The sequence below is a fragment of the Aplidium turbinatum genome, chromosome 11 (genome assembly GCF_918807975.1).
Source record: "Aplidium turbinatum chromosome 11, kaAplTurb1.1, whole genome shotgun sequence".
Taxonomy (NCBI): Eukaryota; Metazoa; Chordata; class Ascidiacea; order Aplousobranchia; family Polyclinidae; genus Aplidium; species Aplidium turbinatum.
Window position 1 is genome coordinate 22,178,168 of NC_137482.1, and position 72,089 is coordinate 22,250,256.

Consider the following 72,089-nt stretch of genomic DNA (forward strand, 5'->3'; position numbering starts at 1 on the left):
GACTTCACCAATAACTGGATAACAATAATTGCTGAATATTCATGTCACCAGATTATATGAAAATCTCCAGCCCAACTTCAATAAAAGGCCTGACCAAAAGTAGCTCAATCTTTTCAATTCAAAGATAGTCCAAAGACTCAATATTTGTAAATTTGCATTGAAAAATACTAAAATGACAATCCGCTTAGGCCTACTTATCAAACCAGTAACATTACTTAATCCATGTTTCTCGGCAGCCGATTTGTAGCAAGAATTGACAGCGATAGACACGTGTTTCGCCCATGAGGCTGGGCTCATCAGTATCGCACCGTATTCTGCCACAAATTTATTCGACCACCGCTTTACCAGTCAGTTTAACTCTTATCTTTGTGGAAACAAAGAAAGAGCCAACAAAACCAGCAGGCGCCAGGGCAGAGGACATTGTGAAGAAAGGGGCGTTCTTCCCGGCTATCAGCACAAGGCTGAGCACTCACTAGTACAGCGAGCAGCTGCGATTCGCCAACCATAACGGTGTAGCTTCCACGCTAAGCCATTCAGACCATCCAATCAACAATATGTTTCTCGGCAGCCGATTTGTAGCAAGAATTGACAGCGATAGACACGTGTTTCGCCCATGAGGCTGGTTTTTTTTTTTTTTTTTTTATTGAAAAGTAAAAACAGTTGAACAGTACTACGAAAAATAAATACATTGGGCATGTGATTTCTAATCTTGAAAAGTCAATTAGGAAAGTAACAATGCAGAAGAGACAATTGGTGAGGGCAATCATATTATTGATGCCAGCCTGTTGCACAGTATAGGTTATACCTGAATTAAGAGAATAAACGCATGCGATAGACTTGGAAATTCATTGTAGTTATGATATCACTTTTATGTTTGGGGCTAGTGTTGTATCTCCATAATAACGGACATCTAATAAGTACGTTCATACAACAGTCAGTGGCGTAGCCAGAAAAAAATTTTGGGGGGGGCCAAATATTTGATGAATTAAAGAGAACGACAAAATGTTTGATTTAAGACATCACCACCTGATGTGCAGTGGCGCATCCTGGTGGGTTAAGCAAGGGAAGCAATAAAGCTGGTGGGGGTTAGAGCGTGCCGAAGGCACGCGTATTCTAGGGGGGTCCGGGGGCATGCTCCTCCAACAAATTTTTGCAAAATTACACTTAAATAATGGATTATAACGCTTTCTGGAAACACTTTCAGGGTAATATTTGTATGAAACTTATTAGCAGATAAACAGCTATTAACTTATTAAAGGTAGCTCTTATCTACACACAAACGGGTAAAAACTGCGGCTAAAATTAGAGAACACAAAAAACTCAGCTACACAAAAACCCTACAGAGTAAGCGATTCTGAAATTGCTTCCACAGATTAGTTAAAAGAAGCGTAAATCGCGTAAACTTTGCGCGATTTACGATTTGCAAAATTTATTGGTGTCTTTTTGTGTGTCTAAAACAAGTCCTGGGGGGTGTTAATAGCCAGATGTCTTGGAAAACAATATAAATTTATACAAATTATATTATATTTTCAACAAAGGGTTCAACTTCGGAATCCAAACTTTGAAAATTTGGGGGGGCCATGGCCCCGTTCGCCCCCCCCTGGCTACGCCTATGACAACAGTAGCCCAAAGGATATTCTTATCATACATATGCCAAAAGGCGTTGTTGTGTTAAACATGAAATCAGATGCATTTCGCAGGTATGTAGGTAACACATTACAAGTCACAATAAAGGTGTCTATGTTACTGTGCGTCCCACAACGCACATTTGTAGTCAAAAAATAAACAAATCAATAAGTAGGAATATAATGTAATGCATGCAATTGCATAAACGAAGAAGGATCTGCATGTTGCCTCATTGCTCTCTTGTAGTGCAATGATGCTACATGCAGATGGTATGTGTGAATAAGAATCATTTACTATGGCGCATTTCATAAAATTCACAAGTCAGGTTCATACACTGCAAATAATAACAATTAATAGCAGAATTCTTTCGAGAACAGTGGGTTCTTGGTTGTCATCTTCGACTTATGCTACAGTGTGGGAGTTTGTAAGGGGCGTCGGTATTACAGAGGTGTCATTTTGAAGATATTCTTTAATTTTTGTTTTAATAACCCAGAGGGTTGTTTTGGTAAATTTTTTGTTGTCCCACATATATTTATCTCCAATGTCTAGTGAAGTTTTCTTTTTAATTATGGTACTCTTAACTGTATTTAGGATCAGCAGAATCAGTAGGTTGTCTGCCTGTCTGCTTGGAAAATGGTTGTATAGGATTATATCAGTTGTAAGTTTAATCTTTTGTTTTGTTATTGAATGATATAGCTTTTCTATTTTTTTCCAAATTGATTTCGTGAAGGTACATTCAGTTAACAGGTGTTTTATATTGTCAACAGCCATTTTGCAAAATTTGCACTGAGTAATTTTGTTCTGGCTGCAACGCCATGAGTTAGATTGTTTGTAAAAATCGCCCCATTTAAAAGCTGAATGTGCTATTCGATAGCAGATCGATATGTCAGAGTTTGAAAAGTATGGTTTGATATTTTTCTTCATAAGGAGCATTTCTGACCAGCTTATTGGTTCATTGTTTTGGCTCTTAATTTCAGTTTTAGTTTCTTTTTGTGTTTTTAGGGTTGTGTATATTGTATTATATGATATATCAGTCCAGTCAAGATTGTGTTTTCGGAGTTGGAGAAAAGTGCGGAAAATATCAGAATAAAACGAATTTGGGCAATCAGAGTGTGGTTCACTTAGGTTATATAATTTTTGGTTGATGTGCCTTATTTTATAGTTTAGATTGTACTTTGCCCACTCATGCCATAGTTCTGTAGCTTTATCGAGTGTGGACAGGTGTCTAATTCTGTCAGCTCTACTGGTTTGAAATTTTGTTTCTATGTCAATCATTTTTAATCCTCCGTTTTTAACTTCTGCAATGATTTTTGTTCTGCTTAATTGCTCAATTGGAGATGGATACCATAGAAAATTGTATAAGATTTTGTTTAAGGATTGGATATGCTTTTTTTGTGGGTAAAGAACCCTTCCCATGTGAAGAGATATAGGCACGAGGAGAGTATTTATTATATTGATTTTTCCTAGAAGGGAGAGTGGTCGAAATTTATGAATGTTGGCAGTCGTTTCAGTTTGTTTTATCACTTTTTCCCAGTTAAGAGTGTCTAGTTTTTTGTTGTTGTTTCCTAACCAGATTCCAAGGATTTTTATTTCATTTTGAATTTGAATATGTGGGTAATGTTGCTGTACTTCACTTTGTAACTCAGGTTGTGATACAAGCATTTGTGTTTTATTTTCGTTAATTTTTTGTCCTGACATTTGTTGGTAAAGTTTTAATTCTTTAAGTATTTCAGTAATAGAATTAAGGTTATTTGTGATGAACGTTGTGTCGTCTGCGTATTGTTCGATTTTTACTGCTTTTTTATTTATGGAGAAGCCTTTTATTGATGCATTGCTCTCTATGCGGCGTGTGAGTACATCGGCGCATATTATAAAAAAGAGCATGCTCAGAGGGCATCCTTGTCGGATGCCTCGCCTAATGTCGATTTTTTTTGTCAGTGCTCCATTCATTTCAACTCGACTAGAGATGTTTGAGTATATAAGAGTTAAGTATGAAATCATCACTGGCTTAAATCCAATTTTTTGGAGTATTTTGTAGAGAAAAGAATGTTCCACTCTGTCAAAGGCTTTTTCAAAGTCTGTTACCATTATATATAATTTCCTGTTTTTTAGTTTTGCTGCTTCGATGGCTGCTTGAATATTCATTGTAGCGTGTTCAATTCGTCTGTTCGGTAGACCACATTTTTGGTTGGGTTGAATCAGTGTTTTCATTAAGGGGGTGATTCTATTGGCTAGGATTTTGCTTAAAATTTTGTAATCAGTGTTCAATAATGAGATTGGTCTCCAATTTTTCAGCGATGATTTATCTCCTTTTTTGTGAAAAAGTTTAACTATGGCTTCTCTCATCGTTACTGTCATAGTGTTTTTTAAAAAGCAGTTAGTATACATTTCAAGCAAATCATATTTCAAAATGTGCCAACATTTTTGATAAAAGATTGCGCTGAGGCCATCCGAGCCGGGGGCTGAGTTTTTATTTAATGTATCAATTGCGATCTTAATTTCATCTTTTGTTATTAGTCTTTCATTTTCTTGTGCTTCATCTGCATGTATTGTGGTGTGATTCAAAATGTTTAGATATTCATCTTGTTCAGTTGGATCAATTTTTCCATCAATTCCCCATAACTTATGGTAAAAATTGTGTGTTTCTGTTAACAGTTCTGCTGCTGGAAACGAGTTAGCTCGTGCAATTGTGATGTAATTTAACGTCACATGATGTCACAATGCCCCAAAAATCCTAATGTGTTGCCAGTCTGGGGGCCTGACAGGTTGCTTCAATTTTAAACTAAAAAAAAACCATTTTTAACCCATTTCCCCGCCAAATTCTTAAAATTAAATAAAAGTCAAAACACCAATCAGTGTGAACAAAGCTTGAAATTCAGCAATGACTTTGAGGTCTAGAAATTCTTAGACTGGGATAATGATGCCAGGCTACTAGTATATTGATCAATGCACATAGGTCATGTAAAAGAGCTTACTTTTTATGCAGCAAGGTAATTGAAATATTCTATTATTTTTTAAGGTTTAGACTAATTTACCTATTCATTTAAAGTCACTAGACTAGACTGCTTACTGGTACTAGCTAGAAGTCCTGTAGGCTATCTAACCCTAGTCGCTAAAAAAATCCAAGCAAGCATTTTCTTATGAATATAGGCTATGACTATGCTATGATGTCAACAAAACTTTTGAATGTAATGTAAAGGCAAACCAAACGTGGTAGCCTATAGGTTTCATCGAAAGGAAATATGCTTGCAATCGCCTAGTTGGTTAAGTTAAACTTCGGTAGCCTACCGTACAGTAGCCTAGCTACCGGCCAGCATAAATTGTCATTTTTACATCGTTTCATCGTCGCCAGACGTTGAAATCGTGTAAAAAAGGAACTTTTGCTGATCAGGTATAAGTTGCAACTGAGAAATATTTACAAAAGCCATTCGATTTGTTCAAAGAACCGAATTAGCCTAACAGTTCGTATTTACATTGATTCAATGTTTGAATACGTTGAATCACTCGGTCTATCGTTGTTTTTTTTACATTGATTTCACGTCTGAACAGGTTGATTCAATGCAAAAAAAAAACTGTTTTGCTGACTGGCGCGCTTGTAAATGCAATGGTCATTTCGACGATCAATTGCAACACTGATTTGCTCCAAAATTTCAAAGTGCGTTTCAATAGTTTGGCAACCCATTTTTTCATTACCATGGCAACCAGAGAAAAAGGAGAACTCCTCTCACTTTTTCAAAACGCTGGCAGCTAAAGTGTTAAGATGTCATTTTTGTTGGTTACAACTTTATTGTCCTCTGTATGTAGTTCGGTGATAGTATTATTTTTACCTCTTTTCGTTTCAAGATGAAAAAATCCTTTGCTTGTTTCCTCTGAATCGTTTTGAGGTATTTTGCAGCGAATTTGTGCTCCTCTTTGCGTGTTATTGTGAAATTGTTCAATAACATCGGTAAATTTTGCTCGATCAGATACTAGGTTTGGATGAAATTCGTCTTCAATCTTAGAGTTTAAGATCTGGAGTTGTTGGTTTGCTGTGTCATATGCTTCTCGTTGCATCATTGCAAGTTGCTGTGAGAGCTCTATCAGCTTATTTTTAAGTATTTCTTTTCCTTTATCCCACCATTCAAGAGTATTTTGAAAGTTTGGTTTTCTTATTGTCCAATTGGTCCATGTTGTTTCTATTTCGGATATTACATGTTGATGTTGAAAGATGGAGTTATTTACTTTATATGTGTGTTGATCCCATTTTATGTGTGTGTGATAGCTTAATAATAAGGTTGGTGCATTATTATGGTCTGAGTACAAATTTGTGTGATGTGTAATGTTTTCAAAGTGCTTCAAGGTATTGTTGTTTATATATATTCTATCTATTCTTGTTTTTGCTTTTGGATGTGAATATGTATAGATTGCTTTGTGTGGATGTTTGTATCGAAATATGTCTATTAGTTGAAAATTATTAACTAGTGTTTTAAAAGTCTTTTTGTCGTAGGTGTTTGAGAAGGATTGAGGGTTTGCAGTATCTAGAGGGTCTGTGATGAGGTTAAAGTCACCAAGTAGTATTATTTTGTCATCATTCCATTTTTTTTAGTTTGTGGATAGTATTTTTGATAGTGATGTTTTGTCTTTATGATTTTGTGGAAAGTATGCATTGATAATATGCATATTTTCACCATTAATATTGATGTGTAGTTGGTGGAGGTGGTTGTTCTTTAAAATAGTATGTCTGGGTTGACCCTTTTGATATATTTCATTTTTTAGTATTATCATAGTTCCTGCACGAAAGCTTGGAGAATCAGGGAATATGTTTGAGAAAAGTTTTATGTTATAAAATTTTTCCCAATTTTCTAATTGTTTAGGTAAAAGTCGATGAGTTTCCTGAATAGCTAGGGCAGAGAGTCTATGAAGCTTAAAGAATTTTATAATGTTGGTAAATTTTTTGGAAATTCCATTTATATTGATTGAGCAAATTTTAAGCTTTTTAACTTGCATGTGACAAGTTTGACTCTCTGCCTCAGAAAGCATTTCACTAGGTGTCAAAAGTATGATACACAATCACATTAGGCTAAATTATAGGCTATTTAACACTATGATTATTATTACCTTTTTTTTCGGTTTTTAGGCGATAAAAAGGATTCAATAAAAATTCTTTTTAAATATTATAGTTAGTAAGTATTTTCGTTGTCTCTTGGCAGCTCTTCTTCTTTGTTTGGTTCAAGGATAGATTTTTCATCGTTTTCTGATGGCGTGAGAGGGTTTTCATCTGTCTGATTCTGGGATGATGTGTCAATCATCAGAGGCATTAAGCTTTGTTCTGAATCGGAGGATGAGTTTTTTGAGTAGTTTGGATCTATTTTTTGGGTCTTGTTTTCTAAGGGCGGACTATCTTCAAGAGGTCGCTTATTAGGTCTGATGTAGGTGGGTGTTGGTGAATGGTGACTTTCAGGTGCATTTCTTGTTTTAGATATCGGATGTCTTTGTTGATTGTGTGTTGTTTTCTTTTTCTTTTTCTTTTTCTTCTTTCGTGTGCTTTTCTTTTCCCATGGGTTTGATGCTATGTCAGTGAACTCTCTATCTGAGGATAGTCCTTCTGTGTTAGGGCTTGTAGTACCACTTTCAGTTTCGGCGTTTCTTTGTTGAGTTAGGAGAGCACGTTTTGGGCATTCCGTACCTTGATGTCCTCGGTGTTGGCAATACCCACACAATATCCTCATGGGACATGTTGCATCGAGGTGGTCTAGTCCTTTGCAGAAGCGACAAAGATGACGTTGAGGAGTATTGTTCACTTTTTGTGTCGTTCGGCATTGTTGGGCTGTGTGCCCCTTCTTTTTGCATATATCGCACTGGGCGCAATCTGCTGCCCAATGACCTCGCTTTTTGCATATTCTGCACAGGGGGAGATGCTCCTCTCCTGGCTTTGTGATATATATCCATATACCGTGTACTTTGATTTTGTCTGGGATGTTTTCCAGGTTTATATCCCTCAGGTGGATATGAACATATTCGTTTTTTATGTTTGGGAACTTTTTAAATCTCCCAAAGAAGATTTTTTCGGGTTTTCCCCACTTACAGTCGTTCGCAATGTCTCTTGAAAGTTCTACCGGCCACTCTACTGGAACTGGATACAGTGTGATAATGTCACAGGGTGGTTTTGGCTTCCACGCTGTGATTGTTATTGTAGTTCCTTGGAATTGATAAGCAGTGGGAGTTTGGTGGTCTTTTGCTAGTTGTTCCAGGTTTTCTTTTTCCTCTTTAGTGTGTGTAATCACAAATTGGTGTTCTTTTAGGTTCAACGTGCGCACTCCTTCAAGTCCTTTAGAATATTTTCTTAGAAAGCCATCTTCCATGAAGAAGCTAATAAAATTGTCTATGCTCAGCCAACCTTGGCATTCAGCTTTCACTATCAGTCTTCTTTGGAAGTTGTATGGCTCGCTTGGTATCATTGTTTCGAGCTACTATAGCCTACTGCTTTAATTCTCAGATCACAATTGTGTGTACGAGTATTTGTTAAAATTTTTAAAGCAAAAGTTAAACAGTTTGTAGTATTATAAACTAGCACTTGCAGGTTTTGCCACGTTGGCAGTGAGAACGCTGCTGGCGCTCTAATTAGTTACAAAAAAACTGCCAACCTTTTCGAAAGAATCCGCTTAAGGCGTTTCTTTCCTTTTCACAACAACAAAATAAAAGTTTTTCCTTTTTGAAGAAATCAGCAGAAAGCCTCAGGGAAAAGAAGCCAGCTGATTGCCTCAAAAAGGAAAAAAAAGCAAAATATAAGTAAACACTCTAGATCAGTGGAGCCTAAGGCAGAGTCCACTGATCCAGCTGACGTAGGCTACTCTCTTCACTTCTATATATTTACTATCCTAGGCTAAACTAGACAAAACACAAAGATCATACATATATATCTCCTTTTACTATACTAATTTTACTTTAATCACGAGTTTCTCCCATGTGTTAAACTGTTTTATTTGCATCAACAGCGCACGGGTACAAATAATTGACACGGCGAGAGAGCACAAACAAACATAGCCAGGTCAAAGACTTTCAGAAACCGGCCTGCCACACCCCGCGGCGGCGGGGAGCGGCGTGATTTATGGGGTGACGATGCACCCGGAGGGTTAAGTCCACCAGCTTAGGTCGCGAGGGCCAGGCTGGGGAGTCGAGGTACCTGTGGAGGGAGAGTGTGGATCGAAAAACTATATGGCCCGTCCGCAAATTTAGAATGGCGGAGCGGGCCAGGGAGACAGGCTCTTTCTGCATAGCCCAGAAAGAAGCCCTGCGACGAACCGGGCGACCCGTCGTGTGTGGACGCTGGAACCGGCAGTAATTGACCGCCGGGCAGCGCCCACGTCTCCTTCACGCGTCCTCGCGCAGGTACTTTTACTCTTATACCCGGTCTGCCAGTAGGCAGAGCGGATAAAATTGGGGTCTCCCACGAGGAAGAGAGTCGAACCATTTAAGGATAATTTGGCTCTCGTGGCAGACGAATAATCAATAAAAATGTGGAGCAGAGGCTCGATGAATCAATATACTGTAATCAAAAAAAAAATATATATATATAGGTGGGAGTGTAATTAATACTCACTGGAGAAGAGTAAGCTTTCATTCGGCGAGCACGGATGTGCACTGGCCAGACGTTGAGGCAGGTTCGCCCAGCTGGGTCGGGGAGGCTAGCGATCGAAACCAGAGGCACTGATAGACTGCATTACCGGTAAAAATAGAAAATTGGGGTAGAAGTTTTGAGGCTGCATCGAGTTGATCAGGGGATCGTGTTGATCAATGCATTGAAAGCGGAGCGATGTTGATCCGAGCGGGCAAGAACAGCGTTACAAGGCGAAAGCAGCGTATGACAGTTCGAAACAATTGATTGATTAGTACATAGAGAATCTAGTGATGATTGAAATTGCTTAATTGTTATTAAACCAGTCTCAAGTCACAATGTACATGAGGTATTTTATTTCCTTCCTTTTTACTTTAGAATGGTTGTTTTTGAAGAGACTGGAGTATCATATAAAAGAAATGGCGCAGGTTTATAGAAATAAGGTGATGACATAAGGTGATCAATTTTAAGCCAATATTGTTATAAGGTTATAACGTCTAAACGGTTTGCTGTCTTGCGCGCCCGGATACTTACTGTAACGTTATTAGGGAATAAGTTTCTGATCGCTGATGTCGTCTTTTCTATGACGTAGCCCCTCCACAAGTGAGCCCGGCGTTCCAAGCTTTCCAGACGCGGAAGGATCCTTTGATTGAGAGGGAAGCCACTTTTCTAGCCACCTCTGCTACCCCACGAGTAGGAACGCCCAAGGCCGTCAGAGCTCGAGAGCTCATCGGGGCATAGCTCCCGAGGGAGCCTACGACGAACGGAAGTGACAGGACGTCCCTGCAAGGGCGCTTCCTGTCTTCCTTTATGTTGACACATAACTCGCCGTACTTGTCGTGTTTCCTGTCGGCGGCTTTTCGAAGAGAATCCGCGCCGTTGTCGAACGGACATGTGACGTCACATACGACCGTGACACCGTCAGGGCGTTGCAGGACGATGTCAGGACGCAGATCGGCACCGCCCGCTTCCACGTGCTGTGGAACCGTACTATCTATGGAAAGCCCGGGTTGCCATTCGGCAGGCACGTGCCCCACGATCTCCCTTAATACCGAATTGTGTCGTTCCGTGATGACAGTCATCACGGTAGGGCAGTGATTCAATATGTGGGGGAGAGTCTCTTCCGCTTTCCCACACGCACGACACATGGAAGGTAGGTAACGGCGGCCATGGCTTGGTTTTGATTCAAGTGGCATTAGATTCAATCTAGCTTTGTACGCAAATACTCGGTCCGCGTGATCCAGGAGCTCCGGGCGCCGGGTCCAGGAATTTGAAAATCCGGACAGGCAGTGGGCACTGACCGTCTTGCCTTGGTCAGGTTTGGATTCCCACTGTCTCCTCCACCACAAGTCATTGTGTTGATGGAGGGTCGGCACCACTTTTTTCCTTATAGGAGGGGTGATTGTGGAGCTCCCCGCGGCCAACTCAAGGCCGCCATCCGGGCGGGCGGACCAACGTACGTTCAGGCGACGGGTGGCCGCCGGGACACGGCCCCACAGGCTCTCGCCTGTAGGGCACGGTCTAGGACGGGCGCCGTCAGGAGGGGGGTCACTATTCAAATAACTGGCCAGGTGGTCAGTCGTGGGATCTGGAGTGCCGAACCTCAGACAGGCATGACGCCTAAGCTGCCCGAGAGCGACGGCAGAGACAATGCTGTCAGGTGACGTCAGCATCTTGAAAGCATGAGCTAGCGAAAGCGTGTCACTTTCGCGACACAAGTTCGTGATGCCGTATTCTGCCACAAATTTATTCGACCACCGCTTTACCAGTCAGTTTAACTCTTATCTTTGTGGAAACAAAGAAAGAGCCAACAAAACCAGCAGGCGCCAGGGCAGAGGACATTGTGAAGAAAGGGGCGTTCTTCCCGGCTATCAGCACAAGGCTGAGCACTCACTAGTACAGCGAGCAGCTGCGATTCGCCAACCATAACGGTGTAGCTTCCACGCTAAGCCATTCAGACCATCCAATCAACAATATGTTTCTCGGCAGCCGATTTGTAGCAAGAATTGACAGCGATAGACACGTGTTTCGCCCATGAGGCTGGGCTCATCAGTATCGCACCGTATTCTGCCACAAATTTATTCGACCACCGCTTTAGCTGCTTCAAATCCTACAGCCTGAAAAGAATTGGACAGTTTACCATGCTATGTGCATCAAACTTCCACCTTTGAACAAAACTAGTTTTGATACCAAAAATATTGATATTATATTACAATATAATCATAGTCAATGTTTTTTCAGAAGATCATTACAAAGATAATCTTACTTCACAATGAAGCTGCTAGGCCTACTCAAATCACAAGCACTGAAGAAAAATGACTCCCAGATAATAGCTTCAAACTCAATCGTTGCCACAAAATACAGACCACATTACCAAAACATGACACAAAAATAGCACTGTTTACATTGCCTGATATATTAACGTCATGAATTGGATGACAAAACAACATTAACATGTGTCTTTATATTTGATTATTGTTGCTCTAATACTGTGTCATAGATAGTAAATAGCTGAGCATATCAACCCTGGGACTGGCAAAGACAAACAGCAGTTTATACAAAAAAAATCAATACAGAAAACAGTTAAAATATAGCTCACAAAAACATGAAATTAAATCCAGGAAAATTCACAAGTTGTTTTCATTTAATATACTTTTTCACTTTGTACATAACTACAGTTAGTGGCCGGGATCAATGCTCACAAAAGTGGTGTATACAGTATGTGGCCTCACAACTGTTGTTTATTAAAGTTTATAACAAATGCTTATTTTGTTTGACCATATCTAAAAATGATAAGCTATCTTTGTAGTATTTAAGTCAAGTTTTGCGAGCATAGCATAACTCGTGGTAAAATTGACTTATCCAATAATTGGATATTTTTGCCCAAATATTTTTAAAAACAACTACATTAGTGGGATATAGAGAAAAAACAAAAACTTCATAAGTTCACCAGAACCCAGCAAGGTTTCAAAATTCTACCAATGAAGGAATGTAGGCTAGTGTGATATTCTAATGAATATCTGTAATAAGCTTATCTCAGCTTGTCGAAGCATTATTTTGCATCTTTTTCGGCAAATACTGAATCGAAACTTATTCTGTCCAAATTTTAATACCGAATATAAAAATTTTCAAATTGTCGATACTCTGTTTTACATTCAAAGCAAAATGTTTTTTATACCAAATGCAACACTAGGCCTATAAAGTTACTAAACTGGTAGAATATTGAAAACTTATTGTAAAAATTGATTTGTCCAAATAACTAGACATTTTTGCCCAAATGATTTTTATAATCAACTACATTAGTAGGATATTGAGAAAAAACAAAAAACCTTGTAAAGTTACCAGTACCCAGTAGGCTTTTAAATCTTACCCATGAAGAAATGCAGCTTACAGCCCTACATGTTAGTGAATATCAGTAATAAGCTTACCTCTGTTTCCCAACTGTATTTTTACAGAGTGTTCTATTTTGCAGTTGTCGAATCGAAACTTATTCTGCCCAGATTGCAATACCACATGCAACAGTTTTCAAAGTCGGTGATAATACATTTACATTCATTGGATAATATTAATGTATCTCATCAATTATGTAAAGTTTTTTAACTGGTGAGGCATCGAAACATTGTGATAAGATTGATTTGCCCAAATAACTTGACATTTTTTCCCAAATTTGCGACATTTTTTTTCAGCGAGGGAGCAACCGCCCCCACCCCCCTGCCCGCCCACCTCCTATGGCTATGATTTGCAAGTAGCTAGAAGTGATTAGGCTACCACCAAAAAAAATATATATTCAGAATTAAAGAGTGGGTGAAGAAAAATATTTCGTGTTTTTGAAAAAAAAATCGTGGTTAGGGAAATCACTATACCCGGAAGCGAGCCTGGTACTTTACCATCTGACGGCTGAAGTGGCTGTTTTAACCACTGATGGCAATTCCTTTAGATCTGATTATATTAAGATCTTGATAATGTTTGAAGTCGCGGGGAATCTTTTAAATCCGGGCCCCCTAAATATTCCAGGCCCGGGTCCAAAAGTACCACCTAGACCCCCCTGTCAACGCCCCTGTTAGTTGCTTGCAGCCAGTGTTGGGCGCGATAACTCATTTTTCAGTTAAGCGATAACGATAATCGATAAATGAAAAATGCATAAAGCGATAACGATAAACAATAAATCAAAAAAAAGTTAAGCGATAACGATAAAATTATCGCCGATAATGTCCGATACCGATAATTTTTTTTTCTTGATTAGCGCTGCCCCATCCCATGCAGCACGAATTGTTTTCATCAACATAACGAAAAATCGAACATAATATACTGTAAAGGGACAAAACTTTTTGTAAGTTTTGCATGAATAGAATCGCAACAGCGGCAGTGGGTATCGAATCTTCAACCTCTTGATCCAGAATCAAACCACTGAGGTAACCGCCGTGCTTATAATTATACCTTCAAATACTGGTTGGATGCTTTTATCAATTGAGTTACACTGCCGCTTACGTGCAGTAGGCAAAATAATTAAATCAAATGAAAATACCATAAAAAATTCCAAACTTTGTATTTTGTTTTCTGCTTAAAGGGCTGTTTACAGCAAAGTCAGCAATAATTGAAAAAATTCCAAAAAACGCAAAATGCTTGAAAATTTATCAGTAATCTTAAGCGTTACTGGTAGTAAAAATGTACATACTGTGAAATTCATCAAACTTGTCAAATTAGACGTGTTTGTTTTTAAACAATAACATAATTATCGTAATTTACTGATAATTTCAGATAAGTTTTTTTGTTTTCTTGGTGAACACTAATGTTCCGGCGGGTCAATTGCCCTCTTGTTTAGAATTGAAATTGTGATAAAAACTTGTTTAGAATTGAAATTGTGATGAAAACTTGTTTAGAATTGAAATTGTGATGAAAATTTGTTGACATTGAATTTGCGTTGTTTTTTGTGTTCTGCGTGATGTGGCTTGCCTGGCTGCAAAGAGATTTCACAACTGATTGTCGCTTTTTGCTGCGTGCCTGGAGCCGTTGTTTCTGGTCACAATTTTGCTTTTGTGTTGAGTTTCTTTTCATTATCGAAATATAACCAGCTCAGTGGCCGAGTGGTTTCGCCTTCGGCTCTGGTGCTGGTAGATCTGAGATCGATTCCAGGTCGGGTCAAACCGAAGACTTTAAAAACGGTACCGATTGTGTTCTATCCTGCATAGCGCAGTGAGAATGAGTCGGGTAGTAATGTGATAACATCGTAAACCTGATACAAATTAAAAAATGAGCCCTGTCGCTAAAAGACCTTAGCTGTTGTAGAGCGACAATAAATAAAACCATAACATTATTATTATTATTATCGAAATACCAAGCTAGAGAAATGCCAATGTGTACCACGGATTTCGGATTTAAGTTATCGTTGTTAAAGCCATTATAAGTTTATACAAAATCAGGTTTTTTATCCCAACTCGCTAACTCAATAAATCAAAAAACAACAAGAAACAATTGCAAGTATGATTGAGGCAGACCGAGGAGGGATTGTAGGTAGGCAGTGAGCACCTACTCTTGTAACCAACTATCATTAAAACAATGGCAGAACGCTGAGTTGTTGAGATAAGAATTACAATATAGGCACTATATTAGTGGGAATAAAATTTTTTATTGAGGTGGGCTATGTCGCGTAGGTAAAAGAGAAAGGTTATACTGTATTTAGCATAATTTTACCACGCAACTCGATGCGCCTATTGTCATGCAAAAACTAATAGCCTACAAGATGCAAAAAATGTGATGTCGGTCTGCATGTCTAATGCTTCAAGCAATATCATATTTCGCAATGACTTGTTTCAGTGATGTTGTGTTACTTTAAATTGTTGCATGCATTTCATTGCATTGCAATTTGCAACTCTAAAAATTGTTGTGTTGTCAGGGCCGTCGCTGCAAGGGGGGGGGCGTGCCCCCTTCCCTGACAACGACCTGTGCACACACACTTCAGGCACTGAAGAAGAACTGGTTTCAATTTTAGTTTCATTAACTAGGTGGCTAGTAAAAATATTACTTTTCATGGTCTTTCACCTTTTGTGTTGATCCGAAATAAAATTTATCGGCGATTATCGGCGATAACGATAAACAATAACTGAAAAAATAATTGAGCGATAACGATAAGCGATAAAAATTTATCGCCGATAGTTATCGCCGGTCAGCTGCGTAGCCGAGTGGTGAGAACCCTTGAACGGCAATCGAAAGGGCGCCGGTTCGACACCGCTCAAGAGCATGCGGCTGTGTCTTTGGCAGGACACTTAAAAGGCATGCCTGAAGGTGGACACGAAGATTGGCTTCCTTGCCTTCCCGTCCACTTAATCTAAATCTTCAACCACCGGGTGTAAGCCTGGATACGACAAACAAAAAATCGCCGGTAAATTATCGCCGATAATGCCCATCACTGGTTGTAGCCTACTGTGTGGTTAAAGTTAAAGCAAACAAGCGTTGGATGCAAATAGCCACAAATTAAAAATGACACGGGTAGGCTTCCGTAGATCTCTGCAATTAGGCTACAAATAAGCAGATGTGTAGCATACCATGATTAAAATTTGAATAAATGCCTCCCAATAGGTTTTGTTAAACTTCCGGGTGAATTAAATTTGTCAAAGAATTTTGGGAAAGCCTTTGAGACCACCAAATATTTTTGCATCTTCGGACCTCAACTTCTACATTATGTTTTCTAATTTCATTTGTATCCCCACGTTCTGATTGAACATGAAAACTATTCAAAAAATTTGAGATCACTCAGCCAAGTGAAATACAATCCAAACTGTGTTCAGAGGTCACACTGCAACTGCAATTATACGCCAGCTCAATACCCTACTAAACGATTTCTAGCATGTCCAAATTGCCTAATTTTCGTCATATATCAACTTACGTACCTTTTTATTAAAACATAATATTATGATGCAATACCAATACTCCAACTTCGTTGTTTCTTTCACTAAACTGAAGTACATATTCCGTGATATTCCTGTTTTACAGATACGATGCTGCCATTTCTGACATGAGTCGCATTGGAGTGCTTCTTGTCGAGGACGAACAGAGCTAGAACAGACAGGGAAAATATCTGACATTTCGGCGAGTAGTTGTCGAACGATTGAAACCGATTTTAATAAAGTGTAGTAGGTAGATCCACAGCTTTTTATAAGGATGTCTTGTCCGTTTTTTTTCAAGCTAAAATAATTAACACAGCTTCGTGTCTTTTTTCACACTAGGTGCCAGACAACCAGATGTAATTAAAATAGATCCACACAAAAGCATTGCGATCTCACCAGGGATTATTCTGCTTAGTTTGCCTGCAATTACACATTTTTCTCTATGATTTGGCACCTAATTCTTTGTTTTAGCTTAAAAAAGAGGTTGCTTTGTTGAACAATTCATAAACAGGACTACTATGTTTCTTTTTCGATAGTAGGACCAGGGGTGCGCAACCTTTTTGCTATTGCCGGCCGCATTCAAATTAATTCTGAAAAACACGGCTGCTAGATAGTTTTAAACGGGATTTTTTAATTTGCGTTATTTAAGAGAAGAATTTATTCGTTAATATTTACTAAACTTATCATACTTATACCTAATAGTGCTATCAAATATCAAACACTTTTGAAATGAATTTATTCCGTCTGCGACATTGCAACTAGTGACTCCCTTGATTTTGCATATGAGAAGATAAAATTGCTAAGTTGGGAACCTCGCGAGATACAATCGTAGTTGAGACTCCAGGTTTTCGTCCAACAATCGCGTTCGGTAGGCTACGGTACTCCTTTTTCAGGTACTACTTGTTGTTACGGCCAATCTCTGTACAAATCAAACGTCATATAAAACCGTTCAAGTCTACTGAATATTACGTCATGGAAATTCCTAAAGCATGTGCCAAAATTGCACCAGCGTTCATAAGAATTGTGTCAAACCTGTCAGACCTGTTTGGGCCTGTATAAACAGGAAATATTACATCAGCTTTAAACACCTGTTGGAATGACTTCATAATTGTCTTTCATTATTGCGTCACAGTACTGCATACGTGAATTTGAGATATTGCTATCTATTCTGGTCATTCGTAAAATGATTGTTTGAAAGTTGGCCGCACATTTAACTGTTGGCTTAGTGCTTGCTAGCTGGACAAAGGTTCCGTCTTTTATCCAAGTAATCTGTTCTGTAGTGACAGTTTTCAGTGGTGTACGCGTTGCACCCCCTCGTTTTCGGTAGCCGTAGGCTAATTTTTACAGAAATACACTTTTTGAAAAGAAGTTCAAGTGTGTGTTTCTTCGGTCATTATATGCAGACGAAAGGATCCGGGAACTTTAAGTTACAATTTTCCCACGAAGAAATTATGGTTTACCGCTGTGACCATAAAAAATAAAAGACGATTCTCTGTCTAGTGTTTGGCACAGAAGCACTTAGAAGCAAAAAAATAAAAGACGATTCTCTGTCCAGTGTTTGGCACAGAAGCACTTAGAACCAAAGAAAATAAAAGACGAAGTTTGTAGTTGGTAGGCTAAGAAGCACTTAGAAGCAAAGAAATAATAAAAGAAGATCTTATTGGTTGGTAGTCTAAAGAAGCAAAGAAAATTAAAGACATTTCTTCTCGGTAGGCAACTGAAGAACTTTAAGCTAAAAAGTAAAGACATTTCTTCTCAGTTTGGTACAGAAGAAAAATAACTTTGACATTTATTGGCAAGAAAGAAGATTAAAGGCAATCCATCTGTGCTTGAAGATTCAAGTGGAAGAATCCAAGCAAGTTTTGTGGACGTTTGGACTTCACATACTCGTACAGCTACGGTATCGTGCATTTAAATTCTTTTTTGTATTTTTACGGTCTTTGCAGTTAAGTTTTTTATAACTACTGTAATGTTGTGTGTTTGTGTAACTTAATTTTTTAATTGTTAAATTTAGCCCTAACATTTAATATGTCTACACTCGGTGGTGACAGGGACTCGACCGCCGTCGACTCGACTGAGTTTAAGCCTGATGATGTTCTTTGCGGTCGGGCAGGCCATTCTGGGGAGGGACCCAATAACGATGAGGCTAAGTCAGTTCGAGAGGCCCGGCATCTTAGACGGGATATTTTGACTCAAATTGGGAAACTTTCTGTAGCCCTAGGTTCTTTGAGTGATAAGCAGGAACTGTTAATTTTTCGATCTAACTTATCTACTTTAGAAGAGGAATTACGGCATTTCCATGCTCTCTTGAGTAAAATTTTTAACTCTGCAATCTTAGCAGAACTTCGTGATAGGGTAGATCCCGAATTTAACTCGTTAAAAAATAACTTCGAACAAAAAGAAAGTGAGTTCTCAGATAGGTTGGATGCTGACATACATCCTGAGGATAGCGCCTCAAATGTAAGCACTAGGATGTCTGAGAGCTCGTCACGGATAGTTGCACAAATTAACCTACAGCTAAGACGAGAGGAGCTCCAGATACAAGCCGAGGCCGAAGCGAGAGCTGCTGAGGCCGCCGCGAGAGCTGAGGCCGAAGCAAGAGCTGCTGAGGCCGCCGCGAGAGCTGAGGCCATACGAGCTGAGGCCATCGCGAGAGCTGAGGCCGAAGCGAGAGCTGCTGAGGCCGCCGCGAGAGCTGAGTCCATACGAGCTGAGGCTGCCGCGAGAGCTGAGGCCGAAGCCAGAGCTGCTGAGTTCGCACTCAAAGACGCTCAGTTGAGGGCTGAACAACGTAAAGAGGTAGTTTTAGCCGAATATCGATCAGAGTTGGGCTCCCGGCGTAGCTCTAGGAAGGGCTCTTCTAGGCATTCCAGAAGTGAACATCAATCACAGTTTAATTTACCTAACCTTTTCCAGACGCCTGTTCAATCTGTAAGTGGACCTGTACAATCCACATGTTTTCCAGCTGTTTCAGGAGGTCTCGGGGCCGCGGCTAAGGGTATTCCGAAGGCTGTAGAGCCAAGGTCTGCAAATTACAACCGAACTCCTCCCCCAGAGCGTACAGGTCACGGGGCCGCCATTAGCAGTAATGCTTTGCCCCCTTCACAGTTTTCTGCGCCGCTAGTTTTTGATCGCCCAGCTACACGTAATTTGGGTGGTTGTGAGAGGCGTATCGTGTCTCCTGATTTTAACGTGTGTGAGGATCGTGATCGGGCTGTGCATGTGACTGAGCCCACTCAGCCCCTTAAGGGATATAGCTTGTCTTCTCCCGCTAAATCGAGTTCTCAACAGCAGGATTGCTTTTTTGAATACCAAAATAGTAGGACGTTCTTCGATAAGGCGGCCTTGATTGGTTACGATGGTAATAATATGCCATTTGTCTTCTTTAAAAATCGTGTTATGGCCTTGATGGCAGCTTCGCCCTTTAAGGGAACTCGTTTGACTTTGTTGCAAGCAGCTTGTGTTAGAACAGCTGCACAAACGATTGCTAATTTGGTTTCTGACACTCCTGGCTTGTCAGAGGAAGACAGGATAGAAATGTCGTTAGCTCGCTTGTCCCAACGTTTTGGAGTTCGTGGAGGTCTTTTCGCAGAACCAGAAATTAGAAAGTATCGCTGTGGTAGCAAATTGACTTCTATCTCTTCCAGTGATTTGAAAGAGTTTAAAGATGAATTGTCGCAGTGTTTGCTTTACGCGAAAGCTTATGGTCAGCGTGATAAATTAGAAGGACGTTTTGTTTTGGATTTGGCTAAGCGACTCCCGTTTGACGCTAAGCAGCGTTATCTTGACTTTTTAGGTGATCAGTATGGTAGCACTGAGGAACCTACTTTTCAGAGTTTGTTTGATTTTGTAGTACGGGAGGAAACGCGCAAGTCGACTGATTTTAGCATTATGCTAATGGGCGATTCTGGTGAGTCGCAGCATTTTAAAAAGTTTGGCAAAGGAAAATTGCCTTCATGTCCGGTTAGGCAGACGTCGGTAAAACCCCATGATAATGTGATTTCAGGGAGTTCGCAGTACTCGACTGCTGTTGGCGCACCGCGCGGCGGTGTGGCCAGACATAGTGACATACCGGCGTGTTTTTGTTGTTCGTCACGTGGTCAAGTTGAATATCATTTTTTGTCTAATTGTAAAGAATTTTTGCGCTTGACACCTAAACGTCGGAGAGATGTCATTGTGAAAGCTGGAAAATGCTTGAACTGTTTGCGCCAGCATATGGTTAGAGACTGTAATCATGCAAACAACTGTCGTAAGTGTGGACCTACCAACGATAGGAAACACTATTTTCTTCTGCATGATTTTTATGTGACGTCACGTGATTCTCTGGATTTGGTCGGTAAAGATGATGCTGGTGCCAGAGTTCCTGTGCGTAATGTTAAGATTGGAAATGTTAAAGCAGCCTTTAACCGCGTTACTGCTGCTCGTGTTTTGAATCCAATGACTGGCAAATCGAAGTTGGTGTATTGTCAGCATGATCCTGGTTCGCAGTTGACCTTTGTTTCGAGTGACTTGGTGTGCGAACTTGGTCTTAAACCGTATGATAAAGCGTCGTTTAAAATGGATACTCTGGCTGGTCAGAAACCTACTTGTGCTGACCTTGTTAAACTCAACATCCAGTCGTTAGAGACTGATGAACTGTTTTGTGATATAACCTCGGTGGTTAACCCAGCTTGGGCTGACGATGTTAAGACTTTACCACATAAGCAGGATTTAAGTAGTTTCCGTCATTTTCATGACGTGAATATGTTTCATTTGAATGATTGTAGTACTGTAGATGTACTGATTGGCAATGACAACGCTTATTTGATGTGGGCAAAAGAAGAACGTGTTGGTGAAAATCGCAGTGAACCGCATGCTTTACTCACTCCTCTCGGTTGGTTGGCTTGTGGTGGTAAGTCACCCTTAGTTGAAAGCGTTGCTAAAGTGTGCAGAGTGCAGACGTCTTCAGAGTCGGATGTCATCTCTGGCTTTCAGCGTAAAATTGAGTCTCGCGATATGGAAATAGCAGACCTGAATAAAGTCATTCAGGATTTGACTTTGCAAAATGAAACCTGTGAATTGTCTCGCAATGATATTTTGGCTAGAGAACTTGTCGAACCGAATATTGAGTTGAAAGATGGTCGATTTGAGATACCTGTTTCGTTGAAGGAAGATATTGATTTACCTAACAATTTTGTGTTGGCGTCAGATAGAGCTGCTGCTTTAAGGAAGAAGGCTTTAAAACAATCTGAATTTCGAGGAACTTGTGTAAATGATGTAATGTCTTCTTGCCCTGACTTGTCTGACTTGTTAAACCCTCTGGCAGATGTCTTGGCTAGATTTCGGCTTGAAAGATTTGGTTTCATGGCTGATGTGACCAAATACTTTTTTCACATTTTGGACTCTTCGATACGTAAGCCCAATTTTATTGAACTGCTTATGTACACCAGCAGTGCCGTTCGGATCGTGAACGAACGCCCTTTGGTTCCTTTGAGTGACGACCCTAGGGATTTTACTGTGCAACCACATGATCGTGACCAACTAAGAAGGGATTATCGGTTCAATTTGTCACTTTCTCAGCAGTTTTGGAGCAAATGGATCGATTTTTACTTGCCAGGTCTTCAGGGCCGGAAAAAATGGCTAAAAATGGCCGAGAATTTGGAGCCTGGTCAACTTGTAGTGGTAGGTTCTCTCCAAGACATTGGTAAACGTGGGAAGTATCAACTTGGGAGGGTGCATGAGGTAGTTCCACAAATTAGGAAAGGGAAGCCTGTGGTTCGTAGAGCCAAAGTTGCCGTCTGCAACTATGATGAGAGTACGGGAAAAGTAAAAGTAGACTACGTGTTGAGGGATATTTCGTGCCTCGCCCCCGTAAAGAACACCTAAGTGTTAGGGTTTGAGCTTGGTTTTGTCTGCGGTGGCCGACCCTTGTCTGAGCCCGGAACAGTCGGTTATTAGCGCAACCATTGTATATAGCGTCATTTTAGCGTGTACCTATGGTACCAATTTCATGTATCGTGTATTATTTCGTATTGCTGTTCATTCTTTGCATGCCCTTTGTATTTGCGTATTAACTTAAACGTGAGTGATTCAAACAATTTGTGTATCATGTGTTTTTATTCATTGGCTCACGATTGTCCTTCAATTCTTTTTTAGTTATGCCATGTTAGACTGTCATAACTAGGGGCCGCTATGTTACGGCCAATCTCTGTACAAATCAAACGTCATATAAAACCGTTCAAGTCTACTGAATATTACGTCATGGAAATTCCTAAAGCATGTGCCAAAATTGCACCAGCGTTCATAAGAATTGTGTCAAACCTGTCAGACCTGTTTGGGCCTGTTTAAACAGGAAATATTACATCAGCTTTAAACACCTGTTGGAATGACTTCATAATTGTCTTTCATTATTGCGTCACAGTACTGCATACGTGAATTTGAGATATTGCTATCTATTCTGGTCATTCGTAAAATGATTGTTTGAAAGTTGGCCGCACATTTAACTGTTGGCTTAGTGCTTGCTAGCTGGACAAAGGTTCCGTCTTTTATCCAAGTAATCTGTTCTGTAGTGACAGTTTTCAGTGGTGTACGCGTTGCACCCCCTCGTTTTCGGTAGCCGTGGGCTAATTTTTACAGAAATACACTTTTTGAAAAGAAGTTCAAGTGTGTGTTTCTTCGGTCATTATATGCAGACGAAAGGATCCGGGAACTTTAAGTTACAATTTTCCCACGAAGAAATTATGGTTTACCGCTGTGACCACTTGTGAAAAGGCAAACTCGCACACATAGCCTAAGACTAAGTGCTTCCGAATAGAACAAGAGTTTCTCTTGCCAATTCTCGCAACATTGGATAATCAAGTGCACTTTTCACATTTTCGACACAGATTTTCCTTGACTCGTCTAATTTTGCGTAATTGTGTAACATATGACGACGAAAATGCTGCTTTGCATTATCTCCTTAAACAGTTTTAACTACGGTACTTGACTGCATATTAGCACATACATATCATACATACAGCACATACACAGACACATCATAGCATGCGCTGCCGGCTCGATCATGAAATAATCCAACTTCCATTTGGAATTGAATACCCTTTTCTCCTCTGCTAGTGTTCTTTTTCTTTTTAAAGACTTAATGCAATGTAGGCTAATGTTACAAAGAAATTGTGTTGAGGAAAAGTTTTGTCTCTAAACGATTTTAACAATACAGCCTAGCCTGCAAAAACTTATGATGAAAATGTTTTTCAAGCTCTAAAATTTGAAATATTATATAGGCCTATAATTACAAGGGTATCCAGTGGTTCTAGATATCCCTGTAGCCTATATTTAAAATACATTTCATTTTTTTAATAAAATAATTTTTTCATTTCAACAACAGGGCACGGCCGCTTATACATGCTTATGAAATTACGTGTTAACGGCGGCATAATTATTCATCGACGGCCGCAGGTTGAACACCGTTGGTATATAGACTACCATAGCTATATTCATAATTAAACCTTTAAAATAGCTGTGGTTTCAAGTGGGCGGGGCGGCATTGCTCAACATTTTACTGGAATAAGTCAGACTTGGACAACTAGATAATTCTAGTTGTCTAATTCGATGAATGAAAGAGCAAAATGTTGGTAATGCTAATTCCAATTTAATCTGATAAAAACTTGTTTACTCTCGTTCTAGTTTTAATCTAATCTCCGGTTTTGCTAAAAATTTTACTTTGTCCAGCAGTGTTTTTTAGCAAAAGAAAGGAAACTGCGCTCTTATCAACTTCATGCAAGTAAAATGCAATAAAACGATCAAGATTAAAGTGTCACTCTATCGCTTGAGCAGCGAAGTCTTTAAAAACTCGATTAATTCACCTACATCACAATGTGTAGCCTACTATGTCCACATAAAAATAATAATGTTTATATTTATATAGCGCTGTATCCATCGCAGAATGCGTTGCTCCTCAACGCACAGAAGAATTAAAGCAGTGTTTGTTAAATGTTATTCACAGTTCGAAATTCAATACGTCTAGCTTTCATTGATGTAAATCCATAAATTATATTGTCAAAAGGTAAGGTCTCGACTAAATCACTTTCAATGAACAGTATTGCTAGCGCAGATAGCCTGCTCCTCCCATAGTCAATCTTAAGCAAGTTTTCATCAACTTAAGTTTTAAAAAACTTCTTTCACAGCTTGCGATATAAAAGGCAACGGTGAGGTCACACATGAAGATGAAGGAATCCAGTCTATCTACCACAGACAGGTGGTAAAGGTGACAGTTACTCGATGACCTCACGGTCTCTTCTTGTCTCCACGCAAAAGTGAAATAAAATGAAAACTTATTTAAACTTAGCTATACCGAAGCTAAATTGACAGAGCATTGTTATAGCGCACAAGTAACAGCCGACATTCTATTATGACTTCAACAGCATGAGTATCACTATACAGTCACAAATACCACATAATGAGTCACAATCTAAAAAAGTTGCAAGGTAGTTTAGAGGCATAACTTGTGTAATTTTTTGGCTTCACTTAGATCAGTGTTAACTTAGGTCGTTTAAGTCTGAGTCTCTTTGAAAATAAGTTAATGTGACTGTTTTGTTCGTTTAAAACATTCTCACATTTTGCAGCCCTTCAGCAACATGCCGCCCCTGGATTTATCCACAAGATCCATTGGGTAGCTACGCCGCTGCTTCAAACTGTGGTTTCCGAATTTCACTGCGCTATGGGTGACCTTTTGAATTTGTCTGGGCAACGTAGTGTGACTATCAAAAAGCCAAACCACCAACTGCGTGACAATGTTTTTATTTGGAGAAGCACTTAATACCTGAAGGGCCATTTCATTGGCACCAATTTGCACATTTAAACAACAATAATAATTTATCGTCCATGCCAAAACTAATCTGCGTTTTATCTTACCTAAATGTAGACCAACACCAAGCAGAAGTAATTAGCTTGATTTTTCTGTAGACCTAGGCCTGGAGTTTTAGGATTTTATTTTTAATTTTATATAAAACTGGTTTTGTTTTAATTTGAAGAGAGAAATTTAGTGTATTTGAATGTTTGATTTGTTAATTTGGTGTGGCTTTACAGAAAAGATTGTTTGTACACGCTATCAGGGTATAGCCCAGCCTTATATAGGCTTAGTAGCTTAGACTAGGCTGAGCTATTTTTATGTCTTGATCATCATTCAAATCATACTTTTTTGTATTTGGCTTACCTATTACACGATAGCGTATTTTCAGACACACAATTAAACGAAAGTGAACAAATTTATATAGTTGGTGGTGCAGTAAATTCAGTAAGCCTATACTGTGCTCTCATCACAAACAAAATGGTTAACCCAGCCTCGCAAGCATCTGAAAAAAATCATAATAGCCTAAGTGATCAACTTTTATTGTGGAAATGTAGTCGAATAAAATCAGAGACTTTGAAAATGGTGCGGTATTGATTGTTTTGTTTTGTGTTTGTAAAACTAATGAATGTACTCGTGTTTACACATGAGCATTAACGCTCCAGCTGAAATCCAACAGCCCGCCGCATATAAAGCTTTATCTGGCGGTGGAAATACTTGCAAATCTCGTTGAGACGATATCGGCATTAACGCTCGAGTTGAAATCCAACAGCCCGCCGCATTTGACGCTTTTTTGTGGCCGCGTAAATAATTGCGCATGCCGATAAATGAGGGGACGATATCGGTGGGACGATATCGGCAAGGGACGATATCGGCGCCACCCATTCTGGTATGGGGAGAGTGGGGTTAGTTGGAAGGCGGGGTTAGTTGAAAAATGATCATTTTTTTAACTCTCGATAATTTTTTTAAATATTTACTGCCAACATGTGAAGTAGTTTATAAAAACACATAATCCATGTTAGTTTCGAATTGTTAAGTCAAAATATACCTGTTTGGCTGACAATTTTGTATTTTCTTACTTTCGAAGTAAAATTTTTGGCGTATTAAAAAACATCTTATGCGTCGATATCGTTAAAGATAGACAGAAGTTTTTTGGTGTGTGTCATCTGTAGGTGTTCTACAACACTAAGAAATAAAAAATGTTAAGTCCAATGCACCATGTTTGAATATTTTAGGAAAATAGTTTGTCATATGCTAATGGGGCAAGTTGGAAAATTGTTGATGGGGTTAGTTGGAAAATGTTTTGATAACGGTATGACTATGTAGTATGATACGAGTATATCGTCGTGGTATGATAATAAGCAGTATAAGCTCCAATGTACTTGTTTTAAGCAGACATACATTGTAAAATTTTAATTTGAATAACTTGGAAAGTGCTATATATGTGGCATCACAAGTTTTATCAATGCGTTTATTAAAAAATGTTTTTACGATGATTAGATGTAGAATTCATTGCATTTTGACTTTAAAGCAAGTAAACATATTTGCTTACAACCCCATGTAAATGTTTGTTGGTTGAAAAAAGAGTATGCAGTTAACTAGTGTGCATTAAACTGACGTTTTTCAACTAACCCCAGGCATGGGGTTAGTTGAAAAATAAATTGTATGTTTGTTTATTTTAAATTTTCATTAAAAGCTTAATTGACTCAATACTTATTTTTGATTGTATGATAGAGGACACCGTAGATAATAATTTAAGCCACTTCAAGTTGTCAGGTTATGCACCAATTTTTTTAAATTTCACTTTAAAAAAAAAACTTTCCGACTAGCCCCACTCTCCTACTTATGCCTGTTGAACTGCCCAGGTACTTTTCAGTTTTAAGTATCAACTAAGCAGCTTCAAAAAGAAAACAGACCCATCACCAGTGGTTTGAACTGCTTGACTTGGCTGGGCTGCATTGATCAAAAGTCTCACCAAATAGCCAGTTGAGTATGTGGGAGTGGCAAATAAATCATGTTTAGTTAAAGGTGCACTGCAACGAAAATATATAGCTTTTGTATTCATAGATCTTTATGAGAAAAAGCGATTTGTAACAATAAATTTTTTTTTAAGTTTGTCATTAGCTCAAAAATCTAATAAAAGGGATATTGATTTAAAGGCATCTGATTGGTCAAAATCTTTGATGACGTATTTGGTTGTGCAAAACAATTCAGAACCCCTAGGTTAAACCATAGAAGTAAGATATCTATGGTTAAGGTATAAACAATTGGGCTACATATTACACAGAGAACAATTTTATACTTGAGTTTTACGCGTTGAGATGGTTTTTTGTATGGCTCCCGGTTGTAGTAACGGAAGAAACGTGAAAGGGGTACACTTTCATCGTTTACCTCTGAATAATCAAGACCAGCTTAAGAAATGGATCTCTGCGATGAAACTCAAAAACCCACCAGTCAACAAGCACTGCCGTGTGTGCAGCGACCATTTTCTGGCCAGCGTGACCTACGGGCAGAGCTACAGGGCACCACACCTAAACATTTGCTCATCCCTGAAGCTGTCCCCTCTGTCTTTGATTTTTCGAGGTATGTGAAAGCCACTGTTACTGCAGTGCCCACAAAACTTGATCGACCTGGGTTCAAATCTCTGAGTAAGAGTGGGCGTTCGGATCGAATAACAAAGAGGGAAATGAACAAAGCTTTAAAACAGGTCAGTAAAACATTGGCAGGGTAGGTACCGTAACTATAAACACATACCATAGTTTTGTTTCATATAAATCATTTAGTTCAAGCCAATTATTTTTTTTGCAGCTTCATCAGGCAGTGGATCAACAATTGATTTTTATTAATAATACAATACTAAGCAAAACTAACTTTTCTCTTGCTAATTGTGAAATTTGCACTAATTTGATGCTACTTGGTTGTGTTTTCCAGCTCACCGAATTTGTTCACACTGGTGACCTTGAAGTGTTCCACAATGTACTCCTGAAGTATGTACCTAAGAGGCTGACATTCAGTTATGAGGGAATGGTTGCACGCACAAAACTAGCTGCTATAGAAAACAATTGCAATGTTGGTCGACACCAAGCAGAGACCAAGGGTGGGATGAAGTGCTGGAAGCTGCAATGGTCCAAGGGAAGGCAAGCATTTGTGGTCAAAAAGGTTAACAAATCAAAGGACTTTACATTCCGAGAAGAGCTTATGGGTGTAACTATGCATCGTCTTGAAAACAGTAAGTCTATTGTAATGTTGACAAATTTGAAACTTTTGGGCACATTGCCCAGCACTTGTAGAGTGCACAAAATGCTCCCCAAACACCATTGTGGAAATGTACACAGCAAGTACGCATTTAACTGCCAGCATTTATTGTATTATAATTTAGCATTTCTGCAGTATAAAGTGATGTATTTATTTTATGCTTTCAGATGTGCCTGAAGAAGTGGATGCTATTGTAGTGCCAGAAAACGCAAAGATGTCTATTGCCAAGGGGGACAAGCCATCTAAGTTGGATGCTATCCAACGACACATATCACGCTTTAGGAATAGTAGGGTGGATATATCTTCATCAGATGCAACATATCCAACGACATATGTCATGCGTTAAAAGTAGTAGGGTGGATACATGTTCATCGGATGCAACATAGGACTTTCACAATGCTAAAGACTGAGGTAATAACGTGTAGTAACTCTAATGATCGATGAAGTGTATACTGCACAAAGAATGGAGTATTCAAATGGTTTATTTATTGGCCTTACTGAAGATGGCATACCTGCAAAGACAGTCTTAGCATTCATACTCCAGTCTGCACATGGCAGTTATAAGGATGTTGTTTGTCTCGTTCCTATTAACAGACTGGATACAGGAATTTTACTCCAGTGGGTTAAATGGGTTATGCTGTCTTTACACTTTATAATTAGGCTGTGGCTATGTTTACACTATAGTGTAATTAGAAAGTGCTCTGCTTGCAAAAAATAAAATCCAAGGCTGTGCACTGGAGGAATATGCCCAGTTGTTTCATTCAGCTGTTCGTGGAGGTTTATCTGCTCCTACAGATGCTCGACTGCACTACATTATTTTCTATATGTTTGTGTAGAGATCCTACCCCAATCAAGGAACTTCAAACATCCTCCGAAACCAGGCAACAATGAGCGACGTGGCAGTCGCGACACCCCCCTTTCAAGGGTTAATATGCTTGCCCATGGCAGCAGGGGACCTGGAGCCACCGGAAACACATAGGCCTAACAATGTCGACGTTGCAGCAGTATTCATTATCTTTGTTTAATTTTCCAAAAAAATGATGACGGTCTTATAATATTGGCGATTCCATGTACCGTAGCCTTATGATTTTAAATGTTATAAGTGAAATGTTTATACTAAAGTTACATTTTATCAGTGTTTGCACTATTTTCCTCACCATATACTCAATTGATGGAAGTGGCTATTTTTCCACGCTTAATGCCATGGTTACAATCAGGCATTACCAGAGTTGGGATTAAAGTTAGGAAGGGTAAAGATAAGGGTTAGAGTTAGGAATAAGATTAGCGTTTTGATCTTTGCCCAGGACTAAAAAAAGTTTGTTAACCATGTATCATAATGTTTCATAGTGAATTCATCACGAATGGAAGGACATTTCAATCTTTCAACTATTATTTCCTTGTCAAACAAGACTGGTGTAAATTTCTTTCAACAGTTCAGTTTATTTTTATTTTGTTGGAGAAGACGAAAGAAAAAAAACAAACATATACAAAAACACAAATAATTCGCAAAACAAGGATGGCAGCGAAAGACCAAAAGGTCACCAAAGTCAGCTGCCACCCAAACATTTAAACAATAGACCCAAAATTAAGAACATTAACACATATAGGCTACAATACCAGCACTTTACATAATACATTAACAGCGGAATAACACAGGGCAACAAAAATAAAAATTGTGCCGAGAAATAAACAGATGATATGTTTTAGGAGTGATCATTGTACAAATTTTTTCATAAACTTTTATATTTAAATTTAAAAACATTATAAGACTTTTCTTATGGTATTTGATTCCATAGTTTCACTCCATTAAAACATAGCATCTTCTTACCAGAGTTTGACGTTGCAAAAGGCAAATATAAATCAATCCTTTGGTTCTGACGGGTTTTATGATGGTGAATTTTGTTTACAAAAATAAAGCAGCCAGCAAAGGCCCGGGGCAGCATTTTGTGCACATATTTGTACATAAATTTTGCAGTCTCTAATTTAATAATATCGTTAATTCTGAGCACATTAAATTGGTGATAAAGAACAGTTGTATTTGTGGACCTCGGCAAAAATAAGCAGGATCGGATGAACTTGTTTTGTAACACTTGTAGTGGAGCAAGCAATGTAGAGTTTGCTCTTCCCCAATTTATAATCGAGTATTGGATCTTGGATTGAAACAAAGCATAATATATTATAAAGTTTGTAATATTGTTAAAGGGGCAATGTATCTCAGCTTAAATGCTATGCCGCAGACCTTTGCAAGCTGCTTTCTAAGATTAATAATATGACTATCCCATGTTAATCGCTCATCCAAAGTTACACCTAGATAGTTTATACTTTTCTTCCTTTTGATGGATCAGCCACTGATGGACAGACTAAAATTTTCTGCTGCATTCTTTTTGTTGCAGAGGATCATATACCGGTAAGTAGTTTTAATATAATTTAATGAAAGTTTATTGGATTTCATCCACACATCAGTTTTTGCTATTTCTCTATTGACATTTTTTTGGAGAGATGACAGGCATTTATTTGACTGACAGTTTGAATATAAATACTGTCCCAAGCAAAACTCTAGAGAGGTGAAAACTGTATTTACAAAATAATTTTTATTAATAATACTTGCAAGATAATTTTATTAATAAAACAGCAAGATAATTTTAATTAAAAATCATCAGGCAAGTGGTCATCAATGGCTTCTTTGTATCCTTCGTACTGGCCATCTTCTTCAGGAAATCTGTTGCGGATTGCAAGGACTGCACAGGCAGGAATTACTTTACGCCTCTTTCGACCCAATTTTCCATATATCCAGAAGGTGAAGCTGCGATAAGCAACATATCTGTACGACCTGTAAAAGAAAATGTGATTGACCGAGAAGTGTAAAATCATCATTTTTTTCATTGCAACATTATCAGTAAATCACAATGTAGAAAAGCCCTAGGCTAGAACTTTACAACATAGAGTACCTAAGAATGGAAAGTTGGAAACCTTGGGATTTGTGACCCAGGCAAGGGTGCATGTACAATGGTACCGGTAAGCTAACTCTGGTCTCCGGATTTTTTACACTACCATAGGCTATGTGTAACACACATTATATAAGAACAAAGTTCACCATGTAGGTTCTGAAACTGCAAAGTTTGGATAATATTTTACAACTATCTAAACTGACCTGTTTGAGATTGGATCTCGGAGATCTTCGCCGACCACATCCTTTAGTGCAGCCATAATTGCTTCTAACACTTCTGTATCCAGGCACATCTTTTCAAAGCTGTCGACCTGGTTTATGCATTGGCGGGCTATTGCGGGGTTCACACTGAGCTTGCCTAGCATTTAGCATATAGCGGGTGAGCGTGTTTTCATGTCTGGCGTGTTTCGGCTTTATGATTTGCGCTGACATGTTCACACTGGTTTCCATAGAAACAAGACGTTAAGCGTGTGGAAGCCATTGACTGAGTAAGCTTGTTCATATATCCGTTGACAAACTTTCAAAGTTATAACAAAACCCGACATTGCATTTATATCCACTCTGATGCTTCGTCAACAAGAAAACTTGGCATTTTTTTTAAAAGTAGCCAATGCAAGATTAGCCTACTTGCAAATAACAATGAAGTTTATCTTCTGGCATAGACCTAGGCTACTTTTAAAAAAGTTTGTTTATTGTTCTTTACAAGTAGGCCTAGTCTAAGCCTACTCCACTTCGTGGCTGATTAACCAACAAAACAAACTGAAGACGGTAGCCTACGGTATTTATAATAATTTTTTCACAAAACATTTATATGGTTGGTGCGGACCAGATTTCAAAGAAGGGATGACCTGGGAGAACAAAATCTTGTGACATAATTGAGGAATGCTTCCATCGTTAGTTTAGAATGAGTAGTAGGCTAGTAGGTCTACCTTAGATGTTTTCTTGACAAAACGTGACAGATCCGCTTTGTCGCTTCTACCCTTTTTTAGACCTCTGCTATGTTTGCCATATATTATTTTTCGTTGTGATGGTCAGAATAAAAACAAACTGCAAGCGCAGGTTACTTTTATTTCAGCGATGTTGGGAAATACAATTGATCATGAATTTAAGCGGCCCATTTGTGAAATTTCATTTGGAATCTTGTGTTAACTTCTCCGCTTCTCTTACAAGTTTTATGGTTTGCCCTTAACCAAGACGGTCTTGCCTTAACATATCTCCGCATCACGACTGTCCAAAAAGTATTGGCTGTGGCTGACATCAGATGCTCTGAAAACATCAACGCTCAACAGTCATCATATAAGACTGGCAATATAGGCTACAGCTACACGCGTCGGGCTCTTCTTTGCTCTAAAAACTACCAAACCAAGCACGGATGTACCGAAGCAAGCAACTACGGGGTACCAGTAACTTATATTGTAAGGCTTCGAAGTTGAGGAAAACGAAAAATTGACGATAACTACAACGTAACAAACGAAAAAATATGTAGTATGAGTCAAGCCACAGATAGTGTAGCTACATTCGTATCTACACTGGGCAAATAGGCCTAGCATAAGGCTTAGGCACATGATGAAACCAAGACCTGAACATACACTGTAATATTAAATCCTTCGAAAAAGAACCTACACCAATCATCACTTAAACTCAGTCTACTCTAACGACCAGAAAGATTCATATGATAAGTGATATCAATCATACCAGTGGCAGTAAACGCTCTAAACACTGATTGAACCAAGTAACACAACGAATGATTACTATAGCCAGTAATAAGCTAATCTGGCATAAGCGTGAAAATGACGGTACAGACAGTGCATATACGTATATAAGTCCACAGATCATTGTGAATGCACATTGCACAGCCCACATATTAGCAGACAATAAGCACTTTTATCAGCCACACATATTAAAGTAAACTAGATATAAGTTACAAATTCAAATAATTGCCAACAATATACAGAACAACATATACTGTAACCAGGGCTGTGGAGTCGGAGGAATTTTGGCGTGTCCGGAATGGAGTCATTTAAAAGGCTTACTCCGGATTGATACAAAATAATGAAAAACAAAATTTTTGTTTAGACTCTTTTCAAAAGAATATAATTTCTTGTTCGCCGTATTTGGGTCTAAAACTTCACCTGAAAATAGAAGTGCTTGTTTTTGTTAATTTTGTAAAAGTCGCTGTATCAATTTCGATCATAACTTCGGTGAAATTGAATTTTACAAAAATGGAAAACGATAAAAATTATTAAAAAAAACGGAAATCCTGAAGCCGGAGTCGGCTAGTTGTAAAACGAGGAGTCGCATATTTTTCGCCCGACTCCACAAACCACAGCCCTCTCAGGCAGCCACTTTATCTGGTCCAAATCTTTACCAGATCGGGTACGGTATTGACCAGATAGAGTGGCTGTCTGGGTTGCATATTTACGGTGTTCAAATAAACTCAAATGAATGGAATAACGCCAGTGCAAACCACATTGTCTGAGGCAAACTTCAAATCACTACAATAGGCCTACATACAATTTTAGTGCCAAACTCCCCTCCAATCCTTTATCACTTTTCAAACCAGTCACATTGCAATTTGCAACAAACTGATGGCAAGCAGGTGATCAATAAAAACACAACTAATTTGATGTTCACGTGCGCTCACATATCGCGGCAGATTATGTAGCATTCTAAACTAGTAAACGATTAAAACAAAAAAGACGATTTTATGCAACAGTTACAAAGCATAAAAAGACGTGCAGTATGAGCGAAACAGAGTATTCTTAACAGTCGTTGAACATTTATAAAATAGCGATTTTCAGTTGTTGGCAATGTAGCAAAGTGAGCGCATTTGCCGCAAAAACATCCAGTTCATTAGACAAACAGTTACATGTATAACACTTAACCGACCCAACAAAGGGAAATTTCTCAGGCTCAAGCGAGTGGGATTCAAGAAAGTTTAAAATGTTGAGGAGAAAATAACAAACCAAAAGATTTTTTTACAATTCCAAACAATGTCATATTTGGAGGCATAACCGATTAACCGTTACAGCAGTTTAGATTAGAAGATATTTGTTTGAGACCATGTAAACTGGGGGAAGAGTAACAAATATCATCTGCAAACTTTATGTGATTAACACAAATATTAAAAAATCAGACAAGTTAAATCACACAAGTTTATGTGCTTTTCTGTTGAATGGTGCATACATACTAAACACTGTGCGGCATGCACATATCAGAGGTGTGTTTGTCTATGCTTCAAAGTTTGGCGCGGTTAATCAATTGACTAAACAATGCTTCTTCATCTGTACTGTATGTAGCAGTAGACAGTGCTGTCTGTATTGCTGACGAGTTTTCTTTTAACATGGAGAGCAAACATTCCTGAAAAAATATTTAAGTTACGATGCAGGCCGCATAAAAAAGAACTACAAAACGTACTAAAGTTCCTTGATTTATGTCAAAAACAAAAACCTTCAACACTTAAATAACAATATGTAAATAACATGCTTGGTCGACCTTGGATGTAAGAGGTGGATGTAAAAGTTTGTAGGCCTACAATATATAATGAAAAGCAAGCATACATCTTACATACCTAATTTGAAGATAGTTAATATTATTAATATCAAGGACAAAGGACACAATTAGCTCGACGTCTGCTATAGTTCATACAATGCAATGCTTTCTGATATGCGGATAGTGCAATCATGTCCTGATGTTACTTGCACTATCCGCATATCATCAGACAAGACAAAAGTTTTCTTTTTCATAATTGTATTTTATTTTCGTGTAAACTTTTTTGTCTTTCTAAAATACTCCCAACAGGACTGTCACATCATCACCTTGCATTTTGTGATTCTAGGTAGTAATTACCCAGTCAGTGAAGTCTTCAAAGGAATTTGTGCTTTGAAACAGAAAGTCATTACAAATTCTCTCACTGTTGTCATCCGGGTCTTTCAGTTCTACAGCTGCACATAAAATAAGCAATAAGCATTTGCAATTAACTTTTACTAATTTTAAGCATGAAATTTGATAATTTTAGCAGATGAATCTCCACAATAATTTATATTTGGTAACATGTATAATACGCTTAAGAGTAATTGTCATTGCAATACATTTATTCAGATTCACAGTGACATTGTTGAGACAATACCATTAAGTCACTCACTAAGTATAACCACACTCTCTGTCTCTTCTTTATACTTTGTAAAGATTCTACCACTAAAAGCAAGAAATTGAAAGCATTTCCAACAAAGCTGTTACGATTTTTTTCTTATGCAAGTTTTGTGGAAAATATCCATTTAAAAGACTTATCTGCACAGGACTTACACAAACAACTTTTCGATATCTGTAATTTTAGGTGTGGTAATAATTATTTTCTCCCATATTATCATTTTAGAAACTAAAATCCTCACTCACAACATAGTAGTAGTATTTGTCAGCTTACAGTAACAGTACTTATTCGCAGGGCCTACGAGAGGGGGGTACGGAGGGTAGGCGTACCCTTGAGGGCCCAGGCCTGTGGTTGTTGGGGGGCCCGAAATTGTGATTTTATAGTTTACGCGAAAAAATGTTTGGTTAAAACCATCCTAAACGACTAAATTCAAGCATAAATGTTGTTATTTGTTAGTCCTTGGGGGGACCGTAATGTAGCAAAAGGGCTTAGAAAGAAATTAGGTGTCTAAAGTGGTGACTTAATGCCTTACGTGCAAACATGTTCTGTTAAAAGCACCCTAAATTAAATCACAAAAGTTGGTTATTCTGTTGTCCCGGGGGGGAGGGGCATAGTGTAGCAAAAGCAGGGTTAAGAAAAACCCGGGATTTTTTTAAAAATCCCAAACCGCTAGTTTTTTTTAATGCCCGGGTGTTTTTGGGCTTTTTTGTGTTTTTTAAAAACTATTTGAAAAAGGAGGCAAACTTGGTTTTGAATCTTTATCCTCGTACTGACAAAGCCTTGATAGGCTATTCCTGGTTGTTTCGCATACTTGTAGAGGCTCTTGAAGCAAGGCCGGTTACGGAGATTGGCAGAGTGAAATTTCCGATTGTTAAAGTCTTGTTACCTGGGAATTATTACATCCATTAAGTGCCACTGAATGGAGAGCAGTCCTTAGAATGCGTTGATCAAGTGCACGCCCTGAAAGTTAAACCAGCATCGCTTGATCTTGAAGCTTCTTCGTTCACGAAGTCACGTGCTAACCAACTGAGCTATCGGGGCGACTTAAACCTTACATTATGTCATTATTCAGATGCATGGGATAGAATTTAATCTAGGGTAGGCCAATGCCATTCTCTGTTGTTACAAACTTGCATTTGATGATGCTCAGTCATCTGGCAGCAGTGCAGGATAGGCCGGTACCCGGTCATTTGGTCGACAAGATGTTAGGTCGACAGAACGACTCATTTTAGGGTTAGTTAACAAACCTTTACCCTAACCCAAATGTCCTGTCGACCAAATGTCTTGTCGACCAAACGACCGGCTACGGGGTAGGCCTATATCATATGAGGGAAACGACATATTTATCCTCTTTCATATTCAGTATTATTGTGCATAGCTTATTAAAATTAAAGAATAGTTTTATTGCAGGTTCTAGTTTTATAGTTTTAGTGATACTATTATTGAGCACAAATGTCCAATTCTGCAGTAAAATGTTGTATGGTGTGCAATACGCATAAGCAAACATCACATGTTTTGCCATAGACAAAGGGGGCCCGGAGTGAGAGGGGGGCCCGGAATGACTCTTCGTACCCCTAGTGAAAATTTCTCTCAGAGGCCCTGCTTATTCGAAGTGGTTATACCATGGATGCAATCAAAAAGCATTGTTATGTAACAAGTGTTGCCAAGAATAGGGTTAAACTGAGAGTTTTGCCCAGGATTTCAAAATCTCCTAAATCACAAGGTTTTGTCTCAACTACTTTAAACTTTACTCAAATTATGGAAAAATTTCTTATCTGGTAACACTAGTGCTGTAAATATAGCCACGCCTTTACTTCGTATTGCTAATTTAATCCATGTGTTTATTCATCATCAACATCCCTGTTCATCAAATACGTAAATAAAGTTTGTTTAGATAGCTCAGTTGCTACCTTACAAATATAATAAGCATTACGTACAGTCATACACTTAAGATTAGTATGGTGACACAAAAGCAGTAAAACACGCAGTGAAAAACCAAAACAGTAGAGTTTGCAAAAATATGAACAACAAATGTTGTCACACTCGAACTAGATTTCTTTTCAGCTCACTGACATCAGCAACAGCAGTAATGTTTTTTTTACCGTTTCAGCAACGTTTTCCAACTAAGTTGTTTTGTTATCAATCATTAGCCTATTTAATATTTTTTAAGTCAGAATCTAAATTAATAATTACCCGAATGGCCTAAATCTTTTTTCATTTCTTTTCGTAACTTTTTCTTTAACTTCCTGTCTTTGTACCCATTATGCTTTTCATCGTACAGAGCAGGAACATTTTAAGTTATAACTTACTAGTTTTTTATTTAATGGATATTTTATTTTCTAATTGAAGCAATGTTAACTGCAATATAAAAAAATTAATACCACTTGATTGATATAGTCTACTCTATGTCATGACTTCGGTTTGTTTGTCTGTTTGCTTTATAAAGTACTGTGCTAAATTTTACTTTTAAATCACAGATCTAGCCTATAGATACCAAATACCGGAACATTGTGTTATACTGGTACTGCCCTGTATTGTAGCAGGCCAAGTAAAATATACCCACTCAGCCTCTATAGATCCAGGGCTAATAAAACAGCATAGCCTATGATACTGTAGCCTACATATTCCAATTCAGTATAATACATCTAAACCTGAACTACGTACGCTTTCATTTATTTGACAATTATATATAAAGTTGTAAACTGGATTAGCTTAGCCTTGTTGATCTTTTTGCAATAAGGTTGTTTGAAAATAAAAGGTTAACTTATCTTTGATTAGTTTTAAAACAAAAAACATCTGGTTTTTCTGTAAATTTGGAATTATTTGTCAACTATTTAGGCCTCACTTAAGTATTCTAGTGACATCTGATGATCTGACCCTGGTTTATGTTACAGCAATAGGCCTAGTATTTTTTCCTAGGCTTTGATCTTTCACTACCAGTATGTTAAATCAATTACATCTTTCTGCTGGCTAGAATTTGAACTGACTGCTCATAATGTGTTACAAAATCAAAATATCTACAGAGCCAAAACTGCTGACAAACCATAGCCTAAGCGAGTACAATCAGCCGACCTCTTCCGAACCTCGACTCGAACCGATCGAGCTCTCATGTCAAGCGCGAAAGGGAAAAGTTGAAATAATTCAACGTCTGTTTTCACGCTTGAAATCGAGATCTCCAAGCCGGTGGCGCGATTCGGTCACGCTTCACGCTCTCAGTGTGAACACTTTTTTTTCAGTGTGAACACTCGTTTTTTTGACACGCTTTATGATTTGCGCTTATGCTTGTCAGTGTGAACCCCGCATATGTCTGTTTTGGCAACCACTGCGTCAATCTCCTGGCAACATTTATTTTCCATCATTGTTGGCATGATGGCACAATTTCCACACCTACACCATTTCAAATTCTCCATCCGACTGCAGTCGGAGCTGGCACTGTCGGAGCTCGAATCCGAATCACAGTCATCTCTGTCAAGGCGCTGTCTTTTTGGTTCAAACAAAAATCCTTTTCTGATTTCAGACATCTTTAAAAATTACGACTTGTGCAACGCTTCCAGTGTTAATATATGAAGCTGCCAACTGAGTGCACAACCAAATACGTCATAAGGCACATAGCGCCACCCAGTGGCTGATTTTCTTTTCGTTATATTTGCCAAACAAAAAAGTATATCAAAAAAATTTTTCGAAAAAGATAATGCTTAAACACCAGAGAATCACCAAAAAAATTTTCATTTTTCATTTCAGGTCCCCTTTAACTCTAGTTAAATTAACAATAACACATGAACTTTTTATCAATCAACTGCTTTTAACTTTTCTTTAGCAATCGCTATCTTTTCGAATATCCTGCCACATTTTGCCAGCAACTCAGACTGTTAATGTTTCAAAGAAAAATGTGACAAATCAGGCCAGACACTAGAGGGGGCCATGGTCAAAAGTAAATTTTTTTCAGCCAAAGGTTGTGCTGTGAGTTTTTATAATTTGAAATTATTACAATATGAAAATCTTTCTTTGCTGTAATTTTTTTTGCTTTCCTTTTCAACTTATCTTATTAAGCATAAACTAGCCTACTTTGAAGATAAGGCAATTATGAGGTCTATGTAATAAAAATTTGCAAGCAATGCAAAAAAATACCGGAATACTAAAAATATTTCGTGCACGCTTTGCTCACCCGGTGCGCCGCCTCATTTTCAAAGGTCTGCAGGTGCGCCCTGGCGTGAAAAAGGGAAACTCTGTTGCATACGTTTGCAAATAGGCTAAGTTAGAAAGGTAAAAATTGCAAGATTTTATTACAAATGCGTTTATTGGATAATGGGTAAATTTCGAACTTTATATCGGCATGGACATAAAATTTTCTAAAGGCATACTAAATTTTCATGTCAAGAAATATTTTTGCTTCTGGAATGCCCCTCGAATCAATTGATTCTCGCTCAGGGCCTCTGAGAGAAATTTTCACTAAGGGTACGAAGAGTCATTCCGGGCCCTCCTCTCACTCCGGGCTTATTTGTCTTGGGCAAAAAGTGTGATGTTTGCTTAGGCGTATTGCACACCATACAGTACAATATTTTACTGCAGAATTGGACATCTGTGCGTAATAATAGTATTCAGGCTGCAATAAAACTACTATTTAGTGTTTTGTGCATATCATGTGATCTGTCCCTCGCCAATTTGTGTAATGTGTATCCTGCATTGAACTCGTGTGTCAGTTGTTGATGGTGCTGTTGAGAGGTGTCGCTTGTAGGCTACAGCTTTAATGTAAAATTTTCAAATTCATTTCTCTTAGATGTAGCCTACAGTTATTCCTGATGAGGACACTAAGTGGTGTCGAAAACGTTGGATTTAGTAGTTTTTTTCTTATTCTTTTTGTGTGTTTAATAAAAGATGTTAAATCCGTTAACGATAGCCTGCTGAGTGTTAGGTGTACTGTATATATCTGGTAGGCTACAAAAAGTCAAGCTCTCTACCAAGGCTCAAACATAACATCTTGTCAAAACATAATTAAATTAGGCTAATCATCTGGCCAATTAACTTTTGCATTCACCACACGCCTAGCAGAGGTGAACAAAGTCACTTTTTTTTTATTCCGATTGCGCTCCTGCTCCGACAGTATTCACTCCGGCTCCTGCTCCGAAATTCATTTTGAAGTGAAATAAGCGTGAAACTACCGTTTTCAAATAGTTTTTAAAAAAACATAAAAAGCCCAAAAATACCCTTTTTTTAAAAAAAAAACTAGCGGGTTGGGTTTTTTAAGAAAAGCCCGGGTTTTTCTCAACCCTGCTTTTGCTACACTATGCCTCCGCCCCCGGAAAGGAGAATAACTATAACCAACTTTTATGATTTAATTTAAGGTGCTTTTAACAAAGCATTTTGCACGTAAAGCATTAAATCACAACTTTGGGCCCCTAATTTGCGTGCAATGCATTCAATTAGGCCTACCTTTCCGGGCCGTTTTTCTACATTACGGGGCCCCTCAAGACTAAAGAATAACAACTTTTATGCTTGAATTTAGTCGTTTAGGATGGTTTTAACCAAACAATTTTGCGCGTAAACTATAAAATCACAATTTCGGGCCCTCCAACAATCACAGTCTTGGGCCCTCAAGGGTACGCCGTACCCTCCGTACCCCCTCTCATAGGCCTTGTTCACGCTACGCCACTGACAACACCTGTTTACACTGACAACACCTGTCTTTTACTTGTTTGTTCTTAGCTTTGTTCTATGTTCTGAGTAAAGTAGCTTGCTGGCTGGTCATTTATATACATTCCTGTAGCAATCCACAACTCATGTCGTCATAGTGAGGGGAAATCTTACGTCATCTCATCGCGTTCCTGGCACCATCTTTGTTTGATGAAAACTCTGTAAAGTACTTTTCCTGTTTATTGTATTCACAACCTCAAAAGAACAAAGGTATTCATGCTGTCAATGCCTTGAATACCAAAAAGGGAAAACAAAACGTTTCGTGAATCGTGCAGTGATATTTCACGGCCTACACTGGCCAGGTTACAATGAATGACAAACAAAAAGAAAATTGAACAATTTTCAGGAATTTTTGTGTCTCTGCGTTTTAGTAAAAATAAAATAATAAGAAAAGTAATCTGGAAAAAAGTTCGCAAAAACTAAGAAGAGACATTGCGTTTGTTATAAGCTTAGAGTCGTCATTGGTAATTTCGTTTCAATTGAAACAATACTGCAAACCTACCAAATTTCACCACAGCTGTTTTTTTTATTTTTCATTTTGCTTTCCTGGGTAAAAAGTTATCTAAAATAAGCAATAATTGTTTCAATCTACATTTTTGAGTAGGCAAAGGCCTAAGAAGAGACATTGCGTTTGTTATAAGCTTAGAGTCGTCATTGGTAATTTCGTTTCAATTGAAACAATACTGCAAACCTACCAAATTTCACAACAGCTGTAATTTTTTTATTTTCATTTTGCTTTCCTTGGTAAATAGTTGTCTAAAGTAAGCAATAATTGTTTCAACCAACATTTTTGAATAGGCAAAGGCCTGACTTGTAGACTATCACCCAATCTGGAATCGAAGCTAGACTTTGTAAAACCAAAAGAGAAAATTCAGGTTTGATTATAACTCCAGCTTGGAATCAGTTTTCAAATCAAATTTCAATGAAAAAATTAGAGATGGCAAGATGACCAGTTTTAATAATCTTGAAGATTGAGCACTTTTAATGTTATTCTAATGTTATTGTGGAGTTTCAATCCGATTCTTTTTCTTTATACTTTTTCTTTATACTTACATTTTACCAAAGCCCCTGCAAAGCTGCCTAATTTTTAATCAAATAATCCTTCGTCTTGCAAGAGATCACCTACTTAGCTCCTGATCGGTGGTTCATGCAGCCGCTCAGGAGCTCAGAAATTTACATTCAAGTGAGTGTCTGTAGGATGGCAGCGAAATGTAGACGAAGTAAAACGTTTTCTATTGGCTAGTTTCCCGGCAAGTGTAAGACTAAGACGCTGGAAGATGACCCTCACATCAAAAGGATGGGCCGTACCCGTCTCTTTGGCTCATCCCCATTTTTTAAATATTGAGATGCCGTCCAATTGGAAGTAAGCAAACGATCGGTGGTCGTACGAGATCTAAGCACTTTCTTTCTCAAGTTACCCATTCCCTCACCCGACATAACTTATATGGAGCACGATAGGTAGGTTATTCAAGGTCTTTACGATCGGGCATATCTTATTTGTGCCATCAGTTGCTTACGTTTTATCAATACTGATGCAAAATAACTTCTTGCAATGCAAGCAGTTGCGTTGACAGAGGGTTCAGGTGGTACTTTTGTACCCGGGCCCAGGATATTTCAGGGGCCGTAACCTTTTTAAAGGGCCTGAAACTTGAAGTAGCCATTGTGTATTCTTTAGATAAAATGCGTTTTTAGAAGCGTTTTAATTTGAGGCCCAAGGAGCTCATTGGCATCGACCCAAATTATCTTCTCAATGCCCCTGAATGCAAAGCCGAAACAATGTGCCACTCTCTGCAGTTATACTTTTGTAAAACACTATTCCGTTTATTTGCAAGCCGATCCACAAAATACATAACACGAACTACGTCTAGCTGCAAAAGGGCATTTTCTTACCAAATATTAGAAATATTAAAACATGACATCATCACATTTTATCTGTTCAAGTAGAGTTATTATAGTGGTGACTGGTCAACCAGCACGTGTTTACAGCATCAAGATTTTCACATACACAAGTCCATTCAAATGAGATTACACTAAAACTAAATTGCAATAAAATAAATGAAATTACATTAAGAACAACAAATATGTTTATTAAGCACACACAGGCCTATTACTTTGTCGGAAAAAAAGTAGTAGAGCTTGACCTACAAAACCGATGACCTAACTTAGGCACTGTACACAAGCTTTCAGAACTGAACGCTGAAATCGATTGCAGATAAACATATATTTGGCTTTTAAACAATGAAAACTATTAATACTACTAAAAGTGCTCAATGCCAAGCTTTACCGAAAACCCTTTTCAAAGGTTTTGATTTTTTGTTTTATTTTGTTTTTAAATGCAAGAAATTTATTTATTTGTATCAGACTCAAGATGATGCATATTACAATCACACATAAAAGTAAAGACAAAGCAAATGCTCAACTCCAAATAGCTGAGTCACAATGAATCATATACAAAGATTGATAATAACAGTTCGTTCGCATTATTAGTTCATAATTCCATTGGTTGAAAGGTAGTGCAACTAGTGCAAAACATTTGTTGATTACAGAAAAGTTAAAAATGTTTTTTCTGAAGTTGTTCTTGGTTTCTGTTGGCGATAGTTTTAAATCATTTTTAGTAGGCTACTTCGAAAAAACTAGCGCCTTCTTCTTTTACCAGCTTTAAGCTATCTCCATCACGACCAACATAATAACCTGTACGAGCATGCTTTAACACGGGTCCTTCCAACTGGGCCGATATAATATATTGAAATATTCGGTCGTCATCGTCGTTCAGGTTTTTGATGTCTTTAGGTATTTGGCTTTTTGTCAATTCAATTTCTGATCCAGACCCCTTAATACACCAGGTGTCTGATCCTATTTTTGTTCCAAAAATGAATAAATTAGATTCTTTCTTATACAGCCAAGCACAACTGTCTGTGCCACCTAAATGTAATTTTTCCCCCTCCGAGGTCCACCTCCGTTGTACGCCGTCAGTGGTAACTATTTGCAATGTCGGTAATTCGTCGTCACTTTTGTTATTGTTATTATTGTTGTTGGCGTTAATATCGTCATCACATTTCATTGAATGGTGCAGGTGCAGATTGGCTGTTGGTAAAACATATTTCTCTTGTTCAAGCGTTTCTTCTGTTTGGGAGATAAGTTCATTTTCCATATATCCACACATGACTCTATGAAACCATTTGCCTTGGTTTGACATGTTTCCAAAAGCACTTTTCTAAACTTTTTATTTTAAATTACGAAATTAAGGTGTAGAATATTTAATTTGTTTTCAAAGATTTTCACAAATTTTCGTCTTTTACAGTTGTCCACTTCTTAGATTTGTTCTATGTTCTGAGTGAAGTAGCTTGCTGGATGGCCACTTATATACATTGCTGTGGTACTCCACAACTCATGTCATGGTGAGGTGAAATCTTACGTCATCTCATCGCGTTCCTGGCACCATCTTTGTTTGATGAAAACTCCCACACGATTTAAAAGTACTCTTCCTGTCTATTGCATTCACATCCTCAAAACAACAAAGCTATTCATGGCGCTAATGGTTTAATTTCATAAAAGGAAAAATGAAAATGTTTTATGAATCTTAATGTTACATACACTGCTTGTTTAAAATGAATAATCATTGAAAGGAAATCTGAACAATTTTCAGGAATTTTTGTCTCATTGTTTTAGTAAAAATAAAATGATAAGAAAAAAGTATTCTGGAAAAAGGCTCGCATAAGCTCAGAAGAGCCATTTTCCTTGTTATAGAGTCGTCACTGGTAGTTTTTCTTGTTGAAACTTTTTTGCAAACGTTCCCGTTTTCACAGCAACTGGAAAAAAGTTTTTCACTTCCTATTCGGTCGTAACAACTTGTCAAAAAGAAGCATAATATTGATTTATGAATGAAAACCTCTGTTCTGGTTCCTCGATGTTATTGAGGGTGAAAAATTATACCAGGATCCTTGTGCTTTTCCAGATGATAAGAAGCCGCCTTTGCGGTGGCGAAAGCTTTATCAATAAAGTATACAAATTTCCCAAACCTGACTGATTTTGTTTACTTGCTATAATTGTTTTAACCTGCATTTTTGATTAGGCAAAGGCCTAACTTGTAGGCTATAACCGAATCTGGAGTCGAACCTAGACTTTATAAAACCAGACAAAAAGTTTGGTTTTAACTCCAGATTTAAATCAGTTTTCAAATCAAATGTCGATGAAGAAATCGAGCGTTGGTTTGACGAACATGGTCAAATATGAAATGCACATTTCCAACAAAAGATCAGGGCAGCCTAAAAAAACAACTGACAAAACAAAATAAAAATCTCCAAAGTTTCCTGGAACATATGAACAAAGGCTTTTCAGGGCTATAGGGCAATGCAATCTTATAGGGATCCCGCTTCGCGGCCTCACTAAAATATCTGTCCCATTAGCGCAGACGGTTGAACGAGTACTCAACGTTGCAAACGAAGAGACGATAAAACCAACAAACGATGCTTCTACTCTCGAGGCGTTCCCTTGATCAATGAACTTCAAGAACAGAGAGAGAGAGAGAGTGAGAGTGAGAAAACTTTTATTTCGTCTGTTGCAAGAATAGCACGGTACAATTATACACAACATGAATAGCTTTTCATAATGAACAGCTTTTCATTCACCGACATCTAGTAAATAGAAATATATACAGGCTATGACACTTTAACAAACCAAACTTCATTCTTGTAATATCGGCGGTATTGTCTTTGTTATAAGTTATTTAGGCTATTGTCGATAAAATACACTACATTTATTTTGTTATTTAGATTTTAAATTTTGTTAGCTGAAAAGTGCCCACAGATAAAGTTTCATGTCAGGAAGTATGTGCTTCTGGAGTGCTTCCCTCACTCCCTAATCAAATGACTCACGCTACTCCACTGGCCTCATACATCATATGATAAAGTTAGTAAAATTGGAACTGTTGAAAATTTTATTGGAAATATTAGTGTTATTTTTAATTGTCATCAATAACAAGATTACTTCTGTGTGAGGTATTTTCCTGGGCGCCTATGTTATGCATCGTAGGTGTGGAATTTTTTTTGAACCATTTGTTTTAATTCCGCCAGCTTGCAATAATTTCAATTAAAATTTCCAGCTAGTAATAACCAAGTAGGCTAAACTACAACAAATGACTGGTGCTGTTTATGCTTCCGCCTTGAGTGCTTTAGAATTCACCCTGTAGCCTACAGTATAAATTAACCGAGTCATCGTTAAACAGAAGCATCATCATCATGCACCGTCTTCCAGCCGAAGGTTGGCTGTAATTTTCTTCTACACGTCACGTTATTTCCCTATTCTTTTTGCTTCTCCGACGCTTGACAAGTCAGCCCACTGTTTTACATCATATCCCCAGTTTTCTTCCCCTGCATTTGCTTCCTTCTACTTCACCTTCAACAACCAAGTTATGTATCTGGCCTATCAATCCTCTCAAAATATAACTCGCAAAGTTCACTTTTTGTTTTGCTAGATCGTATGCTCGTCTATCTTGCACAACAATTATTTTTCTAAATGCTTCGTTTATTTGTTTTCAGGCCCGGACTTAAAGGGGGGGGGGGGCAGAAGGTGCAGGTGCTCTGGGCCTCTCTTTTACGGTGGAAAAAATGTGATTTTATGTTATTATTTTTTCTTTCAGCCTTTGAAGTTTCTGTGAAATGCTGTACAGTGCTGGATCAATGCTACTGTAGACGTAGTGGTTTTTCGCACGGAGACCCCCGATCTAAAAGTGCCCCGGCCCCTCCCCCCCATCAGCTAAATCTGGCCCTGTTTGTTTTTATATGATAATTTTAGTATTCTTCCAATACAATTAATTTTGCTAGTCTTCAAATAGAATATAAACATTTCCAAACTATTGCACGGTTTGTCCAAAGATTTCTAGAAGTATGAGATTTCCAACGTGCTGTCCAGAAGGTGTCATTTAGTGTTGTCAGATGTTGTTTAAACTTTTTTGGTAAACTGTTTGTTTGCAGCGGTGGTTGCCCAAGTCTTGCTCATTGAACATTGTTCCAAAGTTTATCTGAAGCAGTTTTTCATGATCTCAAACGGATTGAAGCATAATTATGTTAACAAATTTAATTTACGAGAAGAACTTAAAACCAGAAAGAAACTACAAGATTTATTACTTGACACATGATGCCTTATTCCAAACCTGCCGTTCTCAACCGAGGTCCGTGGATCTCCAAGCTGTCCGAGAAGCGTTTTCATTTCGTGAATGTTTCCGACTCTACAGCGTGATTCATAAATCACAACATTAAGAATTGTTCCTATTTAATTTGTGTATTTATAGTTATTCTCAATCTGTGATTCGCGACGCCCTGGTGCGTCTTTTGAACTATCAAAGTGCGTCACATAAAAGTTCGGTTTCCTGACTAAATATTTTATTCAAAGAAGTCAAATCTTTCTACGAGGCTATATTAGTGTTCATCTAGATTCTTGTGAGACCACAAATTGTTGATCAATGCTTAATTTACAGTAGAGGTGCAAACGTTAATCAGCTATCTATTAGCACTCACAGTTTTGCAATAACCTTGATGTTTTGCAATAACCTTGATTACAAACCAAAAAAGTGAAAAATTGTTTATAAAGATCACAAAATTCTATTAATTTTCGATAAAATTTATAGAAAAACATTGAATCAGTATACACATTATTGATTTTTGATCCTGTGTGCTTACAATAAGCTCATAACATAACTTCGTCAATGTCATCAATCGTCATAAGTGCGTCACGAGTTCAATAATTCTTCCAAGTGTGTCCCTTTAAAACTAATGAACGTTAATTTAAGTGACGCAATATGCTAAAATTAAAAAAAATGTTTTGCGAGGGGTCCGCGACCGCTTCGTGGACAACATAAGCCACTGTGTCATATTTTAGACTGATTGTCCTGTTTTGGCATGATATGATATGATAGGTTTTGGCGTGATACGCTGTTTTCCGCGCTTTTTTCCGCGCAAACTAAACTGCAAAGTTTTCGCTCTGCAGGTCATAATATAAAGTTGGAATCGAAAAAATTAAGGTCTGGAGAAAAGCCAAATCAAGAAGAAAATTTAATTGTGTAACTACGCTCGCAAAACTTTCGAAATCGACAATGAACTCGCAGAGAAAAGACAACTCAAAGAAACCTTGGAAAAATGTGAAGGCAAGAAGAAAGAAAGTGAAGACATAAAGTACCGCAGGCATAGCCTACACGAGCGGAAATTATATCATATAAATAATAATTTATTTGCATCAGACAAAGCTGTCCATATCCAAAACAAAACAACAAAATAATACACAAACTGCAAATGCACAAATAACGAACAACAACAACGAAATAACATCAAAAAATAACAAAATAATACACAAACTGCAAATGCACAAAATCTCAATAAATAGGCTATCTACTGTTACAAGTTTACAGACAATGGTACGGTAGCGTTACAAGTTAGAAGAACTGAAAGTATTGAGAACGATAAAAACAATCAGATGACATGGCAGCCATCAAAATTAGTTAATAGCATACATAGAATTATTATAATGAAGACGGTAATTTGATATACGATGGCAATCAGACCTCATCAGGGAGGCAACAATAGAGTTAGACGATACTTCGCATCTTCCAACAAAAGAAAAAACATATTTACGAAGTAATGCATCAAATGTTATGATGTTACACAAGACTTGATGTTCACGTACGCTATAGTGTTTAGGCAAATTATGTATAATTCTAAACGCATTATTGAAGGCAACACGCAGACGATTAATGTCACGTTGATGATAATTTTCCCACAGATGACATGCATACATTGGAGTACAATAAGAACGGAAAATAATATAAAAAGTCGACTGTTTTGTACTGAGATACAATTATTTATTATTGGAATGCAACTTTAATTCGTGCTAGTTATTTTATCGTTAAATTGCCACTAAATTTAAATGTTGGATAATAGCTCGGGCGATTTTTTTGTAACCTAAAGAACTCAAAAAAGTGACTTTAATTTTGCGAAAAAGTAACCAAACAGTAACTTTATTCAACAAGAAAGCAAAAAAATGGCAGTAATTCAACGTAAAAAAAAACATCTAAATTAGTTTCAATTTGTACTCAAATCATAATTACACATTCAAATTAAGCATATGTAATGTTTTACATTCTCTGGCAGCAAGTTTCTGTCATTCAAACACTTTAGCTGTTGCAGAGAAAACAAGTAGTTAATAATAGATAACGCAATTTGTTTCATCGAAAAAAATTCTTCACGTTTACGAGTTTTTGGGAATAGGCTACACGCGATACGAACAAGCATCATTAGTGAGGTAGATAATCCTGAAAATACTTCATTTGGTGACACAAGCATGAAATTTGGCACACATGTACTTTGGACCATGTAGATTTCAAAAGTTTAATTAACCAAACGAAAATTCAAAATGGCGGCCCGTGACGTCAAACTTCAAAATGGCCGCCATGCAGGTCCTGGTCTGACGTAGGAAAGTTGCTTTATGAAAGCAATGTAGATGTGTCTCATTTCTTACTGCCTTGAAAATGTTACTGTTAAGACAGTATGAATGATTTAAGATGGTATTCAACAAAAACAAGTGTGTAACGTACGATGGACAGAGAAAGGGTTTCACAAATTTGACAGTCAGGTGTGCAGAATAGTCTAAACTTTGATACTTCCACCCAAACAGACTTAAAATACTTTCTTAAAAAGACAATTCATGTACAATCAACATTTCTGTTATCAGTTATTACTACTGAGTACGTAAATCATGTTCATGACAATGATTCACATGTAAATAATATCTATTCATGGTCACAAGGACGTGAACATAGTGAAGTGCACATGGTAAATTTGCATTTTTACATTTACAGCTTTTGCATTCTTTTTTACAATTGCATCGTCTTAGTTCTTTACATGCTTCGGCTACGGGGTCTTTTCTTGTCCATATAATGTCCCATGTTCCCCCATCTCCAAATTTCCACCCCCAGTTACTTGGAGATGGCAATTCTGGACTCCTTTCAAGAGCTCGTCCCCAAATGTGTCCGGCCTGATATGCTGCCTGAAGTGCATGCAATTTCAACGCATCTTCTGTTGGTGGAATATTATTATATTGTTTATTTTTAAGTGTAAACAAAGTCATTCTTGCAGTGTCTACCTTATCATCAGTGCTACTTTTATCATAAAGATATACCTTGAATTTTTGAAGGATCGCAAAATCTTCTGCATTTATTTCCTCTGGACACTGACTGAGCTTCTGAAATGTTGGCGTCACATCTGGATCCACTGACCACGTTGCAAAGAACGACTTCTTCACCTTTCCTTTCATGCCTGAACAAGAGTCACAGCCACTAAAGGCATGAAAGAACAACAGCCCTTTGCATTTCTGTGGACCCAGGACAGAAAATATCTGATGAATAGGAATCCATCTTCTTTTGTTTCCTCTCCCGAAAGATATCCAGAGTTCGTGAAGTCCATCCTTGCTCAAGTTTTCAAACAAGCCAATTCCAATAACGACCACATCAATGTCATTAGCCAGGATGGCTGCTTTTTGTAGAGTTTCATACTTGAGACCATGATGAAGATGAACAAACATTTTGGTATCGGATTCTTCTTGGTTTGAGCTCAAATTGACTAAAGCGGGATTGTCATTATTAGTAACAGCTTTTTCATTCTTGGAAGCGTAAACGATATCATCCGGTGGCATGAATTCTTGGATGGAATCAGCTAAGAATGGATAAAGTTCTTTTTTATTGTCTGTATTTTGCAAAAAGTTTGGCCAGTTCTTTGGGACTCTCCCATCTCGAGTAACTCTCCGCCTGCTACCATTACCCCTCTTTATACGAGCATGAGATTTGATGCTTCCGTCCTTGTAAGTGTCAAACACAACATCCGTTCGTTTGTGCTTTCTGGCATATGGCTTAGTTTTCTCCACGAAGTCCTTCTGGGCATATTCACCAAACGTATGATGTTTTGGTGTAGTAGAGTGTACTAAACATGCTCCACCTATCACCATCATGTCTACATCGTCCAGTAAAGCAGGTTGTGCAGGTACCACATTCTCTAGGCAACCTATTAAATCTGCTTTCTGTGTTTGGTAAAGATCACCTCCTGAACTTAAAGCTGCTGGGAATCGTTGGTTTTCATGGCTAAAAAATTCAGGCAGATCAACTTGTCGGATCTGGAATGAAATAAAGAGCTTTGAAAAAAGGCTGCAGTCACCCTTCAATGTGCTCTGATTCCCTTTTCGTGTTGTATTTTTTGAGTTAAACAGTGTGAATTTGTTCCGAGCAATTGGTGAGTAGAATTTGTCTAATTCTGATGTAAAGTTTTCCAACTGATTTTTACCTTTTGTATCATAGTCTTTTAGCATATCTGTTACCTTTTGCTCCATGACATTTTTCGTATTAAGAGTAAGCAAATCTAAAGTTGACTCCTCAAGATAGGGATTGCCCATCTCTTCAATGGTTCGGGTGAGAGAAATGACGTCTTTGAGAAATGCTTTCTGTGCTGATGGTGTTGCTTCATGATGATTTAGGGATACTTTCTCTCGACTTTTAGAAACACACTCATATTCCTGTATAATTCTACAGACTTCAGGGCCTGCTACCGTCCATCGTAGCAAGGCTGATTCGTGTTCTGTGATTCCAATTATCCCTCCATCTCCTTTCATAATAGCATTATTCTGTTCATGGGCTTGGTCAATAGCAATCGCAGAATATTCTCTGTTGGTCTTCTGAATCACAAACTTCCCTTTCATGAACTGCTCATAAACATCAGGAAATTTATCTTTCAATGACAACATGTCAAGTAGGTGTATGGTCAGCCACCTTGAGTAGTGAGTTCTGTCACCACTAAAGAATTTCGGAAGGAGTATTGCCAGAGCCTCCTTGTATCATGGAAAATTTCTTTCCCGGAGAGTGCCCACAAAACCCAGCAATGAGAGTTCCTGATTGAATGCAGTGTACCAGTAGTTGAACATTGGAAAATCATCCGCTTTCCTGGAGCACCATTCTTTGAATTCCACCTCATTGTAAATCCAGCCTGGTGTCTCCACTTCTTTCGCAGAACGCATCAATGCACACAAACTACACGCTGTGACCTGGTGGATACGTCTAGTCTTTGCTACATTGGATGCAGAAATGAAAGATTCCGCTATACCTGATGATGCTACCTTGGCTTCTTCAAGAGCAGTTGTCCAGCCACTACCTTTCAGAAATGTGCCTAATAGTTTTAATGCAGCCATTTCAGTGTGAAGACCACCCATGATGATGACCAAGTTGCCGTATTCATCAGGCCAATACCATTGCACTTGTTTAGATAGTGCAAAAAGAGGTTGGTCAGCTGCGCTGTAATGACTGGTGTTTGAGACGGATTAAGATACGACATAGTTTGCTGGACTTGATCCAGAACATGCTTTATTGTAGACACACTGTCTGCTTTATCTCTCAAAAGTGGTGAAATGCACGAAAAGCTGACGTCGAATTTGTGCTTTTGTATCTGTGAGGCATTGAATGCGGACCACGTTGCTTGCACCTTGTCATCATATTCTTCAGTGAGAAGTACGTGGTCTAGCCAGTTGAACTGTCTGTCAATCAGGAATAAAGATGGGCTAGGTATTTTCTGTATGTCATACGGAGGTGGAAGTGGTTGTTTAGCGAAAAATGCAGGTTTGACAACCGTGTACGAGTCAGGCAAATCTGATATCTTCTTTACACTTCGGATAACTTCTAGTTTGTTCTGTGGTATTCCACCAATCTGGCTTTGAACATGTGAAATACTTGTTCCGTGGAATGAGCTTGTTGCTGTTGCCGAAGAATTATGGTCAATGTTGTCAACTGCCGACACAGTAAAAGTATCAAACTTGAGCTTTGGAGGGCAAACAACACCTATCTTTACAAATCTGTTGACTGTTGCTTCTCCGAGTTGCGTTATGATCTCTAAACCTCTGTCATAGCTGATACTGAGTCCATTCTCAAAGAGTGTATCAATAAGTTGTCTCTTTCGTGTTTTGGAATACACTGACAATCCGAGGAAAACAGGAAAGGCAGGCTCTCTGTTCTTTGTATGTCTGTGGTACATTGCATCTGCATTGTAAGTTGAAAAACAATTAAATTGTATGAGCTGTGCTATAGCAACATCGGCTTTTGAAGTCCCATTTTCCATATGTGACTTGATGCCTGCTCCATGTGAAATACTGGGTACAAATTGTGCAACCTCAGGCGGTACACATGATTCCATGTAGCCTACTCAGCATCAAAGTTTCCATTAAAGCTGGAATGACAGTCTAACATTGATCTACGCAATATCTTAGCTGCTTTTGCAAGAACCATCGCTTCATCATACTCATTTGCTTTGGATAAAGCATCCCATACTCATTTGCTACTTTTTAGTTCAGCTGTGTTGTGAGGGTTGCAAAGAGTTTAAGTGCTTAACTTATGTGTATGTTTAGCTATGTTTTATAAAGCCTTTGTTATGATAATCTTATTAAGTAAATAAAATATGTCAATATATATAATGTGACTGTGCGTTGCTATTGGTCAAGGTTAACATTGTCGTTTCGGCAGCGTCAGAAAGGAAACTTTGTGCGTTACTCTTGGCAGCTAACCAATAGTTACGCACAAAACTTCATTTCTGACGCCCGCGAAACATATTATTTGTAATAATTGACAAACCAACAATCAGATTTTACTACAAATACCACCTCTGTTTGCTCGAAAAATTTTCTCTGGTGACTTTGATTTGGACCCCTACTTCTGTCTCTTTTTAAATACACTGAATTGAAGGCGAACAGTAACGAGGAATTTTGCTGAGGCTATAATTTTTTAAGTAACATATGACCACCCTTTTTTCGCTAAAAACACTAAAAAACGTTTTTTTCCCCGTTTTTGTGAAGAAGAGGTACAATCTGAAATCATAAACACTGGCTAAAAATGTCACAAAAAACATTTTCAAGATAGTAAGAGATGAAAAACACCTAAATTGCTCTCATAAAACAACTTTTCTACGTCAGTCCAGGACCGGAATGGCGGCCATTTTGAATGTTGACGTCACGGGCCGACGCTTTGAATTTTCGTTTGGTTAATTAAACTTTTGAAATCTACATGGTCTAAGGTACATATGTGCCAATTTTCATGCTTATGTCACCAAATGAAGTATTTTACGAGAAATCTAAAGTTATATGCTTAACCACATGGGCTCGTGCAAACCTAAAATCCGTATCATAGTAGATGACAGTGACGATCGGTGAGGGAAAGCAAGGAAAGCAGTGCTTACCTGAGCGAAAACTATGCAAAGTAGGTTATAATGACTGAATTCTAGGTTTAACTTCTTATTATTTTTATCATGTCTATTTTAACTTGAAAATTACTGTATTCGTGACTAGAATTACTCGTAACGCTTGTGAGTAGTCTAAATCCTCACCAAACCGCATGTCTTGCCTATAAATGCCAATTAACGCAAACGCTTCTGTCAGAAACAATCACTGAGGCTCTAGGTAAGCAACTATCAAACTTGCTTACCCAGATTCAAAAATGTCAAAAAACGCCTTCGTTTTATCCAATCATCACTCGTTTTGCAAAACGTCACCAGCTGCTTAGCCAATCAGATGTGTTATGGTGAGACCAGGTGAGTCTTGCTTTCCCAGTGACGTCAATGCATACATTCGCTAGAGCGGCTAGACTAACTCGTCAGAATGGTGCTCGTCACGGTACACAGCACAAGCATCATAATGCCGAAATAATTGTTGCTGTTTTTTGATGTCTCCTCGCCATGTACTGTACTTTAGCCTACTAACTTTCATAGTCATGCCTTTGCCCTTTTTACAGCGTTGATATAACGTTACTTCGCCAATGAACGTTCAGGTGCGGCTGCAATATTTAGTTTGTTAAGCTTCTATACTCAGGAGGCAAACTTATCCAGCTTTTTGTACAAATTGCTTGCGGTTGTAATGTTTAGACCTAAGTGTTAGTTTTTGTAGTGTAGGCCTAACTGAATATCTGAGAATGAATTCATGACGAATTAAATATTTAGACAACTATTATTCCATGTTTAACACTGGATTTTGGTCCTGCAACGTTAAAATTAAGATTGTTCATGACTTCTAAACATTAAATGGATGTATGATCACGACATAGGCGAAGCACAATTTGACAGATTTTTATGTTTGATTTGTTTTGAAAATGCTCTCAGAGCGCACCAAATTGGAAGTGTTTTTCAAAAATTTCTGGGGGAGGCCCCCCAGACCCCCCGCTGGAAGTTTTGCCTTCGGCAACACGCCTTCGGGCTTCGCCCGACGGTTACGCCCTTCGTGCCTAGGCCTACTACCTTGCTGCAGCATATTTACAAGTTGCTTTCCCAACGGTTTAAGCCACCGAACGTCACTGGTAGATGATGTATTAAAAGTCTTGGCATTACATTAAAAGGAATGTAAATTCATCTCTACAGTAGCAATAAAAGATAAATAAACAGGGGAATTAGGCAAAAAGTATGCAAAATAAAGTGACCTAGCAAATGAAAAATAACCTAAAACACAAAAAGTGACTTTTGGTACAGTAACTATATAACTTATTAAATATTGACCTCACAACCATGAAATTTTGGTTCTACATTTCTTCTGTTATTTGGTACAACTAAAAAGAAGTAACTTTAGTGAAAAAAATCACCCTACTAATAGCCAAACCTGTATGTTTAAAAGCAGTGCTGCCAGACCATATAACATCGTTTGTGTTAGAATTCGTAATATCACAAAATTGCTTTATTTTTGTAGCTTTAAATTACAGTTTTATAAAAACTGTTGCAATTATAATCTTTTTTCTTAATTTGCTTTTAAATATTTTTTTTAACTTTTTTCACTAACCCTACCTTTTAGTGAAATTATAAATGCATTTGAATTGATTATTGTTGATTTGTTTATTTATTGTTATTGATTTATTTCTATTGCTTCGTCGAGACATAACACAATCGCATAAAAAGTATATAAACATTTGCTGATAATTCGTTTTGAAAAAATTATTGATTTATTTCTATTGCTTTGTCGAGACATAACACAATTGCATAAAAAAGATATAAACATTTGCTGATAATTCGTTTTGACTGTTTTCCGTAAATCGTCATCTGATGCATTGATGAAACGTATCCAGTTAATTGTGCTTTTCATTACCTCAGAGACAGATTGCACGAACCTCGGATTTTTGACTTTTTTCAGATTTTATAATATTGAAACATCCCATAAGCTCATCAAGTGTAGACAAATACTACCGAGCAACCAAATGACATTAAACATAGTAATACAATAAACTGAAGACAAACTACAAATTATTTTCGACCATACAAATATTAGCCATTATCAAGTAAAACAATGAATGATTCTATACCTAAATTGAAAATACATAACTAATCTAGATACAGTGAATCAAAAAAATAAATGCACAAAACTGAACTGGCAAGCCCAGAGCTGTTGACAGGATTTCTCGGGCCCAGTACCAATTTATTTTTGGGCCCTCTTCATCGACAATGCTATGAATATTAAGGTTGTGTACAAACGTTTATTGATGTCGTTTAACAAATCTTGCACAATCTTAAAATTTCCCGAACCGTAAAACTTACAATATCTAGTGGTTGCTTTTTTGAACTTTTATTTGTCACATGGCGCTAGAGTATTACTTCCCGATTCCGTTGATGTTTCACTGGTCATTCTAGGCTCACCAGAAGAGAATTTACAACAAAGTTAGTGCAGACGGTTAGAAAGTTTTCAATTTGACTTGGTAAAGGTTATTGGGCCTAGGTCAAACATTTGCTGATTGCTGCAATTTGAAAAGCGGTTTTGGTCTAATTTTCAGTGCAGAAATATAGGGATAGAAATCTTCTTACCTGTGCCATTTCAGTTTTTCAGTTTAAACAAATATTAGTCTGTTTATTTTAAAATTCGTGTTTCGGGTAATATTCGTTGTTAGGGAAATCACTATACTAGACTAAATTCTTATTTTACTGTTTGGTGGCTAGAGTGGCCATTTTACCACCAGAGAGCTGAAGTGGGTCCAGCACCCAGAAGGGGGCTCGGTACTTTACCATCTGACGGCTGAAGTGGCTGTTTTAACCTCTGACGGCAATTCTTTTACTGTAGATCTGATTATATTAGGATCTTGATGATGTTTGAAATCACGGGAAATCTTTTAAATCCGGACCTGGGTCCAAAAGTACCACCTAGACCCCCTCTGTCAACGCCCCTGGGCAAGCCAGAGAAAAGGCGTATCACAGGACAGTTAGTTAGGCAAACTGTGAGTGCTAATAAAATGCTGACTAACGTTTGCATCTCTACTGTAACTTAAGCATTGATCAACAATTTGTGGTCTCACAATAATCTAAATGGACACTAATGTAGCCTCGTAGAAAGATTTGACTCATTTGAATAAAATGTTTAGTCAGGAAACCGAGCTTTTATGTGACGCATTTTGATAGTTCAAAAGACGCACCAGTGCGTCGTGAATCACAAAAGCCTATAACCTCGTAAAAATCAATATAAATACACAAATTAAATACAAACAATTGTTAATGTTGTAATTTATGATTCACCCTGCAAAGTTGGAAACATTCACGAAATGAAAACGCTTCTCGGACCGCTTGGAGATCCACTTTAGGTTCTTCTCGTAAATTAGATTGGTCAACATAATTATGCTTTAATCTGTTTGGTTGAGATGATGAAAAACTGCTTCAGATAAATTTTGGAACAATGTTCAATGGGCAAGACTTGGGCATCCACCGCTGCAAACAAACAGCTTACCAAAAAAGTTTAAACAACATCTGACAACACTAAATGACACCTTCTGGACAGCACGTTGGACATCTCATACTTCTAGAAATCTTTGGACAAACCGTGCAATAGTTTGGAATTGTTTATATTCTATTTGAAGACTAGCAAAGTTAATTGTATTGGAAGAATACTAAAATTAACATATAAAATAATAAAAACAAAGCATTTAGAAAAATAACTTGTGCAAGATACGTAGATGAGCATACGATGTAGCTCTAGCAAAACAAAAGGTGAACTTTGCGAGATATATTTTGAGAGGATTGACAGGCCAGCTACATCACTTGGTTGTTGAAGGTGTAGAGGAAGAAAATAGACACAGGGGGAAGGAGACGAATTTGGGGTGATGGTGTAAAACAGTGGGCTGACTTGTCAAGCATCGGAGAAGCAAATAGAATAGCGGAAGAACGTGACATGCAGAAGAAAGTTACAACCAACCTTCGGCTGGAAGACGGTGCATGATGATGATGATGCTTGTCCGCCCCATGAGCTCAGTAGTAACGCGCTTGACTCAAGATCATACTGCGCTGATTCGGCTCTCGGGGTGTGCGATTGAGCAACACATTTCAGGACGGCTCTCCATTTAGCGGCATCTAGTGAATGGAATAATTTCCCGGCAACAACACTTCAACGATCGGAAACTTCACTCTGTCAATCTCGGTAACCGGCCCTGCTTCAACAGCCTCTACAAGTAACATCAATTTGTAGGCTACAGGGTAAATTCTACTGCACTCAAGGCGGAAGCATAAACAGCACCAGTTATTTGTTGTCGTTTACTTGGTTATTACTAGCTGGAAATTTTAATTGAAATTATTGCAAGCTGGCAGAATTAAAACAAATGGCTCAGGAAAAATTCCACACCTACGATGCATAACATAGGCGCCCAGGAAAATACCTCACACAGAAGTAATCTTGTTATTGATGACAATTAAAAATAACACTGATATTCAAATAAAATTTTCAACAGTTCCTATTTTACTAACTTGATCATATGACGTATGCGGTCAATGGAGTAGCGTAACTCATTTGATTAAGGAGTGAGGGGAGCACTCCAGAAGCACATACTTTTAACCTGACGTAAAAATTAAGCTATGTGCAATTTTTAGTCAACAAAATTTAAAATCTAAATAACAAAATAAATGCTGTGTATTTGATGCACAATACATATAAGAAAGATGATATCGCTGATATTCCAAGAATGAAGTTTGGTTTTGTTAAAATGTCATAGCCTGTATATATTTCTATTTACTAGATGTCGGTGAATAAAAAGCTCTGCCGTGATATGGCAGAACCTACTGTATAATATCCGCCATTTTCAAGTTTTCTGGATAAACGACTTTTTGTGTTTAGTAAAATTACCAAGGTAAAACACTCTAAGTTGACTTTTGTAAGGCTGGAACGGACAACCAAACAAAATTTTTACGAATGAAATTTGAGCCAGGTTTTTGTTTGTTTATTAAAACATGGCGTATATTTGGTTTTGCCAGATAAATAGTTATAATAAAAGTATTAGGTTTGTATGCTAAAACCTAATATATACTCTGGATGTTGACTTTAACCTCCTTATTGGCTTACTTAATGTTATGTTTTTTATGATAAAGCCTCATATAAGCTAAATGTTGGCTTTGACCACACTATGTTGGCTTTGTAAGCCTAAATCAAACCTAAATTACCGGTAAGCTTATTGATTTCTCTCAGAACTGTGTATCATTTCGTCACTGTAATCTGTAGATAACTTTGCTGATATCACAGAAGCCTGCTAGGTTAAAGGCTATAGCCGATTTAAAATCAGTTGCTGGTAGCGTACTTAATAACCATGCCTTTATGGCTACCGTACTACATTGGCTCATTGGCTACACAGCATCTGGTACGGTTGATTAAAAATGACCAAACACACTGAGTAGCGTACTCCCGGGCCCCAGCTAAGTTATTTAGCGTAGCGTAAAGTCAACTAAGCCATCAGTACACCAGTAGGCTACGAAAAACCAAACTGATCGGCGAGACGTAAGTCATACGGCATTTAATGAAAAGAAAAGCTAGTGTGTTTGGATGGACATTTTTAGGCTAGCTTACATAATTAAGCTTACTTAGTGATTAACAACATTTTAGCCCAATCCACTTCATACAACTCAAGAGATGTAAGATGTAGTGAAGTAGCCTGCTGCAATTGCTGCTGAAATTATGGCTGTCACGTGACGATATCCTGTTACGTGATTGGAGTAGATGAATATGTTAGGTTTCAGAAAATTATTCTTGCACAGATTAGAATATGTTAGGCTTTACACACCAATTATCTCGAAAACCATAACACATTGGGGCACAAATTTTTGTCAGGAGATGCATAAAGTCTTTAAACGTAGAAAAATGCAAAAAAATCATTTTGGACAAAATGACGGATATTAGATTTACCAAAATCACGGCAGAGCTGTTCTTAAAGTTCATTGATCAAGGGAGAGTAGAAGCATCGATTGTTGGTTTTATCGTCGCTTCGTTTGCAACGTTGAGTACTCGTTCAACCATCTGCGCTAATGGGACAGATATTTTAGTGAGGCCCCGAAGCAGGATCCCTATGAGATTGCATTGCCCTATAGCCCTGAAAAGCCTTTGTTTATATGTTCCAGAAAACTTTGGAGATTTTTACTTTGTTTTGACATTTTTTTTTGTATTTTTTAGGCTGCCCTGATCTTTTGTTGGAAATGTGCATTTCATATTTGACCATGTTCGTCAAACCAACGCTCGATTTCTTCATTGACATTTGATTTGAAAACTGATTTGAATCTGGAGTTAAGACCAAACTTTTTTCTGGTTTTATAAAGTCTAGGTTCGACTCCAGATTCGGTTATAGCCTACAAGCTAGGCCTTTGCCTCATCAAAAATGCAGGTTAAGACAATTATAGCAAGTAAACAAAATAAGTCAGGGTGGGAAACTTGTATACTTTATTGATAAAGCTTTCGCCACCGTAAAAGCGGCTTCTTTATTATCTGGAAAAACATAATGATCCTGGTATAACTTTTCACCCTCAATAACATCGAGGGACCAGAACAGAGGTTTTCATTTATAAATCAATATTATGCTTCTTTTTGATAACTTTTTACGACCTAATAGGAAGTGAAAAACTTTTGTTTCCAGTTGCTGTGAAAACGGGAATGTTTGCAAAAAAGTTTTAACGAGGAAAACTACCAGTGACGACTCTATAACAAGGAAAATGGCTCTTCTGAGCTTATGCGAGCCTTTTCCAGATTACTCTTTTCTTATTATTTTATTTTTACTAAAACAATGAGACATAAAAATTCCTGAAAATTGCTCAGATTTCCTTTCGATAATTATTCATTTTAAACAAGCAGTGTATGTAGCATTAAGATTCATAAAACATTTTCATTATCCCTTTTCTGAAATTAACGCATTGACGCCATGAATAGCTTTGTTGTTTTGAGGATGTGAATGCAATAAACAGGAAGAGTACTTTATATAATGTGGGAGTTTTCATCAAACAAAAATGGTGCCAGGAACGCGATGAGATGACGTAATACTACTCCTCATCATGACGGCATGAATTGTGGATTACCACAGCAATGTATATAAATGGCCAGCCAGCAGGCTACTTCACTCAGAACAAAGAACAAACCTAAGAACAAGACAACTGTAAAAGACGAAAAGTTGTGAAAATCTTTGGAAACATTTTGAATATTCTTGGTCTGTATTTACTAATTTAAAGTGAAAAGTTTAGAAAAGTGCTTTTGGAAATATGTCAAACCAAAAATGGCTTCATAGAGTCATGTGTGGATATATAAACAATCAAGTTGCTGCACAAGCAGAAGAAAATCTTGCTCAAGAGGAAATGGTTTCAGCAACAGCCAATCTGCACCTGCACAATTCAATGAAATGTGATGACGCTATTAACGCCAACAACAACAATAACAAAAGCGATGACGAATTACCGAAATTGCAAATAGTTACCAATGATCAAGCCAGGTGGGCCATAAATGACCAAACAAACAAATTGGTGACGCAAGGTGGTACAGATGCTTTTCATTGGACGTATTGGGAACAGCCCGAGTCTCCCACAAAATTCAGGTACATTTTTGGAAAAAAGTTAGAAGGATCATCTGATAACTATTTGTGTATCGCAGTCTCTGGACGAAAAGTTGGATTGAAAAAAGGCAACCCACAGCAAGACCTAGAAAATATGGATGATTTAATATTTGAGGCCTTTAAATCGTTACATACAAAAAAAGAAACCACTTTGAAACATGTGAAGACAGGTCGTTATGTTTGTCTTAGGAAAAGACTAAGGCTGGTTTCACATAAAGAAGATGCTACTTCGTTTAAACTAATATATTAAAAGCTACTTAAAATGATCTAAAACTATCACCAACAGAAACCAAAAAACAACTCAGAAAAAATGTCCATAACTTTTTTGAAATTAATAAATATGTTTACTCTTCTTCTTCTTCAACAGGTTGATCATGTTTGATCAGCTGTGATCTCCCTTATGAACTGCCTCCATTTTGTTCTGTCTTTTGTTTTTATTAGTGTTTCCGGCATGCTTTTTATTCCTGTAATTTGCTTGATATTGTCAAAATATTTCATTTTTTGTCGTCCTTTTGTTCGTTTGCCTTGCACCATCCCAGTCAACATTGAATTTTCCAACGAGTTGCTTCTTGCTATGTGTCCGAAATATCTCAATTTTCTGAGGTTAATGTTGTTAATCAGACTCCATTTTTATGTACTCCATACTCTATGTAGGCTATAATAGACCACCGAATAAAATGAGTGAAAATGAGCAAAATAAAATAGGTTATATCGTATTTCTTGCATTTTGTTGCATCATTAAGCTAAAATACTTTTTGTCACTTGACATATTTATAATGCATTTCTTTAGGAAAACAGACACTATTACCCTAAAGTGACGTTTTTTCAAGTGATCATCGATGTTGTAGGTATGACTATGACACTTGTAACTAGTTTATGCTATTTAGTCTGCAGACCGTAAAGCATGACGTCACAGTTAATAAAATGTTGTTCCACTTCGTTGACGCCATGTTGTGATGGTCTTCCCTGGAATGTATTTTCGGTTTTATAAGATTCTTCTACTTCTGTACGTGAGACCTACTAATTCTAATAAACTTGCATTGAACTTGTTTGTGAGTTTTTTGAGTCGCCTAAATTTTCAAACGCGAATGCATTGTTGAATTTTATAAAAGTCGCTTTGAATAAATTTTGTGCGTTTTTTAGTATTAAATTGTTAATGTGAATTGTGAACAAGCATGTATTGATGGGCTTTTCAGCTGGTTAAAATTAAGCGTAGTCTGGAAATTTAAAGACTATTTTATAACACAGCGCACCCCCGAAAGTGAACAGGTGTTGCAAAAAAAAACAATTTTCAAAAATTATTTTTAAAGAATGTATAACTTCAAAATGATTGGAAGGTACGAGACCCTTGTGCCCCTTAAAAGCTACGCTACTGGATGTTGTAATAACATAAATCGTTGATTAAACAGCAATGTCATTTGCAAAATTGTGCATTTGAAAAAAATATTTGTTGGCATTGGAAAAAAAAAAGTTGAACTCTATTATGAACATTAGAAGCAGCCTATACTTACAATAGCCTACTTCATCTAAAACTACTTTGCTTTTACAACAGATAGTGGATTTGAGGCCATTGAAAAAGGTATAACTAGCTCGAAACCATTAAATCGTTCGTATTACATTTTACATGATACATTGAACGACAAATGCTATTTAGATGAGTTGTCATGGCAAATCATAATTATAAACACTCTTGTAATAGCAACAAAAAACAACGTATTAACTACATTGTATGAACAAGAAATTTGGCATAAATTTATTTCGACAACATCCATTAGCATTCCATTCTTTATTATTTATTCTTTGTTTGTTTATTGTTTTAATAATACTCATTGGTCTTTCATAGGCCTACTTTCACATCTCTATTACTTTTATTTACATCTCTATTACATCTATATCACATCTCTATTACGAAAAAGCAGTAAAACCTATGTGTGGAGAATAAGCGTTATTTTTATGTGTTAATAAATACGTGTATGCAATATACACTATACAGTATGCATGTAATACTTGTAATGTATAGGCCTACTGTGTAGCAGTCAATGAAATGTCCCAATTAGTCAACAAAACTAATTAAAGCAGTTAATTGCACACCAGCAAGCAGCTATGTACAAAGTATTGACAACAGATGGGTCGCGCTTTGAAGTTGCATTCGTCAGGGAGCAGACAAAAGTACTGGTGTTGTTATACTAAAAACACAATAGGCTTACAACATGTCATTTATTCAAACTTCGCATTTTTGTTTATTGACAATGAATTGTCATTTGTTTAATTTTTTTCAGTTTTGCTGTTTGTTGAAATAATGTAGGCTACTTTTTTTCAAAAGTTTTAGATTTTAATGCTTGAACTTTGCCATCCTTCTGTCGTACTTATATGCCAACATAATTAGTATATATTATTGTGTACAAAAACAAGTGACAATTTTGTTTTAGTGTAATCTCATTTGAATAAACGTATGACTGCTGAAATCTTGATGCTGTAAACACGTGTTGATTGATCAATCATCACTACAATGACTATACGTCTACATGAACAGATAAAATGTGATGATGTCATGTTTTATTATTTCTAATATATGGTTAGAAAATGCCCTTGTGGAGCTACACGTAGTTCATGTGATGTATCTGGTGGATCGGCTTGCAAATAAACGAAATAGTGTTACAGAAGCCTTACAACTTCAGGTTATGGGCCTATGTCTTGTTTATGCTTTTGACTGTCACAGCCAATGGTGCGGTAGCTAGCTTAAGTATTCATCAACAAATTTAAAGATCAGGGAAACATTCTTTTCCATCCACTCACTGTCTCCGATCGGTTCAAAGCGAACAACTGCTTGTAGTTAGAGATTTCAAGTTTAAGAATAAGTCGAGGCCGTTTAGTCATCGGATTCCTCTAGTCATTCGGTCTTTCGCACTCTCTCAATCGTTGTGTAGGTTTTGTTTGGCATCCGAACAAAAATAAATGACTGATTGAGTGACTGACATTCGCTTTACCAGACAAAATTGTTGAAAAGCGGGCTCCGGTTATTCTGAGGGATACTTCAGAGGGAACCAGCTGCAAGAGGGTTCGATTAGTCTTACGATTCGTAAGCCCGGGTCGGACGATGGATTTGCACGTCAGAATCGCTATTGCCCTCTACCAAAGCTTCTTCCGCCTTCGGTCTTCCCAAGCATAGTTCACCATCTTTCTGGTCCTGATGAAGAAGAAAGACATTAATTTATTATTACAACACGTGGGATAGACTACTGTTTTCAGTTGTGGTGGCAAAAGCAAGTGACATCGAAGATTGTACGCCACAGTGCACATAAGGGTATCTTTTGCTCCCCATTTTCTCCACTGCCTTGATATTGCACAATAAGACATTAAAACTGTTCTTGTTTCATCGTCGTATATCAAGCTTCACAACTTCTGTTGAAGTTGTAGCAAAAAACATTTTAGAATGCTAAAATTGCACAAAGTGCTGTTGTGTTGAGACAAAACTATATTTATAGCCTTTGAACTTTTCGACGTTATCTTGAATCTGAAAAACATGCAGGAGTGTTCAAACAAATAGCCTACCACTTTAGAGTCTTGCCACACTTGACGTAAAAATTATCAAAAAAAGCTTAAAAATGTTAATATTATTTCTGGTGGAAATAAGTTACGATACCTGTCTGTAGCTTTCTGGTACCTACTTGAGAAACAGAAATCATATAGCAGTTTAAAGCATTTTCCTCATACTCAGATGACTTATAAAAATGGCAAGTTGCACGAATTATGTAAACAACTGTAGAATTTTCACTTGGCTCACTTATATGGTAGGCACTTTGACATAGGACAGTTTTCCTTGCGAATCAGCTGAATTCAGTCATGCGACTCAGCACGTGATATTCTGACCGATCGACTCGAAAGATTTTTTATAGAAAGAAAATTAGGTGAATGTATCGTCACAAGCAGCATGGCCCAATGGGTTAAGGTTAGGGCAAGGGAATAGTCATTTTGATTGCGTGGGTTCGATTCCCACCCTCTGCTAATGTTCTTTTTTCTTCTGCGACTGAACTGAGTGCAAGAAGGATCTTAATGACTGTAATCAATTGAGTTTATAAGGAAAATTGTCCTACTTTTCTTAACCAATGCGCCGCGGCGCAATGGTGGTAGCTGGTTCGCACGGAAAACTGTCCTATGTTAAAGTGTCTACCCACTTATATTCAAGTGCATTATTTGTTTTTGTATAGTGATAGGTGTGGGATGGCGCAGCAGTTTGCAATTGAATTCATACCAGTTCAACTTGTACTTAGTGGTTAGTGCGTCGTCCTCTGAATTGGTAGGCATGGTTTCGATTACTTGTCGGGTCATAGGCCTACCAAAGATTTAAAAAAAAAATGTACTGAATTTAATTCCTGCTTGGCACTGAGCACTGGAATGGATTGGGTTATTAATGTAGCTTACTGAGTTGCGCCTCTATGCGACTGCATTTGACTGCTTTGTAAAGCGCTGAAGGGCAACGCATTTTGCGGTGGATATAGCGCTATATAAAAACAAGCATTCTCACCAACAAATCCAGGCCAGAAAAGTTAAAAGCATTGTTACGTCATAATTGCAAAAATCAAGTATTATTGGCTGAGAGTGTTGCAGAGTGCAGTCGAACATTTACTCATTTTCTTGCCAGTAAATTCAACGACCCCTGCTAACTGAGCTTCTCTGCGAAACCGACAGCAACATCTTTCTCTCGTGTCTTTTATCAGTACAGTAGCTGGATAAAAACAAATTTCCACAAGTGCAAAAGTTTGCAAAAAATATGTTGAGCTTGTTCAGTTCAACTTGTTTGTGTGATCAGACGTTCTCGTTTATAAACTTGAACAAGAACCTCTTGAGATCAAAGCTGAACGACTCCCATCTACGTGATACTTTACACTTGTCTGCCGCTACCCTCGAACCAGACTTGACCTGGGGATTGAAATCAATACGTCAGTTTCATCTTTGACACTAACATTAACATAGCTGTGTTTTAAAAAGTTTTTGCATGTATCAATTTCTGATATAAAAGCAATTAACTTATGCAGCTTATCTTCTGATACCCCGTTATGTATATAGGCTATAATGAAATATTTAAACCTACATATTCCATTGTTGTATGAAAATGACATTAAACAATACAATATTGCTGCTTATGTGCACCTTTCTTTACGCAAAGCAACATTATCGGAAACTGTTGGCCCGCGGGCACTTCCTCATTATCAAATTTGGCCGCCTGGGAAAAAATTTGGACACCCCTGGCTTAAGGCTACTCAAAAATGTAGGTTGAAACAATCATGCTTAGTTTAAATCAGAGCTTCCCAAACTGGGGGTCGCTACCCCCTGGTCACAGCGGTAAACCATAATCTCTTCGTAGGAAAATTGTAACATAAGATTCTCGGATCCGTTCGTCTGTATGTAATGACCGAAAAAGAAACACTCTTTTGAAACGTCTATTCAAAAAGTGTATTTCTGTAAAATTTGCCACCTGGCTGTCGAAATTGGGATGCAACACTGTACACCACTAAAACTTGTCACTACAGAACAGATTACTTGGTTAAAAGACGGAAATTTTGTCCAGCTCATTCAAGCAATAAGCAAAACAGTTAAATTTGCGACTAACCTTCAAGCAACAATTTTAAGAATGAGAGAATAAATTTCAATATCTCAAACTCACGTACGCAGTTACTGTGACGTCATAGTGAAACATTGTGAAGCAATTCAAGCAGTTGTGAAGATGATGATGCAATGTTTCATCAGGTCTTACTAACGATGGTGCAATATTTGGACATTTTCTAGCAATTTTCATGACGTAAGATGCCAGCTAGGTTAAGTAGACCATAACGGTTTTTATATGACGTTTGATTTGGTGAACCATTGTCGGGAACATAGCGGCCCCTAGTTATGACAGTCTGACATGGCATAACTAAAAAAGAATTGACGACAATTGTCAGCCAATGAATCAAAACACACGTTACACAAATTGTTTGAATCACTCACGTTTAAGTTAATACGCAAATACAAAGGGCATGCAAAGAATGAACAACAATACGAATAATACACGACGATACATGAAATTGGTACCATAGGTACACGCAAAAATGACGCTACATACAATGGTTGCGATAATAACCAACTGTTCTGGGATCAGACAAGTGTCGGCCACCGCAGACAAAACCAGGCTCAAACCCTAACACTTAGGTGTTCTTTACAGGGGCGAGGCACGAAATATCCCTCAACACGTAGTCTACTTTCACTTTCCCCGTACTCTCATCATAGTTGCAGACGGCAACTTTGGCTCTACGAACCACAGGCTTCCCTTTCCTAATTTGTGGAACCACCTCATGCACCCTCCCAAGTTGATACTTCCCACGTTTACAAATGTCTTGGAGAGAACCCACCACTACAAGTAAACCAGGCTCCAAATTCTGCCATTTTTAACCATTTTTTTTTTGGCCCTGAAGCGCTGGCAAGTAAAAATCGATTCATTTACTCCAAAACTGCTGAGAAAGTGACAAATTGAACCGATAATCCCTTCTTAGTTAGTCACGATCATGTGATTGCCCAACAGCACAGTATGGGTCTAAGTATGGGGTCAAAAGTGAGGCAGGGGTGATGATAGTAAAATCCCTAGGGTCGTCACCCAAAGGTACCAAAGGGCGTTCGTTCACGATCCGAACGGCACTGCCTGTGTACGTAAGCAGTTCAATAAAATTGGGCTTACGTATTGAAGAGTCCAAAACGTGAAAAAAGTACTTGGTCATATCGGCCACGGAACCAAATCTACTAAGCCGAAATCTGGCCAAGACATCTACCAGAGGGTTTAACAAGTCAGGACCCGAAAACATTACATCATTAACACAAGTTCCTCGAAATTCAGACTTGCCATCGTAAACAATACGCTTTTTTAATTGTGACGTCACAAAGTATGGTAGATACCACTCAAATCTCTTTACATTTTCTGCTTCACCAGCACGCTCAATATAGCCATTAGATTTAAGATCCTTCATGGTGTCAGTAAGGAAATCACGAAGTTCAGGTTGTTTTAAAGCCTTCTTCCTTAAAGCAGCAGCTCTATCACTATCTGACGCCAACACAAAATTGTTAGGTAAATCAATATCTTCCTTCAACGGTACAGGTATCTCAAATCGACCATCTTTCAACTCAATATTCGGTTCAACAAGTTCTTTAGCCAAAATGTCATTGCGAGACAATTCACATGTTTCATTTTGCAACGTCAAATCCTGAATGATTTTGTTCAGGTCTGCTATTTCCATATTACGAGACTCAATTTTACGCTGAAAGCCAGAGATGACATCCGACTCTAAAGATGTCTGCACTCTGCACACGTTAGCAACGCTTTCATCTAAGGGTGACTTACCACCACAAGCCAACCAACCGAGAGGAGCGAGTAAAGTATGCGGTTCACTACGATTCTCACCAACACGCTCTTCTTTAGCCCACGTCAAATAAGCGTTGTCGTTGCCAATCAGTACATCTACAGTACTACAATTATTCAAATGAAACATATTGACGTCATGAAAATGACGGAAACCACTTAAATCCTGCTGATGCGGTAAAGTTTTAACATCGTCAGCCCAAGCTGGGTTAACCACCGAAGTTATATCACAAAACAGTTCATCCGTCTCTAACGACTGGATGTTGAGTTTAACAAGGTTAGCACAAGTAGGTTTCTGACCAGCCAGAGTATCCATTTTAAACGACGATTTATCATACGGTTTAACGCCAAGTTCGCACACCAAATCACTCGAAACAAACGTCAACTGCGAACCAGGATCATGCTGACAATACACCAACTTCGATTTGCCAGTTATTGGATTCAAAACACGAGCAGCAGTAATGCGGTTAAAAGCTGCTTTAACATTTCCAATCTTAACATTACGCAGTGGAACTCTGGCACGAGCATCATCTTTCCCAACCGAATCCAGAGAATCACGTGACATCACATAAAAATCATGCAGAAGAAAATAGTGTTTTCTATCGTTGTTAGGGCCACACTTACGACAGTTGTTTGCATGAACGCAATCCCTAACCATATGCTGGCGCAAACAATTCAAGCATTTTCCACCCTTCACAATGACATCTCTCCGATCTTTAGGTGTCAAGCGCAAAAAGCCCCCCTTGGCTACGCCACTGACAGCAGCCTACTATACACTATAAAGTTTAATTAACCACAAATTTAATTATGGACATAGAAACAATATCTCACAATCTTGCAAAAGTTTACTTTATCACATGAAGCTATTGAAATCTAATCAATTTATTGCAAAATTATCTATTATTGTAGCGTCAAAGTGCTCTTAGCAACATATGAAGTTGAAACGTCGCAGTGCTATTTCATATTCCCAGATATTGCAATTATATTGGCGTGCGTTACACAGTTTGCAATAGATAGACATGCAAAATCAGTTGTAATTTTGAGTATTGTTTAGGATCGTTCAACTACTGCAGCGCCAATACCTGAGCTAGGTTATTCATCAGTCCGAGGGCATGGCAAAGCTTCGAAGCCAAGGCTTGACCAGCCGACATCAAACATACTCGGGCATCAAGCATCTATAATGCAGTGAAAAATTTCTACGGAGAGAAGGGGATTTCACTGAAGAATATTCGACAATGCGCAACTGCTGGTGCTCCGGCAATGGTTGGAAAGCATCGAGGGTTCATTGCACTGATGAAAAGAGCAATTCCTGGACTTATTACAATACATTGTGTAATTCACCGTCAGCATTTGGTTGCCGTAATCTCAGTCCTAAACTGCTTGAATCACTCAATATTGTGATAAAATGCGTCAACAAGATAAAAGCGCATGCTGTCAACGACAGATTATTTCGTTCACTTTGTTGCCAAAATTATGAACAATTTTAACGTCTTTTATTGCATACCGAGGTAAGAAGGCTTTCAAAAGGTGCTTGTTTGAGCCGCTTTATGCCCTTTTTGTTTCAGTTATCGAATTCCTATCAAGCACTGACGCGAGATTAGATGATGATGTGATGTCTTGGCAATGGATTCTAGCCAATGTTAATTCGATCGTGCAGTTGCACTTTAAAAAATGACATCGTATATTTAGCGGACATTTTCAATGCCATCGTCGTCGTCGTCTGAGCTTCTGGGGCCGAGGGTCTATCCTTTTACCACCCCAGATTCACGATGTTCCCGGACTACACTGGAAGGCTGCTAGAGAGCAGCCAGTCTTTAGTTTCATCATCCATGACGCGCAGACCTTCCACTCCGTTAGGTGGCTTGAAGATGGTACAGTCATTGATGATGTGGTCTGCGGTCTGTTCCTCGGCACCACATTCACAGGAGGAGGAAGAAGCCATTCCCCATTGGTGCATGGTTGAGCGGAAAAGGCCGACGCCCGCACGGAGACGGTTGAGGCGCACCCACGCCTGTCTCTGTAGTGTCAGGCCGATTGGGCGTGTGTCGGCGTCGGGGATGAATGAATGGAGTCTGGTGGTGCTTGACCTCCATTCAGAATTCCATTTATGGTCCGCCCAAGTAGCCGCAGAGATGTCTTGTTCATCAGCTTCGTTGATCAGAAGTTGAGCGGCTGGCACGAATGGGTGTCTTGATTTCAGTCGGCGGGGGTGCCCGTTTGGGAAGGCAGAGATCTTGTGGTGGAGAAGATGATTAGGCTCCAGTGCCCGTCGACCGAGGGACAGAGTGGCTTCTTCGTGACGAAGCTCAGCAGGTTGGATGCCAGCGAGAATGGGGAGATTGTCCAATGGTGTGGGACGCAGGCATCCGGTCACTGTGCGCAGGGCGCTGTTTATGGCAGTGTCGATGTTGTGGCAGTGAGCACTGCGGCACCAGACAGGTGCACAGTACTCTGCTGAAGAGTAGACAAGGGCTAAGGCTGCTATTCGCAAAGTGTCAGCCCTCGCCCCCCAGCTAGAGCCTGCCAGGCGCTTCAGTAATGCAGCGCGGGATGTCAGTTTCTTGCGCAGTGACACCAAATGGTGGCGGTATGTGAGCGATCTGTCTAGTGTCACCCCAAGGTACCTTGGCTCGGGGCAGAAGGACAGAGGTTTTCCGTTGTTGTGGACATGTAGCTCACGATCAGCTTCCCGATTGTGTAGGTGGAAAGCTGCCGCCACAGTTTTGGTTTCGCTGAGTTTCAGTCGCCAGTTCTGGAGATAGGCTGAGATGGTTTGCATGTCCTGGCTCAAGGTGTCTTCTAGATTTTCCCACGACTTTGTGGAGTGGAGAATTGCCAGATCGTCCGCATAAGCGTATT

The 72,089-nt window shown here is 38.2% G+C and overlaps 2 protein-coding genes across 2 annotated transcripts; one reads left to right on the forward strand and one right to left on the reverse strand.

The window, feature by feature from the left end:
- The first annotated feature begins 27,611 nt into the window (after positions 1–27,611).
- Positions 27,612–28,526, forward strand: LOC145780325 (uncharacterized). Its single transcript, XM_082592027.1, has 3 exons — positions 27,612–27,632; positions 27,857–28,154; positions 28,348–28,526. The coding sequence occupies exons 1-3, from the start codon at positions 27,612–27,614 to the stop codon at positions 28,524–28,526; spliced, it is 498 nt and encodes a 165-aa protein (XP_082448153.1).
- A 2,300-nt stretch (positions 28,527–30,826) lies between these two features.
- LOC145780326 (uncharacterized) lies at positions 30,827–31,492 on the reverse strand. Its single transcript, XM_082592028.1, has 2 exons — positions 31,332–31,492; positions 30,827–31,010 (listed from the first exon to the last, which is right to left on the reverse strand). The coding sequence occupies exons 1-2, from the start codon at positions 31,490–31,492 to the stop codon at positions 30,827–30,829; spliced, it is 345 nt and encodes a 114-aa protein (XP_082448154.1).
- Between the last annotated feature and the right edge of the window lie 40,597 nt (positions 31,493–72,089).

Coding starts and splice junctions, on each gene's coding strand:
- LOC145780325 (XM_082592027.1), top strand. CDS start 27,612: ATGAACAAAGCTTTAAAACAG. Junction 27,633..27,856: donor TGAACAAAGCTTTAAAACAG/GTCAGTAAAACA, acceptor TGTGTTTTCCAG/CTCACCGAATTTGTTCACAC. Junction 28,155..28,347: donor TATGCATCGTCTTGAAAACA/GTAAGTCTATTG, acceptor TTATGCTTTCAG/ATGTGCCTGAAGAAGTGGAT.
- LOC145780326 (XM_082592028.1), bottom strand. CDS start 31,492: ATGCTAGGCAAGCTCAGTGTGAACCCCGCAATAGCCCGCCAATGCATA. Junction 31,011..31,331: donor CGAGATCCAATCTCAAACAG/GTCAGTTTAGAT, acceptor TTTCTTTTACAG/GTCGTACAGATATGTTGCTT.